This window comes from Gracilinanus agilis, chromosome 2, assembly GCF_016433145.1.
Source record: "Gracilinanus agilis isolate LMUSP501 chromosome 2, AgileGrace, whole genome shotgun sequence".
NCBI lineage: Eukaryota > Metazoa > Chordata > Mammalia > Didelphimorphia > Didelphidae > Gracilinanus > Gracilinanus agilis.
Genome location: NC_058131.1, coordinates 276,600,153 through 276,672,241, shown reverse-complemented (window position 1 = coordinate 276,672,241; position 72,089 = coordinate 276,600,153). Strand labels below are relative to the sequence as shown.

Here is a 72,089-nt window from a genome sequence, read left to right as displayed (position 1 = left end):
GCTCGCCCCCACCCCCAGCCCAGCCCACTCCGGCCCCCAGCCCCCAACCCCGAGCCTCTCTCTGGTTCCTACAGACATAGCTGGAAGGGGCAAGAGTGGAGAGAGGCGCCCAGCGGCCCATTTTTGGTGAGTGTGAGTGTGAGTGAGTGTGTGTGGGTGTGCGTGCGTGCTTGTGTGTGTGTTGGTCAAGGCGTTTCCATTCCACCCCCAACCCGCTTTCTTTTGGATTCTTAGTCTACAAACTGGAAACTACATACCCAGAGACTCACATTTTTTTCCCCAAGTCGCGGAGACCACACGCCCCCTGAGCTGTGGGCAGCTGCGGTGAGCTGGCTGGGAAAGTTGGCGTTGTTTGTGAATTTCCTGCCACCACCGTGAGGACTGGGAGGAAGCGCGGGAGGAGAGGAGGGGAGAGAACTGGACGACTGGGGCAGCTAGCGTAAGCTCCTGAAAACATGCCGATTCCCCAGGAAAGGAGCCAGTAACAATTGCCCTGCAGGTGAAGCCGAAATAACCCTTGAACTTAAGCATAAAACATCTGGGTGAATCATTTGGGGATGCACATACCTGTAGAGGCCGCCAGTGTTTATAAACAAACATGTGTTAATTAACATATTAATTTGGGAGAGGAGACTTTCCATACCGAAGAATTCACCATTCACCTGTAATTCCCATTACCCCTCAAACAAACTGAAATGTGTCCAGCTCTATCCTCCATCCTTGGCAGTGGGGGATGGGGAGTTGAGTTAACGCTAGATAATGTTTAACTGAGGATGCACTTTATCTGTCTAATGTGGGGGTTGGACTGGATGGTCTCTTAACATCCCTTCCAGCTCTGACAGTGTATGTTCTAACATTCCACATTCCAGATCTGATATTCTGTGTTCCATTTTCCACATTCTGAAGCCCCTTTCAGTTCTAATAGTTTAGAATTCTACATTATCTCTGATTTGAAGAGATAGCCTTATCTAAAATGAATCTTTTCGTATTAATTTGTATTAGGCGAGACTTAGTACCCTGGAGGTACACTGACTTATTTGATCAGGGAGGAGGAAGTTTTGCCCACCTACCTATGCATAAGGAAATACACACTGCAAAGAGAACTGGAAGCCAGGTGTCCCTGCTCTCCCACCAAGTAGCACTGTGACCACTGAACATTCCTGGACCTCATTTTCTTCCTTTAGAGAATGAGAAGGTTGGATTAGATAGTCTCTAAAGGCCCTTCTGACTCTAATATTAATTCCTTCTGACCATTTTTTACCATCCTGTAGCAGTGAGCACTAGTCCTCAAAAGTACCCTGAAAATGAAAATTCTCTTATATGACTGCTCCACAAATATATATAAAACTGAATTTTAGAATCATGGGTTTAGAATGAGATGGAACTTTAGAGACCCATCTAGTCCCAACACCTTTATTTTGTGGATAGGGAAACTGAGGCCTAATGAAATAATTTGTATGACAGTAAGACATTAGAGCTAGGATTAGAAACCAGGTCCACTAAATCCATATCCCACGATGTCTACATTACAATCCCTTTCCCAACTACCTTTGTCTAACTTGACTGCAGCAAAATAATAAGGAATTAGTCTGTCCTTAGCAATGTAGCTACTCCACACTTCTGGTCAGTGTAGAAAACTTATTCTTTCCTTGAAATCCAGGCACTGCTGCATAGTCAAGCAGTATTTTCCACAGAAGTACCTGCCATATAATACTCAACACAAGAGACTTTTTAATGAATGTTATGAGGATGACTATGGCTTCTAGAGCCCAAAGTCCATTAATAGGCAAGGTAGGTACCTAATAAGGACCCAGTGTACAAAAGGGCAAAACAAGGAATGCTTTTAAATTCGACTGTTGCTAATTAAAAAAAATAAATAACTCTCCCTAGCATGTTGGCACTTTGAGACAAGTCATTTCACTTGTTACAGGGAAAGCTAAGATTGTTACAGCAGCACAAAGAAATATAGTTCTCTGACCTTGCAGGGAACCCCCAAGTCTCAGCTCTGTACAGAAATTAGACCAACCCACAAGAAGAGAGAGCTTTGAAATGAACACAAATCTTCTCTTGTAACATGCCTACCCCATTCACGCCAAGGGTACCCAACTGACTGTAATTCTGAAGGGTAGCCAGCCCTTAGGGCTAATCTTTCTAATCTCCATGCCAAAAGGAATCTCTGGGAATCAAACCAATAAAATTAATGCAATGGAACTTTTTCGTTGTTGTTCAGGCTATATTTCTTGATTTCTCTTTGAAAAGCCCCAGAAAATACTAGAGGACCGTCCTAAAACTGCCCAGCATCATCCATACAGGTCATTAGGATACACTAGAAAAGTGGAAAGAGCCCAGAAGTTGCCATCAGATTTACATTCAAATTCCAAGCATAGTCATTTATTCCTTGAATGAACCTGGGAAGATAGTTGTGCTAGAACATAAATAGCACTGGCTTTGGAGTAAGGGGTTCACTGGGTTCACTGCTATATAGTACTATATAATTACTAACCTCCCCGGGCTTTTGTTTTTCTTCATTTGCAAAAAGTGGGTATTAGACTAAAAGGCCTTTGAGGTCCCTTAAATTGCTAGATCTATGACCCTCTGGAGATAACTCCATTTTTCTGAATCTGTTTCTGTATATGAGGGAATTGGGCTAAATGATTTTTCAGGGTCTTTCCAGCTCATATAGGTAACATTCTCCCATTTATACAATAAACCACTGCTTTTCAGCTGCTTAGGTCCTAAGATCCTTGAAGGCAAAATCAGTACACTTTTGTTTCCTTCATATCCCCCAATATAGTAATCACTCTGCAAATGCTTATTGTTTTCGTTTATTTGTTTCCCAGTCATGCCCAACTCTTTGTTTCCCCATTTCTTGGCAGAGATATTGGAGTGGTTTGCCATTTCCTTCTCCCACTCATTTTACAGATGAAGAAACTGAGGCAGATAGTTAAATGATTTGCCCAGGGTCATACAGCTAGTGTCTGAAGCCAGATTTGATCTCAGGAAGATGAGATTTTTCTGACTCCAAATCCAGCAACACCTCTATCCACTGTGACACCTAGCTGCTCAAATGCTTATTAAACCAGCCTAACTGATGTACTGAATTCAAGCTGGTTGTCATGGCCATCTAAATTTTCTACCAGTTGGCACCCAAAGTACCTTAATTGATTACCATCTTTTAGTTTTTTCCAATCTCTCCATGCTTATTCTGCTCTTATCAGGCAAAGCTACTTACCATCCCATACACAACTATTGCTGTACCCTACTTCCATGCCTCAGTCTAGAATCTAGATGATCTCTCTATTATGCTGGGTTCAATCCTTATTTCCAAAACACAGTTTAAAATTCACCTCCATGAAACCTTCCTTGTCTAACTCTACCCAATCATTCCTCTCCATTTTTCTCTATATTAGTTAACCTGAGAAAACTTGGGAAATAAAGATTTGTCCAAATTAATTCAGAGAGGAGGAAGAGGAGAAGAAGAACAAGGAGGGGGAAAAAAAGAAGGAACCACAAAATAAATGCACATGATATTTTAGTAATTTCTCTTTTACCGAATGTTCCTTACTCAAAGTACAAGTGGCCCGTGATGTTCTTGGAGCTTGGATGGTTTTAAAAGATAAAGGTATCAGATCTTTTTTTTTCCCCATGCTTTGATGATGAAGAAACTATTTCCTATTTTTTCTTCCTAAACTATAGCCCATTTTCCTTTTTCTCCTCACAAGAAATTAGAGCCTGCAGAGTTTATTACTTAAACATTCCTTTAGATTCTGAATCACAAAGGGGGAAAGAAAGAAAGAACCAGAAATCCCCTGTTTTAGAAGCACACAGCTCTACCCATCTCACTCCTAAGTAATCAGCTCTCTCCACTCTCTTACCCACAAGCCTGGACTTCCTGAAACCGATCAGCTCCATAAGGCAGAGGGCAGCTTTATTCCACCTTAGCAGGAAGTCACTTCTGAAAAGCGAAAGCATGCAGTAGTCTATGTATTAAGGAAACGTGGATTTTACAAAGGTATTCTCTGTCCAGTAATTCTTCAGAAATCAGAGGCACTACTTTGGATTTTTCAATGATCTCAACATGGACTAGGAGTGAATTTCACCTATCACTCAAAAAGGAGACATCCTCCCCCTCCCCACCTCCAGCTAACTAATAGTTTTAATAAAGTGTTAAGGGACATATTTAGCCCAATTAAGTGACTGATTTATTGAAATACGTTTAGATAGAAGCATATAACTGTGCTGAATGTTGTAACTTGGTTTCTGTATATTTACATAATTTATTTATTTAGTAAACTAAGGTCCAAGGAAAATGGTGAGGCAGCCCATGTCAAGCTGGGCTTTATCTTTTGGGGAAGGGCAGGCCACTCCCTTCCTAGAAGGATTAGAAGGAGCCACAGGTAGGGTTGAGCCATAAGTCAGTGGAACCCATGACCCTCAGTGTCATGGAAGGAGACTTAAAAGAAAAACTCCAAAGCAAGCGGGTGTGTCAATTCTGTGAGTATTAAGTGCCAACAAGTAGTCATATAGGACTTCAAGCAACGACTTGGATGGCCATTTGTCGGGAACATTGTGTAGGTTTTTCTTTTTCAGATGGCTCCTGCATTCTTTTCCAACTCAGAAATTCTAGAATTCTGTGCCCCTCCACTAGAGGAATGCAGAAAGAGTTCCTTAAGATACACCAACCTACCTCGCACCTATCAAGTTGGTAAAGTTGACAAAAAGGGATAATGATAAATGTTGAAGAGGCTGAAAACAGGCACACTAATGCACCAATGAGGGGGCTGTGAATTAGTCCAGCCATTCTGGAAAAGAATTTGAAACTAAGGCCAAAAGTTACTAAACTGTATATACCCTTTTACCTATACTGTATATACCCTTACCCTAAGAGAGCAAAGAATGAGGGAAAGGGTCCATGTGTACAAAAATATTTGTAACAGCTCTTTTTGTAGCCAGAAAGAAAGAATTAGAAACTAGAGGAATACCTATCCATCAACAAGTTATGGTACATGAATACAATTGGGATGGAATACTATTTATTATCATAAAAAATGAGGAAGGGGCAGCTGGGTAGCTCAGTGTATTGAGAGCCAGGTCTAGAGATGGGAGGTCCTGGGTTCAAATCTAGAACTCAGATACTTCTTAGCTGTGTGACCCTGGGCAAGTCACTTGACCCCCATTGCCTAGTCCTTACAGCTCTTCTGCCTTGGAGCCGATACACAGTATTGGCTCCAAGACGGAAGGTAAGGGTTTAAAAAAAAAAAATGAGGAAAAGTATAGTTTCAGAGAAATCCGAGAAGACACCTAGAAAGAGATGTAGAACCAGGAAAGCAATTTATATATAACAACTTGTATTGAAAAGACTTACGAACTACAATAACTGACCATCATTCCAAAAAGACTGCTAAAACATGCTACCTACCTCCTGAGGTGGACATTATGTTAAAAGGGTTTTTTTCTCCTTTTTTACCCATTAGAGGGAGGAAGTAGGAGGGAATGAAAATAAATGTTTGTTCATTTTTAAAATAAAATAATTTCTTAAAATAACACCACTCTATTCTCTGTGATATTTTGTATAGTATGATCAGAGAAATAGTTGGGAGTGATGCCTGGAGGATGTTGTAAAAACCAGTATCAATTTAGCTGCCACAGAGGAAAGTATAGGAGGGAGGCCAGCAGGAAATGCCAGTGGAGAGTGGCACAAAAGATCTGCCATATGAAGGACTATAATTGACCCTGAAGAAAAATACCATCCTTGGATCTTTTGAAACTTGGCAGATGAGGAAAAGGGTCCTAAAAGTTATTTGTGGATTTTTTTTCATTTCTTGCCTTTCAGACAGCAGGACCAACATGCTTCCATTTGGGAAACAGTATAAGTTTTCTGGACTGTCTAGTGAAGAGATGTCCCCAGGTGGACTGGGAAATCTCTCCCCTGCAACAACATAATTTAGGTTTTTCTTGCAATGGGTATCCCCTATGCAAGGAGCTAATGACTGTTATATTAATTAAAAACTGTCTGTTTTCTAGAAGGTCCAGCAGGATTCTTATTAATGAATACTTTGTCATTTGCTAATGTTTACTTTGAACCTACTTAGATTCATAATTTGTTGTGACTAGAAAAAAATCTTAGTGATCATCTGAAGATAATGAATTCCCTCATTTTACATATGGTGTAAAATGAGATTGGTAGACTGACTTGCCCAAGGTCACCCAGTGACAGAACTCTAATATCCTTAATAACTTATAAACTTCCTAACAATGAGTTGTCCAAAAATGTTGGCAAAATAGGTAGTGAATTCCTCATCCCTGACTTCATATGAAAGTAAGATGATCACATGTTATGGATGATGAAGCAGAACCCTATGGGCCTTCCTAATGATGAGATTCTATTGAATATATACAATTTGAATAAATTCGGGTCAAAAAATATGTGCAGTGGGAACCAAGTGGAATTAATCTTGAAAGTAATAAAATTATTTCTTTTTTTTTCTTGTGTTAAAATTTAATAAATGGGTTACAAAACCAAAATTCTTTTATAATCAAGATTTTATTAGTTCTTGTTTGGTCATCAGTACATATACACTATAACTAATTTGTACATTTTAAAAAATGCTAGAAAAAAATCTAAAAATTATGTAGTTGTAATTCTTTTCTAAACTATTTTTCCAGTGACTTTCTTACTTTAAGTTTGAAGGCAACTCTCCCCCAAGAGGTTATCAAATACCAATATCCTAAATATGGATAGGGAATTACATCTTTTACAAAGCAAAATTCCACTAATTCTGTATTTGATAAAACGACACTCATTATACACATTTTCCAATCTTTTACAGTACATAAACCAAGTTACTGGAAAAAAATTATACCACCACTACCAAAAAATGACAATGTCACAGATAGCACACAATTTTCAAAGGAAGATCCAACACCAGGGCACAGTTTTATTTAGGAAAAAATTGTACCAAAAGATAAGATGGAAAACAGATGACTTCAAATAAGATCTTTAAAATTCATGGTCAAAATTCCAAATGGCCACCTATGTTTCATTTAATGATGTAAAAACTGCTTATGGAATGTTAAACCTATGCACAAGACAGTGAACACCTTCCTAATCAACATCCTATTAATTTCTGGCCATATTAAAACAAAACAAAATACCAAACCAACAACCAGTACGTGATTTCACCTCTTTAAATAGGATTCTAAATAAAGTCACTTTAGATTGGCTCACATTTATCTAAACGTTTTAAAAAATTAATGTGATGAGGTGGGATTGCCTCCTTAAAAATGTGTTTCTAGAGCTACTAAAAAACTGGCATTTACAAAATAGTTGATAAAAATATTCCTCTGAATTGTACAAGAAGGGAGGTAACAGGGACAACTGTCAAAAGACTTGGTATAAGATGTTATTCAGATTTGGTTTCTTTCTCTCCTGCTGAATCAGAGAGTGGGACCTCTTCATTTTTCATTTCTCCATTTTCTGCAGGTAAGTCATCTTTATTCTCTTCTTGGTTAGTCACTTCTGCTTGTTTTCCTTTTGCTCCTTTTTTTCCTTTTGTATGAACTTTTTTGTCCTCAGATTTATCCTTTCCTGTTGTCTTTTGGGGCTTGGGGTCAGCCTTTGCAAGGACTGGTTTAGCTGACAATCTTGCTGACCTCCTCTTGGGCTCCTCCCTTACTTCCCCTTCTGCAGAGCTGACCTTCCTCTTGGGCATCTTGGCTGTGAGTGGGGATCTATTAGGTCCCTCTCCTCAGACACGGGCGAGCACCAGCGCTAGCGACTTGGATCTGGGGTCGGAGGGAAGGGGCCGTGGCTGGGAACCCTTCTTCTCTGCTAGGACCCGCAGCAGGAGCAGTCACAAAATTATTTCTTTTAATTCCTCTAAGTCATATAATGCTCATTTAAAATCTACTTTGTCCACATTAAGGTCTGACTGTAGTATCAAAAGGAATGTTTATAAACTGTAGTATTCCAGTAATATTGTTAGTACATTATTTAGAATTTCATTTAAAAAAAACATTTTTCTCACGTAGCCATACGAAGTCACCTTTGCTGTTTAAGTGGTTATTGAATGACTGACAAATGACAGAGTGAATATTAGAGACTCTTGGTGAGCAAGTGTTTTTTACCATTTTGCAGATGGGAAACATGACTGACTGACCAAAGATAAATTAATCAGCTGGCTAATAGGCAAGGATTCTAGTAGTTCCAAAAACCAATCCTTAGCTTAAATTGTATTTAATTATTTTGGATCCGAGGTATGACCAGGAATTATTTCATCTGGTACAAAAAGAGTTTAAGGTAGGCAAAGATACATGGTAGAATGACAAAGGACTGAAAAGGACGAAAGGGATCCAGAGAGGAAAGAGAGTCCAACCAAGGGTTCCGCAGTATTAGGAAATGGAGCGGCCTATCTCCTCAAAAGTCTGACCTGTGTCCTCACAGGACCTGGAGAAAAAGGAGGGCCCTGGGGGGATGCGTAATATGGCAATATAACTAGGCTCATGCCATTTGGCATAGTTCAGAAGATAACCAGGAGGCACTCTTCAGACCACTGCAAGGAGTAAGTAGTCTATCCTCAGGCCAGGACACACTTCCTCCTGATGTCTGAACTCTGGGGAAAAGTCCTAGTTGCTCCATCCTAGTTGTTACTATGTGTGGAATCTGTGCTCAGATTAGGTAACATTTAAAAGAGGAATTAAAATATAAAAAGGCTAAATCCATCACAGTGAATTCTAATGCTCCTCTGTCCCCTATCACTCATGGTACTCCTGAATTTTCACCTTTAAATTAACTTGTTTAGGAATACAGTGAGGCGCTTTATACATCCATGCCATTTTCTACTATGTTCAGAGCATCCTTATTTGCAATACCAGACAAGCATGGTATAATGGAATGAACTCGGAATCAGAAAATTTGAATTTAAATTCTGGTTCCTCCAAATCCTAGCTGGGTGACCTCAGTTACCTTCTCAGGCTTTTTGTGAATAAAAATGAGCTGGGTTAGACTTCCTAAGATCCATTCCAATTCTGACATTCTATAATTCTAAGATAACTTTTCATATTCTTTGGTTAGATTAGAATTTTGTTGCATTACATATATAAACTGTGTCAAAGATTTTGCTTACCATCTCAGGGAGTGGGGCGGGAAGGGGAAAAGGGAGAGAATTTGGAACTCAAAATTTTTAAAAACCAATGTTAAAAATTGTTTTTATAAGGGCAGCTAGGTAGTGCAGTGGGTAGAACACCAGGCCTGTAGTCAAGAGGAATATGGATTCAAATGTGACCTCAGATACTTTCTGGCTGTGTGATCCTGGGCAAATCATTTAACCCTAATTGCCTAATTGATACTGAGACAGGAAGTAAGGTGTGTTTTTTTTTATGTTAAAAACTGTTTTTACATGCAATTGGGAAAAAAGAAAGGATTTTAAAAAGATTTTTGTTGCATTGAATATTATTTAAAATAGGGGAATCATTGGGTAGGACTAGCACTTCTCTGTTATACAATGATTTTCCTTTTAATGGAGTTTGGCTTGGAATTAAAAAGTATGTGAGCATGGCGGGTATAGTGGCAAGCAAAATGCTCCTTTTCCTAATTGACATGAGAAGGAATCAATGCAAATGAGTTTTTGCAAATCAAATCACATTTTAAATGCGCTGAGGGAACTCGAGAAGGAGAGGAAATCTGTAGTGAATCTTTTGTAATGGGAATAGCTGTGTGACCTTAGGGAAGTCATTCATCTTTTCTGTCCCTTACTTTACTCATCTATAAAATGAGGGAGTTTGTAGATGATTTCTAAGGTCCCTTTCTAGCTCTGACCTTTTTGCTTCTATTACTAATCACCCTGGGAGATGTGTCTTCTATGTATTCCAAATTTTCCTTTAGCCTCTGATTATAGGAGAGGCAGCATGGGAAAGCAGAGAGCTGGGTTCAGAGGCAGGAAGTCCCAAGCTCAAGTCCCACCTCTCACACTTATGTATAACTCTATGCAAGTCACTTTTCTGTGCTCTTGGCAACTCTCCAGGACTACTTAACTTGCACAGAAGGTGCCTGCTTTGGTAGAGGGGCTTCCCTCATCTGGAAGTTCTCTATACCAATGAAATGACAGGTCCACTGGCTAATCTTATAATTATGTATATTTCCCAATGGCTCCAAGAGCACTGGAAGTTTCAAGAAAACCCTACAATTAACTGACAGAACTCATAACCCACTTATTCCAACAAGAAGGGATCTCCTTGCTGAAAAGAGATGGTATGGATTGCTGAAGCTTTATTCCACATTTGGCTCTAGCCTGCTTGACTCAAGGGACAAAGGCAATGAAGTGGAAGCAAGTACTAGGGCCAGGGAGACAACATCTGCCCCTGCCTGCTTTTTCTGCCCTCCTGGATGTAAATCAGGTGGAAATAGCCTGTGCATTGTAGTCGTCTTGGTAGCCATTTATTTTTCCAGCTAGGAAAGGAGAAGTGGCCTCTTCCTGGAAATTATTGCCTGGAGCCCCAGAGTTTCTCACTCTACTACAGCCCCCTGTAATTTCAGTTAGAGAAAAGGGCGATTCTCCATGTTGCCTTAAATCACTACAAAGTGTTGGTATACTAGCTGACAAAAAGAAATGAGAGGAATAGATTGTGTACAAATGTACGGTGAACATTTAGCTCTAAGTATATAAGTTTGCTCTCAATAAGTCCCTTGTTTTCCTACCTTGATATTTTTATCCTCAGCTTTGGGGTGAACACACAAATACACATATATATAGGTTTATATTTTTCTTCATATATAGGCATACATATAAACAGTGCATTTACAATGTGTATTTTAAATTTATTTTTTAATGTGCATGTTCATTCTAGAAAGCCTAATATATGACAATGCCACTACTAGAATGGAAAAAAAAAATCATAGCAGAGGGACGGTGATTAATTGTAGAATTGTATAGTTTTTATTTTATTTATTTATTTGTTTTTTGAACCCTTAACTTCTATGTATTGGCTCCTTGGTGGAAGAGTGGTAAGGGTAGGCAATGGGGGTCAAGTGACCTGCCCAGGGTCACACAGCTAGGAAGTGTCTGAGGCTGGATTTGAACCTAGGACCTCCTGTCTCTAGCCCTGACTCTCAATCCACTGAGCTATCCAGCTGCCCCAGAATTGAATATTTTTAGACCTGAAGTACCTTAGGAATCTTATAAATCTCCTTTCCCGTGCAGGAATACTTCTACAGCCTACCTGCCAGGTAGCCATCCAGCCACTGCTGGAACATTTCCAATAAGTATAGGAAGAATACTCCTGAGGCAGCCCATTTCATTATTGGACAGCTCTCACTGGCAGGACTTTCTTTATATTGAGCTAGAATCTGCCTCTCTGCAAATTCCATCCCACTAGTCCTAGTGATGCCCTCTTGATCCAAGCCAAAGGGCTGCCCCCTTTTCAGAAGGGAATTCCATTGCTTCAACCAAATCTTGTTACCTGAACAGCTTACATTTTTCTACCTCCCCACTTTGTTTAGAGTGAGAATAGCTTTCCCTCACATGTCTAAAGGTTGCTACCCTTCCCACCCTTCAAAGTCTAGCTCCAATACCACTTTTTTTGTGAAAAGACTGACCTTCTTCTTCCTCTTCCTCTCTTTCTCTTTCTCCTCCTTCTTCCTCTTCCCCTTCTTCTTCCTCTTCTTTCTCCTTCCTCTTCTTCTCTTTCCTTCTTCCTTTTCTTCTTCTTCTCCTTCTTCTTCCTCTTCTTCTGCTTCAGCTTCTGCTTCTACTTCCTACCCATCAGTCAACCATTTTTTTCCTTCCTCTAAACTCTCATGGGAATTTTTGTCTCTCTAACGATGGTATATTTTATTTTCTATTATATTTATCTGTACATATCCCTTTTCTTTCCTACTAGACTGTAAGCCCCTTGAGGGCAGAGACCACATCTTATTTATATTATATACATTGTAACAAATATAATACAAATTTGTCTAATTAACAAGTTCTCCATTTGACAACCCCTCCAATAAGCTATTTTGTGTTCTCTTCTCTCTTTCCCCCCTCACCTAATGATTCTCTTCTCCAGGTAAAATTTCCGTAGTTCCTTCAACCATTCCAAGTAGGACAACTGTTTCTCCCCTCAAATGTCTCACTATGCTTTAAGTTTGTCCCTTTGCGAGTTCCCATTGCTTATGTTAAGCAGGGAGTGACATTCCCCTGTTAAAATTTCTATGTTAAGGTTTCCGACTCCTTTGAGCTTCTATATCACCAAAGCCACTTTTTTTTTTCTAACTCTTGCCTTCTGTCTTAGTATCTATATTGATGCTAAGGCAGAAGAGTTTTAAGGGGTAGACAACTGGGGTTAAGTGACTTGCCTAGGGTCACACAGATAGGAAGTGTGAAGCTAGATTTGAACCCAAGTCCTCCCAACTAGAGGCTCTAATCTAGATGCCCCATTAAGGGGCAATTTCAATGGCAGCTCCCTTATTGGCATTCCACTGGAGACATGAAAACATTTCTCGTTTTTGGCATTTTTCCAGGATACTTGGGTTTATATAGAGAACTTAGAGATCTTTAAGTGACATTAAGTATCTAAATTTACATTTTTTTAGTCTTTTTCCTCCTACTCTCACACAACATAAAGTCAGAGAGAGGACCTTCAAATCCTATAGTCATAGATGTAGTGCTAGAAAGGATCTCAGAGCCCACTGACTTCAACCCCTCATTTTCTTCTCTTTTTTATCTTCTGTTTTAGAATTAATACTAAATATCAGTTCTAAGAAAGCCAAACCATAAAGACTTGACAATAGAGGTTAAGTGACTTGCCCAGGGTCACGTAACTAGGAAGTGTCTGAGGCCATATTTGAACTCAGGTCCTCCTATCTTCAGGCCAAGCACTCTTACCCATTATGCTATCTAACTGCCCTTCATCCCTTCATTTTCAAGATAAAGAAATTAAAGCCCCAGGAAGCTAAGTGACTTGCCCAAGACCCCATAGATAATAAATGTCTAAGGTAGGATTCAAACTCAAGTTTTTTAACCTCAAAACCAATATCCTTTCCATCATCCCACACTGCCTCCCCTTCATTAATGACATCCCATTCAATACTGAATAAGCAGATATCAGTCATTGTCATGAGTAGACCCATTCTTATAAGGACCTCTGAGAACACATAGAATGGAAGGAGTTTCAGGGACCAGCATAACCTAAGGGGAGCACATGTAGTTGAAGGTTCAAGATAGTAAGCCAGGAATTGACTTGAGTGAAATTGAGTGAGAATTAGAAATAATTCCAGGAGAGTCAGCATCCTTTCCCACTGGGGATGAAAAAGCTAAAAAGTGTTTATGACACAAAGAGAGGAGGTATTTTTGGTCAAGTATAGAAACGATGCCAAATTTACTAGTTCAGAGCTTCAAGTCAAATGTGAACTTCTTGGCATTTTTGACATTTCTTACTATGGAAAGACACTTTTATTTCCGAGGGCGGGGGGGGGGGGGGGGGTTATGGAATGCTAAATCCATCAAGGACCAGGTGTGGATTTGGTCATTTTCACATTTGCATAAGACTTTGGAAGGAGCAGGGGACAGAGAGAAGAAAAGTAGAAAATGGCTAGATGGTTGTTTTGTTGTTTTTTTTTTTTAAACCTAGAAAGCCTCTCTCTTTCTGTCTCTGTCTCTTTCATTTTTCAGTCATGTCTGACTCTTCCTGACCCCATTTGGGGTTTTCATGGCAAAGGACTGAAGTGGTTTGCCATTTCCTTCCCCACCTCATTTTATAGAAACTGAGGCAAACGGTTAAGTGACTTGCCCAGGGTCATAGAGTTATTAAGTGTTTGAGGATGTATTTGAATGAAGCAAAATTAGTCTCCCTGGCTCCAGGCCTAGCACTTTATTCGCTGTGCCACCTAGATGCCTAATAAATCTGATATTTCACTTCAAAATATGTAATTCACAAGTAAAAAATGGGGCAAGCATGGTTAGATAGCAGTTTTACTTGAAAAAAAATTAAGGGTTTCTGTAGGTTGTATACATAATAAAGAGATAGCAGGATGATATGTGAATTAGAAAGAAACCCCCAAAACATAATGGGATCTCAGACTACCCTGAGAGAGGCCTAGAAATAAGGAGATAGATAGCACTGCTGCACCCTACCCTAGGCAGAGCACATCTAGAATACGGCGTTCAGTTCTCTGTGCCACATTTTAGGAAGGATATTGTTAAGTAAGAAAGAATCTGGAGGAGGCCAACCAGGATGGTGAAAGACCTTGAGATTATGCATATAAATATCAGCTGAAGGAATTATAGATGTTTAGCCTGGAGAAGAGAGACGAAGAGAAACTGGTTAATTATTTTCCAAAGTATGCAAAGGGCTGCTATGTAGGAGAGAAATTAATTTGTTCTCCTTGTTCCCAAAGAACAAACCTAAGAGCACTGCATAAATGTTGCAAAGAGATCAGTTTAGGCTTAGAAACTCCTTAATCATTAGAGTTCTAAAAGTGGGGCAGGTACTCCCTCATTAGAAATCTTCAAGCAGTTTAGAAAACTACTTTTTAGATAGCAATAGAGGGGATCCTTTTTTTTTGAGTATCAGTTGGATTCTATCATCCCTGAGGTCCCTTCCAGTGCTGAAATTCTGAGAAAGATCTTTGGAAGTGGCCAACTAAGTGGGAACAATTTGGTTCACTTGATTTCTTTTAAAAAGATGCATTCAGGGGGCAGCTGGGTAGAGAACCAGGCCTAGAGACGGGAGGTCCTAGGTTCAAATCTGGCCTCAGACACTTCCCAGCTGTGTGACCCTGGGAAAGTCACTTGACCCCCATTGCCAATACACAGTATTGACTCCAAGATGGAAGGTAAGGGTTTAAAAAATAAAATAAAATAAAATGATGCATTCATGGGGCTGCTAGATAGCATGATAAATCTGACCTCAGACACTTCCTAGCTATGTGACCCTGGGCAAGTCATTCAACCCCCATTGCCTAGCCCTTATTGCTCTTCTGCCTTGTTGGAATCAATACTAAGTATTGATTCTAAGGTGGAAAGTAAAAGTTAAAAAAAATTTTAAAGAATTGATACTAAGGCAATTAGTATGGGTTAGAAAAAGATGCATTCATTAGCATAGGTACTTCAACATATACATACCCTGCTTCCACATTTAACTAAAAAGAAACAGTTAAACAAAAGCATCTGCCAAAATGACCACATCTGATGCTGTATACAACATTCTGTATTGATTATCCATTCTCCCATCTCTCTAAAGAAAGAAGAAACGTGCCTTTTTTCTATCTTTGAATAGTTTTCCTGGTTCTGCTTATTTTTATTCTTCATCAGTTAATACAAATCTTTATTTCTCTGAAGACCCAAATTTAGCATTTCCTATTGTGCAATAATATTTCATAAACAGTCATTTGCCACAGTTTGTTCAACCATTTCCCAATTGAGGGGCCTTCCTTTGTTTGTAGCCTACCAGGTCTCCTCTCACTTTGGATTATGGAATGAATCAAAACTGCCATCTATGTCCAAAGGAAGAACCTTGGCAGCAAGATCACAGCTAAAGAATGAATAATTCCATTCATTACATATACCAATAGGGCCACTTTCCTAACCATTAAACAGGTTAGTCTTAAAACATACAGAAATCCCAATCAGTAGGATTCTGTGAATTCCAGAATGAGGGGACTCGGGGCTTAGCCCTCTGCTAGGGAGAAAGGACATATACTAAGGACTGATGGGCAGCCGAAGCGTCTGAGCCACGTGTAGAAGAAACAGGTTGAACAACTGGCTAAAAGCCACTCACTATAACTAGACTTCCAAGTATGTCAAAAACCTACAGCAAGAACTTAGATCATAGAGCCACAGGGAAATGAGAGGGAGCCTAAAATAAAGGCAAGTAGTCCTTAATATTATAAAGAGCCTCAAAGACAAATAACTGATGGCATAATTAGGTGGAACAACGGACAGAATGCTGGTCTTGGAATCTGGAAGACCTGGATTCTAAACCTGCCTCAGACACTTAATAACTATGTGACCCTGGGCAACTCACTTAACCTTCTCAGTCTCATGCTCCTCATCTGTCAAAGGAGAATAATAAGAGTGTCAATCTTCTAGGGTTGTTGTAAAGATCATGGAATAACATGGAAAGTGCTTTACAAAGTTTACCATACTATAGAAATGCTAGCAATTATTATAACACATTCCATGGCATTTTGTTTTCATAACCCTCACCTTCATAGTAATACTGAGTGTCCATTCTGAGACAGAAGAAAGGTTAGGCAATTAGAGTTAAGTAACTTGCCCAGGGTCACACAGCTAGGAAGTATCTGAGGCCTGATTTGAATCCAGGTCCTCCAGATTCGAGATCTGGCACTCTAGCCTCTGGGTTACCTAGCTGCCTACACATTCCATAACATTTTAAGGTTTGCCAAACATCTTCCTCACAACAAATCTATTAGGCTGTTTTCCTGGGGCCAACTGGCACAGTGGTTAGAGATCTGGTTCTGAGTCAGGAAACCCTGAATTCAAATCCAACACCAGATACCTACTAGTTATGTCCTGGGCAAGATGCTTAAATCCCAGTTGGTCTCAAATGAAAATTCTCAAATGAAAAATGAGGATAATAGTAGCACCTACCTCCCAAAGATCAAATGAGATAATACTTGTAAAGTGGTTAATACAGTGCTTGGCATCTAAGAGGCACTTAATAAATAAATATTTCTTCCCCTTCTTGCCTACTAGGATTATTTATGGAAGTGAATTGGAAGTCATTGAACTCCAAAAATGGTTTTTGTGAGGATCAAATGAAATAATGTTTGTAAAGTGTTTAGCACAGTGCCTGGCACAAAGCAGCTGTTATATAGATAGCAGTGATGCCAGTGATGATGCTGATGCTGGTGGTGATGATGGTGGTGGTGGTGATGATGGTGATAATGATGGTAGGCAGGGATTATTATCCCCATTTTATAATGGAAACTTCCATAACTAATGAATGTGGAAGTACAGATATGAATTCAGGTCTCCCTTGACTCCTTGCCCGATCGTCTTTCCATAACACCACTTTCATTCCTCTCCAGACAGAATGGGACTAGAAACCATCTTCTAGGCTAATAATCCTTTTATACATGAGGAAACTGAGACCACAAGAAGAAGGTTGAGGACTTTTTCATGTTAACCAACTAGTTAATAACAGAGCTGGGCCAGGACCCATGGATCTTCTTCCAGTGACCTTCCCACTAGAACACTGAACAGCAAATGCTTTGGTGCACTTCTGAACGCCTTCCTTCAGTCCCACTCATTGAGCCAGCTCCTTAGAAAAAGAGAGTCCATCATCAATCAATGGACAACGAGCCTTAGGTGAATTCTTCTCATCTAAAGCCCAGCCCAAAGGAAAAGACCAGCAGAAGAGGCAGCAGGCATCAGAGAGCATCTTCCAAGACAAAATAAAACATGTAATTGCTAAAAAGGGCTCAGAAGTGGAGGGTCCAAATGAGTATGTCTTTAGCAATCTCTAGTTTTGAGGACCAAAAATATAGCTATATCATTTTCTACAAGTCATTTATTCAATCAACTGCCAGAGACCTCTACTAGCTTAGAGTGAGAATGTCTGGTCTAACAGCCAATCTGACAAGATCTCAAATGCCCTAAATGATTGCGCCCTTCATTGTATAACCACAACAGGCTGTACTCTGTCATTGTTTTTTTCCCTGAACCAGAAGACTTAAAGCCTAAACTTGAGGAGCTTTTACTAAGAAGTTATTCCAGTATCAATTCCCTTCATGACTGATGAATTTGGCTTATTCCCCAGAGAAAGGAATAATATAAACAGATATTCCCAGGACAAGAGGAAAAAGAAGTTAGAAGAGGTAAGAATCATGACCATTCAATGTAATTGAAAATCTCATGGACTCTTTGCTCAAATGCCCCTTTATTCTCCCCACTAAATTCTTTTTTAAACCCTTAATTTTCTATCTAAGTATTGGTTTTAAGGCAAAAGATCAATAAGGGCTAGACACCTGGGGTTGACTTGCCCAGAGTCACACAGCTGAGAAGTGTCTAAGTACATTTGAACCTAGGTCTTCACAACTCTAGGCCTGACTTTCTATCCACTGTGCTACCCAGCTGCCCTTCAGTCCAAAAGTTCTTTTAAAAATAAAGAAATCGTTAATAACAACATGTTTAACTTGGTTTGCTGCTTGACTCCCCATTCAGACTAGAAAGCTAGGTGGTACAATGGATAGAGTTCTATGCCTGGAGTCAAGATGGATGACCCGAGTTCAAATCCTGTCTCAAATATTTACTAGCTGTGTGAACCTGGACAATTTACTTAACCTCTGTTGCCCTCAGCTTCTTCGATTGTGAAATTGAGTTAATAAGAGCACCTACCCAACACGGTTTTTGTGAGGAGATATTTGTAAAGTGTGCTAATTCTACTAACAAGTACTAATAGTATATTGTACTAATGTACAATGCCCAGAACGTAGCAACCACTTAAATGTTTCTTCCCTTCCCTTCCCACCTCTAGTAGATGTTTCAGGATTATTTGTGGAAGTGAATTGGGAACTATTGAAATCAGAAAAGTGTTACTCAGTTCTATGCCAGGGAATGCCATCCAAGGAATGAAAGAGAGTAGGAGACGAGAGACCATTGATTCTCCTACTCTAGACAAATTGTCAGATCTCAAATTCATCTAATGACCTGGACAGATTTGAAAACATCTTAATTGTGAGACACAACTGGTGTTGCATTAGTCTTTCTGCCTATATTCTTAAATTTTGGAAGTATTTTACTTGCATTATTCTTTTAAGTGCCTAAGAGTTATGGATAATAACACGTGTTTATAGTGTGCCTTTAGTAGTGCTTAAACTCCTTTCTTCACAACTTTATGAAGCCAGTAATCCAAGCATTATTGTTATTTATTTCCATTTTAAAGATAAGGAGATTAAGTGACTTCTCTAGGGTCACCCAGTTGGAAGGTCTCCTGGCTGCATCTCCATCTCTCTCCGCCCTATTTTATACAGATGCATGTATCTATAATAATGAATTCCTCTCATTCTCTCTCATTCCCATATTTAATCTATTGCCAAGGTCAGGGTCTGTCAATTTTACCTTCATAACATCTGTTTGTGCCCTTTTCTCTTCTTTTACACTGCTGATATGGGCTGCCATAAAGAGGTGTCCCACTCCCCACCAAGTAGCCACAAACAATCAAAGGAACATGGAAACAATAACAAGTTGATTAGTATGGGGCCACCTTTCATAGAAGACATGTGGGGCTGCTTAGATTTACAATTATGAGAAAACTCCTTACGTCAAACTTTGGACATAACCTGGGTCAATGACGGTGAACCTTTTAGAAGGGCAGGTGATGTGGGAAATGTCCTCAAGGGAGTGGGAGGGGAACACCCCAGCTCCATGTCTGTCTGGCTTTCTAATAATGAACTCTGTGCTGGGGCAATGGCTCAAGCTCCCCAAAGCTCCCCCAAAAAGAGCCCCTCAGCGTGGGTCTCAGCCAAATTTATCTCCCAAGCCCCTGTATGTCAAATGAGGACGTACTTAAAAGGATGCTGGGAATGTAGCTCAGGTGTGGCAAATTTTCCACCTGCAACACCACCCTACTCAATAAACAGTGGAGCCCTATTACTTCCAAGGTCAAATATAAAATCCTTTGATGGGCATTAAAGCCCTTCACAATCTGGCCTCTTCCTACTTCCAGTGGCCCAGTCTCCTTGCTTTTCTTTGAACAAGACATGCCTATAATGTTTTCCCCTCATCACCTCTGTCTCCTGGATCCTCTGGCTTCTTTCTACAAGAAGCGTTTTCTCATCCCCTTTTATATTAGTGCCTTCTCCCTGTTAACTATCTTGTTTTTATATAGTGTTTACAGCCCTGTTAGGCTGAGCATCTTGAGAGCAGAGACGGTCTTTTGCTTTTCTTTACAGCCCTTGTGCCTGGCGCAAAGTTGAAGCTTAATAAATGCTAGTTGACTGACTATGGGCCAAGGTTGGTGCCATTAGTCCCACAGAACCCAATCCAATTCTACAAAATGTATTAATGGTCTACTGTATACTAGTAGAGTACTAACTTTGGAATCCTGAGATCAAAGTTCCAATTCTAACTGATGACATTAAGTGATTACTTCACCTGTCTCACCCTCACTTTCCATATTCATAAAATGAGAAAGTTGGATAAGATAACCCCTATTACCCTTTTTTAGCTCTAAATCTCTAATCCTATGAAAAACCAAGGTGGAAGCACTCCATGGCCACCCGCCCTCCGAAATTTCAAAATCTAGTAGAGGGGCTAGGAGTGAACAAATCCCGGTAGCACAAGTTAGACAAAAATGCCTAGGAGAGGTCAAAGGGACATGAAAGGGTTAAGGGGGTGGAACCCCTTTAAGTGGGGGAAACCAGGTAAAATGTAGTTGAGGAGGTGGGCCCTGAATGAAAAGAAAGATATTAAGAGGCAGTGATTATGGATATAATCTTTTCTGGGCGTACTGGCAAAGTGAATCTTAGTTATTACAAGCAACCAACCAGTCATAGTCTTAAACTCTTTTCAGCACCCAAACTGTAATGCCTGCATACTGTATTAGGAAGCCAGAATCCACGAGGCTGCTCTGAAAGCTGTATTGTTCTATCAGTTACTGCAGGTACACTGCAGTTACACACAGGCTCATAGCTGCTCTCCAGCTGCTTAAACAAGCATCTTATAATTGGCATGTGGTTTGCATAGGGAAAGCCTGTCCTTCACAAGGCATGAAATACTGAATCCCTTGTAATCACAAATAAAAGATTCCTTCATCCACAGATCTTGGTATGTGGTTCCCAACTATGATCTTCTTTATCTTTATTAACATCCCAGGAGAGTGACAAAGTACGCTGGTATTTTATTTACTAATGTTGGGAAAACTTGGACTAGAGATGGTAAATCCAATGTTTAAGGACACTAAGTGAACCTGAACCTCATGACATGCAATCTAATGCTCTCTCATCTGTTCGACTAAGTCTCAGCTTGTTTAGGGTTGTATGGCAGAAAGCACATTGGACTTGAAGTCCCAGGATTCTAGAGCTGGAAGGGAATCCAGCAAGAATCTAGTGAAATGACTTGCTGGAAGTCACAAGGTAATAAGTGGCTGAATCAGAATTTGAATCTAGATCCTGTGACTCCAAATTCATAAATCTTTCCATTATACCATAATTTTGCTGTTTCCCATTCCTCAACACCTAACCTTTGCCCAGAATCTCCATTCCAAACAACCCTGTCCCTCCCCATCACTCTGGATTCCATCAATTTAGAATCTCACTGACTCATTTCCCTGACCTTAATCATCTAGGAGAGAAATCAAAGGAGATATATTTCAAAACTCTGTAGAAGATTTTAATTAATCTCTCTCAACTTAAATAAAGAGTAAGACACAATCATAGAAGATCCCTCAAGGCTTTCAATGTCCCCCATCTTTCTCCTTTCCCATACCTTCACCAAAAATGTGTGTGTGTGTGTGTGTGTGTATGTGTGTAAATGCAAAGGTCAGAGACGGCAATGAAAAAATTTAGAAACTTAGAAATGCATACTTAATGGGGTCAGCTGGGTAGCTCAGTGGATTGAGAACCAGGCTTAGAGATAGGAGGTCCTAGGTTCAAATCTGGCCTCAGACACTTCCCAGCTGTGTGACCCTGGGCAAGTCACTTAACCCCCATTGCCTAGCCCTTACCGCTCTTCTGCCTTGGAACCAATACACAGTATTGATTCCAAGATGGAAGGTAAGGGTTTAAAAAAAAAAAAAGAAATTCATACTTAATGCAAAATTTAACAATAAGGCACTGTAAATACCCCATAAAAGAAAAAGAAAAAAATTCAAGCTTTTTCTCTGATATGAAGAGAGGGTCAAAAAATTTTATGCAGATTTTCTAGATCATGGCAGGTGCCAGACCCCTAATCCCTAAGAAGGATAAAGAGTGAGACAAGGAGTGAGACACAGTCATAGGGGATGACTCAAGGATGTGTTTCGTAATAGGGAAATAGACTTTAAGAGAGGAAAGCAGATTTAGCAGGCAGGCTAAGGGCAAAACCTTGGCTGTCAGCCATGGACATTCTGAATGGAATGCAGACGAAGAGAAAGGAGAGAGAAAAAACTAACATTGCTGGTGTGTGAGGGGTTTGGAGCAGAGGTCCAGCCAGCAGTGACTCCATGAGCTTGGGATCTTTGGGATTGGAGAAACTTGAAGACAACATCTCTCAAGACAACCCTTAGTAGTGGATGGTGTCTGTTTTCTGGTGGACAGCTTGCAGGCATTTTTCCCTACTGGGTATCTTTTGGATTATTGGCTGTGCAAGGAGTTGGTTCCTGGTATCCTGAAGCCATCAAGGAAGTGATTTATCGTTTCCCATATCTCTACCAAAAATTAAATACACACACACACACACACACACACACATATATATATATGCATACACATACACACATATATATAATATATACATGCATGGATATAAATGCATATACATACATATACATTCCATGTCAAAGGAGATTATTTTAAAAGATTAGAGAATTACCTCACCCAATTAGGGAAGGGAATTGTGTCACTTAAGTCAAAAGATTTGGATTCGAGTGAAAGCTCTTAAATTTAGTGACTGATTTCATTTCTTGATTTCTTTGAGTTTTAATATCTGCACCAGTAAAATGGGGATAACGATAGCATAAATTTTATAGAACCAAATTGAGAGTTTATAAAGATTTATGTTTTAAAAACAAATCAGACCCAAGTTTCACTAGTGTAGTGAACTCTGAGGAAGGCTGTTAATATGGATCAGCACCTTCTCTGCAACTTACAGCGTTAGAAGGTTGCCAGGGGACACTGAGAGGTTAGTTAACTTGCCTGGTATCACATAGCCACTGTGTGTCAGAGGTGAGATTTAAAGCCTTCTTCCTCAGAGGCCAGCTCTCCATTTACTAGGCTATCTTGCCTCTCATTAAACATACAAAGGGGTAATCAGGCCAACTCCACATACTCTTGAGTACAGCCCACCCCACAGAAACATGGATAGAGCTACGCTTATACCCCAAACCCTTTTCCATTCCATCCTTCACTTTTGGAGATGTGCTTAACACAGAAAGATTCTGGGATAGCACAGCAATAGCGATCCCTTGTTCCCCAAGATGGCAGCGGGGGAAAGGCAAACTGCATCAAAGAGAATTGGAAAAGCAGCCTTCTGGATAGACCTTAACAGGAGTGACTCCACCCCCGGGGGCTCTCTTTCTATCCTTTTGCTGTATGTGACAACCCTTTGAAGGCTCTCTTTTGGAACTCCCATGGGAAGGGAGAGGATCTGTTCCCCAGCAGCTTCTTGTGAACTTCTTGAACGTTGCAGTAGGCACATATAGACTCCCTGAGTGAGCCTGAACCTTGGCCTGGCTACCTCGTCTGCTTCAAGTTCCTTTTCCTGAACATAAGTGATCCTCAGGTGGCTGTTTCCAGTCTTAAAGCCACCTAGCTTTTGTTGTTGTTTGGTTGTTGTTGTTCTCAGAAAGTTGGGAGCTCCCAGATTTCTTAGGCAGAGCTGACTGGCAGCAGCAAGATTCTCTCCAACTATACCCTTCTCAGAGGAGATGATCGCTGACAGAAGGGTGAGCCCAACCTATGGCCTGGCATGCCAGACGACATGGTAATTTGAACTACAGGGTGTTATTCAAATAGTGTAAAGTTGAGGTTAAGGGAAAAAACAGGCATTCATCAGACTCATAAAATGTTTCATGTTTTGATATTTTAAATATTGACCTCTTAGGAGAATATAAGCGCTTTGGGTTACTGTTTCCCGTTTTAAGACGTTTTCAGTGTGTGATTATGAGGCTTTTTGCATTTGAGGCGTTCCTTTTCCATGGAGGAAACAAATAGCTATTCTGTACCTGCTCAGCACTGTACATTGTGTGCTGTTTTCCATCTTTGACCAACTCTAGAATTTGAAGCCAAACCTAACAATTAGGTGATTCCTTTTCCTTGCCATGACAAAATTCACATCAGGATCCTTCCTCCTCAAAAAAAGGCATATCAGGAACCCACTCAGTGGAAATTTGGTTTTTAGAAACTTTTTGTTGTTCAATTTTGTCCGACTCTGTGATCCCATGCGTGGTAGTTATCCATGGGGTTTTCTTCCCTAGAATACTGGAGTCGTTTGCCATTTTCTTCTCCAGTGGATCTTTTTTTTAGAAACCTGAATAGCCTAATCTTCCAAAACACATTTGACCACTCTCCTATTCCCAACTGGGGAACCAGATTCTCTTGTGTTTCGGCTGGTACTCTTTCCTTTCCGATTAGCTAGAGCTTACGGCTACATTAAAGACACCCTTGAATATCTGGGGTCGTTCCCCTCCCCCCAATTATGTGATACCTATGTGATAAGCCCACAATTATTATATGCAGCCAGAGAGTTATTATAAAACCTTTAGTACTATTGTATTATGACTTAGGACAAGACTACCTGATAGAGTTAAACTGCTCGGAAATATGTCATGTGGGCAATTCTAAACGCCTGCAAGTCTGAGTTCACACAAGTCCGCAAGTGTGGGGCCTCCACGGGCCTGAAGGCAGGCAGTGGAGTCTCTGCCATTCTGCTACCCACCAGCAGCCTAAATCTGCTGGGACCCAGGCTCCCCCTGGGGCATGGCAGATCCTATTACCTGCAGCTGTGAGGGCAAGTCTGTGCTTCATTATGTCAATAAAAGAGGCGACAACTCAGGTAGAAAAGAAAATTAGCAGGGACTGATGTGTTAACCAGTTATTAGGAAGAGAGTAGTGGCTGGGAATAGACAAGGTCCGGGAGGGCTCCGGAGTGATGTTTTCCAGGATAAGAATGTTTGTAAAGGCTCTGAGCCAGTCTCCAGATGCAGTCTTTTGTGTGTGCTCATGTTTGTCAATAGCTGCACGGCCTTTGTTCTAACACCAGGTTCCTGCTAGTTGCTGGTTCTCCAGATGGAAAAGGGAAATCAAAAGTCTACCAAGGGACCAAGTGATACTAAGCTAACCCATAGACTTTCAGTCAACATTCAGGTTCACATAATCGTTACATTCCACAGGTAATTTCTGTTGGATGTTCTATTTATTACTCACAAATTTCTGTTTTCAATATTGTGTTTCCAAAAAGGAAATAAATTTTAAAAAAGAATAAAGCAAAGGGTGGTCAAGGGGGCCATATAAATATTCACAACCAATTTCTCAATGCATTGAGCTAATTTGAAATAATAAACCCAATAAAAACATCAGGAAAAGCCAGCAGCAAAGAAAGATAGAAAAGATGCCTTGTCCTTCTTGCATAATCCCCAGATAGTATCCAGAGGCCTGAAAGGGCAACAAACATATCCCTTTGACACTCAGTTGTCTAATGTGATTATATTTATTGCTTAGTGCCCTATACAATTAGAGCCCTGTTCAGAAATGGGGACAGAGAAGAGTGTCTAGGGTAGGGAGCTAGAAAGGTGGCATACATATTGAAAGAAAGTTAAACATGTTGGATGTCATTTACTTTTTTTTTTTTAAGGAGAACATGTGAGACAGAGAGAGAGACAGACAGAGAGAGAGAGAAAGAGAGAGAGAGAGAGGTGGGGTGAAGAAAGGAATTAAATCTTTTTCAAATCATTCCAGTAACTGGTGAATACTGGCAACAAGCCCATTTTAGAAGCCTGATTTTAGCTGCTGCTGTTACCTGTTAATTAAAGGCTTTCCCCTTCCCTGAAATCTCATATTCCCACTGGTGCTATGGTAACACTGACACCAGAACCCTAAGATCAATAGGAAAATCAATGTCTGGGATCATAAATATCCAATGGTCAGAATCACTGACAGCCTTTGTACAGCTCAGTAAATGTGCTACACCCCACCCAATCCTTCTAAATCTACTCCATGATGCATTCAAGGAAGGGACAACAACCAAGTGACATATTCATTTTTTATCACTGGCTCCTCTCCACAATGTATGTCTTGCTACAGACCCTTGTTCTCATGTCTACATGAACCTGGAAGGTTGAGGGTTAGAAAATTGGCAGCATTTTTGCTTTGAGTTTCTGAATAAAGTATTTTGAAGATTGGCTTAACTTCACCTTTGTTAGTAACTTCCATTCATTAGCAACAAGCTGCTTCGACATGACTAGGAATCTAACAGCTGTGGTTTTCTCTTGTTCCAATTTTGTCTTTCCAGGGTCTGATATGTCACAAAGCAGACAGCTATGGAATGAGCCTACCGTGATTCTAAAGGGCAGTTTTAGAAAGCCTTCTTCAACCTCTGTTTCAAATGGTTCTCAGAACACGTGGAAGATGGAAGAGAGACAAAATACACACTGGATGGAAAAGATGAGATGAGGAAAATAAGAAGGAGCCTTGGTGTTTCTTGAGGAAGAAGAGAGAAAACACATTAGAGCTAACCACAGAAATATTCCTGGACTTTCTGACTTTGTACTAGAAGTCAAAAGAAAAATCCATAAGAAAGTGGTCTCTGTGAGCTTTTATGTTTTAAATATTTGCTTCTTGTCTAGGAAACATTTAGTGGATCTAGGGGGAGCTCAAGGAAAGGCAGGCAGGTCCTGGATCTAGTCAGTTGTTTATTCTGCATTTGAAGAAAACATTGTCCTTTTCAGCTCATCCTTAATAAAGAGCAGGGAGATGCACTTGCACTCATACCCGTACTACAGAAGGAGCAGGCCCACTCTAGGATTCCTTCAAATCTGCCTTCCCCCATTCTAAGTTGTCTGGATATTAGTCTATAGCAAAACCAGGTTGAAGTGATTCTTGGTGGGCAATACTCATGATTTTTGTTGCTAAAGACTGCCCAACCATAGTAAGTATCTAGGGTAAGAGTTAGGCAGTGTACCAGATTCTGAAATGTGAGGCTGGCAACGGAGACATAAAATGCAAAAGGCCTTAGAGAACATCTAGGTCAAATACTTTATTTTGTAGGTATGGAAACTGAGACCCAATACAAGGAAAGGATTTACTTTGGGTCTCATAGCTAGTCTTAGTAGCAGGCCTGGATCTATTACTCAAGTATTTTGATTGCTGGTCAAATTTTGACTGCTGCTCTTCTCACTATATCACAGGCCAGTTTCATTTTCTAGATTTGCTAGCAAGAATTACTTGCTAGCAAAGACCTGTCCATAACGTGTTTCATCAGGTATAAGGTGATACCACCTGCTGCCAAGTTCAAAAATAACTTTGATTTGGAAGAGACCTTAGCAATCATTTAGTCCTCCAATTTAGTGGATGAAGATGGACAAAGAAACAGTGGGCCAGAGGGATTAATCAATTGCCTGAGATCACAAGGGTACTTAGTGAGAAAACTGGGATGATGTTTCAAATCATTCAATTCAGGACAGAATTAATCTTGTGTTTCCAGCAGAGGCAGAAGAGGAGAGGAAGAATAACTGAAACGAGAATGATCCAGAGGAGAGCAAGGGATGAAGTAGAAGGCACGTAGTCTTTATACAGTGCCTTTGCCAAAGGGAATGCCTAAAGACCTGGCAGTGATGATGAACCTTTTAGAGACTGAGTGTCCAAAATGCAACCCTCATACTGAAGGTGAGCCCTTGGTCCTACTCAGACAGGGGCGGGAAGAAGTGTTCCCATTGGGCTGCTGGGGCAGAGGGCAGGTTATGTGAGAAATGTCCTCAGACTCCCCCTCTCACCCATTCTGGCACATATTTGCCATTGTTATTGCTTTTCCTGGCTTCCCCTGTGCAAAGGGAATGGACTGAATAAAGATAATGGCTCTAGGGTCTGTAAAACAAGGCAGTGAAGGCTATATTGGACCATCACATATTGTCTGTCCCCATTTCCATCTCTATACTCTTTCTAGATTACTTCATTTTCTTCCATGGCTTCAAATAGTAACTCTAACTTAAATCTCTCTCTGAAAATCAAGTTCCTCATCATCAACTTCCGGTCTACCTGGATATTTGGTGGGTATTCCAAATTCAACAAAATAAATAATAAAACTATTTCCTGCTCCTAAATCCACTCCTTCTCCAAATCAATCTCCCCATTACTGTTGAGAGAGTCACTTTGCTCCTAGTCACCCAGGCTCAGAGTCATCCTGGCCTTTTCTTTTTCCATAAGTCCCCAAAGTCAGTCAATTGTCAAATCTTGGATCTTGGATCTTCATGACAACTTCAAGATCTACACCCTTTCCTTTCCGAATTCCTTTACTCAACTTCGGGCCCTTATTGGCTCTGGCAAGGAGAACTGTAATAGCTTCCTAATTGGTCTCCCTGCTTCTACTCTCTCCTCCCTTTCCAAATAAGCCAAAATAATTTTCTTATAAGCCTTTAAGTCTAACTTTGTCACTTCTCTGCACAAAAATTTCAATGGCTTCCTCTTGCCCAGGCAACAGTGCAGTTGGGCCTGGAAGTCAGGAAGACCTGAGTTCAAACCTGGCCTCAGATACTTACTAGCTGTATAACCTCAGGCAAGTCACTTACCCTCATTTGCTTCAGTTTCCTCAACTGTAAAATAAGGATAATAACAACTGTCTGAGGATCAAATGAGATATTTTTAAAGTACTTAGCACAGTATCTGGCACATAGTAAGTACTATATAAATGTTTATTCCCTTTCCTTCCTCTCCCCCTTCTAGAAAAAAATATAAACCCCTTTTCCAAGTATTCAAGGCTCTCTACAATCTGGTTCCTAGCCTTCTTTAATATTACTCTCCTTTAAATATTTTATGCTCTGGCCCTTCTGGACTATTAATTGTTCCCTAAACTTGACATTCAGTCTCTCACCTTAGTGTCTTTTCTAGGCCATCCCTCATGCTTGGAATACCAATAATAAGAACATATAAATAATGATGGCGAGAGAGAGGAGAGAGAAGAGAGAGAAAGGCAGAGACAGAGAGGAAGGGAGGGAGGGAAGGGAGAAGGAAAGAGGAAGGAGAGGGAGAGGTTTGCGAATCACTTTCTTCACAACAATGCATGAGGCAGACAGTGAAAATTACTACAACCATTATACTTGTGAAGAAACTGAGACACAGAGAGGATAAATGAGAGGTGTAGGACCATACAGCTGGTATGTGCAGTTCTAGGAATGGAACATTCCTCCCAACTCTATATTCAGTGCTCTATCCACTATAGTATGACATTTACTCTCTTCTCATCTCTACTTCTCAAAAGACTTGTTTTCTTTCAAGACTCAGTTCAAATGCTATCTATTTTCCCCTCATAAAAACCATCTCTGATCCCTAGAGCTGTGAGCAATTTCTGTCTATTTAAGTTATCTTCTGTTTAATTATCTGGAAAGAGTATAGTACAAGGCCTTTGAGGGCAAGAACTGGTGCCTTTTCATCCCCAGTACCTAGGACTTTGCTTTGTATGTATTGGGCATTTAGTAAATGTTTGTTTAATTGAATCAAAATTAATAACGAATCAATCAATTAGCAGTTCCATATATGATGCTGTTCCAGGCATCCTATTCCTTTTAATATCATTTTTGGGGATATTGCATTATGGTTCTTGGTCAAGTACCAGGTGACCTTTGAAGACCCTTCCCACTGTGTGATTCACTAAATAAAGTATTATCTGGCACTCAGTCTAAACTACTGGCTCTATTTGTTTCTTCATATTTAGGTCCTGGCTCTCTAACCAGATTGTAAACAGGTACCAATTCTGTCTTTTGACAACTCAACAAGTATTTAATTGCAAGATGCTATGCTACATATCAGGGATACAAAGACAAAATGGGGTAGGGGTTGAGGAGAGGGAAGTCTGTGTTCATCAAGGAGTTTAGCACCTATGGGATGGATAGGGATTATAAATGCAAAATGATTTGAGGAGGTAAAGGGCAATAACAATTAGGCAGATTTGAAGAGGCTTTTCACAGAAGATAAGCCTTAAAGGATACCAATGAATGACTGAGGAAGGAATGCATATGAAGTGTGGGAGACAGTCCGTGAAAAGAGAGAAAAGCAGATGATATGACAAGTCCAGGGAACAGCAAATAGACCAGTTTGACTGGAATATCATATATATGAAGAGTAGTCATGTAAAATAAATCTGGAAAAGTAAACTGGAGCAAGACTGTGAAAGGTTGTTTGTTTGTTTTTTTAATTTAATTTTAAAAATAAATTTATAATGATAGTTTTGTTTTTATATCACCTAAAATTTCTACGTTAGCTCTCCTTTAACCTTCTCTCAGACGGTTATCCTTTAGGAATGGGGGGGGGAGGGAGAAACTACAGCAAAACTAGACAACATATCAAAAAAACTCTGATGTTATATTCAATATTCTATACCTACAGTCAGAAGAGAGCAACAGGAGAGATATATTTTTGGGTTTATTTGTTTTTCAAACATTAATCTTCTTAGAATCAATATTAAGCATTGGTTCTAAGGCAAAATAAGTGGTAAGTGCTAGGCATTTGGAGATAAGTGTCTCACCTGGGGGGTCACATAGCTAGTAAGTGTCTGAGGTCAAATTTGAGCCCAGAACCTCTCATCTCTGATCCTTTTGTCTCTTATTTGGGTATGATTTAAGCCATTATACATTTTCTGTATTTATTTTTAATCATTTTGTCATTGAGCCTTTCATAGCATCATTGTACTCATTGTGCATAATGTTTTCTTGGTTCTATTTACTTCACTCTGCATCAGTTCAAGGGTCTTTCCGTGTTTCTCTGTATTGTTATATTCATTGTTTCTTACAGTACCACTACATTTATATACTATAGTGTGTTTAGTCATTACCCAATTGATGGGTATCTACTTTTGTTTCCAGTTTTTTACTACAACCAAAAACTGCTAGCACACAATTTTAGTGCAGGTGTAACTTTTCATCACTGATTTCCTTGGAATATATATCTAGCAGGGGGATCTCTGGGTCAAAGGGTATGGACATTTTTGTCACTTTGCTTAATTCCAAATTTTTTTCCAAGAATCCACAGAGCTACTAAATTTGTCCCTCTTTCCACAACCCCTCCAGAACTGGCTATTCCCATCTTTTGTTCTCATGGTCAATTTGCTTGGTGGAAGATAAAACCTCACTGTTGTTTTTGATGCATGTTTTTCTTATTATCCATTATTTAAAACACTTTTATTTAGTTGATAGTTTAGAATTCAAAGGGCTTTTCCTAGCAACATTGTGACACAGGGCAAGAACAAGAGTGGTGGCCTTGGGAGTGCAGAAGATGAGATAAGTACAAGGGATGTGGAGATAGAATTGATGTGTCTTAGCAACTATCTGGATATAAGAGGTGAGAGAGTGAAGAGATAGAAACTGTGAATCTAGGAAACAGGGCAGGAGGGTGAAGATGGCCTCAACAAAAATTGAGAATTTAGGGGGGAAACAATTACTATTTACATTTAATTTAAATGTCCTTCAATTTAATACATATTTACCAAATGCCTGATAAATATATGCCACAGCACCTCAGAGGATTGTTGTAAGGATCAAATGAGATAATGTACATAAAGTGTTTTTCAAACCTCAAAGTATCCTATAAATATCAGTTACTATCATTATCATGATTATGGTCAGGTCGATATAAGCATTTATTAAATATATGCTACATGCCAGACTATAGGCTATAAAACAAAACTGAAATAATTCTTGCCTTCAACAATGCGTGCATAAATTAATATATTTAAAATAACACAAGGTAATTTAGAGGAGGGGGCAAGATGCTAGCACCTGGAGGTATCAGGAAAGGCCTCATGTAGAAAGAAAGGCTTAAGTCAAACTTTGAAAAATACTGGGAATTCATTCTAAGAGGCAGGAGAGAGGAATACATGCATTCCAGGAATGTGTGGAAGCCCAGAGATAGGACAGGGAGTGCTGTATGAAGAACAATTAATAGATAAGTTTGACAGAACCATAGAGCTTGTAGAGGAGAATAATGTATAATAAAGCTGCAAAGGTAGGTTGGAACCAGGTTGTAAGGTGCTTTTAATGGCAGGTGTCAAATGTGAATTTTATTTTATTGCTATAGGAGCCACAGGAGTTTCCTGAGCATGAGTGAGAGTGGTGAAGTCAGTCTTATACTTAAGGAAAATTCCACTGGTGGTTGGGGGGAAAACGTTTGGAGAGAAAAGAAATTCCAAGTAGGGAAGCCAATTAGGAGACTATAGCAATAGTTCAAGCAAGGGATGAAAATGGCCTGATCTGAGTGGTAGCAGGATGAATAGGGAGAGGGAGATGGATATAAGAAATATTGTGGTGGTAGAATTTACAAAACTTGGCAACTGATTAGCTATGTGGAGCGAAGGAGAATGCAGAGATAAAGATGACCTTGAGGTTGTGGATCCAGATGGCTAGAAGTATGATGGGTACCCTCAGTAGTACTAGGGAAGTTAAGAAGAGTGAGTTTGGAGGAAAATATGTTATGTTTGACATTTCTATGGTGCATGAAATACAAAATATCCAATAGGCAACTGATGATGAGGGGCTGGAATTCAGAAGTGAGACCACAGCCAAATACAGAGATTTGAGAGTTAGTTACCTATGTCATTTGGTCACTTCAGTTGTATCGGACTCTTTATGAGCCCATCTGAGGTTTTTTTGGCAAAGATGATGAAGTAGTTTGCCATTTCCTTCTCCAGCTCATTTTACAGATGAGGAAACTGAAGCAAACAGTGTTAAGTGACTTATCCAGGGTCACACAGCTAATGAGTATCTGAGCTCCTCTTTGAATGTCAGTCAGGTCTTTCCTGACTCCAGGCCCAGCACTATCCACTATGTTATCTAGCTGCCCCACAATAATTGAACACATGGGAGCTGATGAGATAGCTGTGATAGAATATAGAGAAATAATAGAAGAGGGCACAGGACAAATGTTTGATGTTGGAAAATAAAAAGTAGGGGGCAGCTGGGTGGCTCAGTGGACAGAGAACCAGGCCTAGAGACAGGAGGTCCTAGGTTCAAATCTGGCCTTGGACTCTTCCTAGCTGTGTGATCCTGGGGAAATCACTTAACCCCCATTGCCTAGCCCTTACCACTCTTCTGCCTTGGAACCAATACATAGTATTGATTCCAAGATGGAAGGTAAGGGTTTAAAAAAAAAAGTTGAATATGTAAGATAGAACCAAGATTACAAGAATGACAAATCCAGGACTACCTGCCTATCAGCCATATCATGGGAAAATTCTGGTTTTGGAGTTAATCATAATTAATATCCTGCTTCTGATGCTTACTACATATGTGACTTTATGCAAGTAACTTATTATTCCTGGGACTTAGTTTTCTCATCTGTAAAATGAAATAGCTCTATTAGGTGACCCCTAACATCCCTTCCATCTCTAGGCCTGTGGTTCTTTCCAGTTCCTTTAATTAAAAAGGAGGCCTTTCCCCACCCCCACCCCCATCCCCGATGAAATACAGCCCCTTTGTGTAGTATAAGAACTATAAAACCTATTCAGTGTTCCCTTAGTTTTTTGGGGTCACCATTTCCCAGTCAGGCCTGATGAAACCAAGATGATGTAATAGGAGTAAAGAGTTATTATGGTTGCCAGAACCACTTTTCTATTTTAAATGGAGATAAGAAGCTGGTTCCCTTCTAAAGGATTGAACTGTCATCTGCAGAGCATATTGACAGTGCTGGAATCCATTCTGTTACTAAGAGGAAATAAACATATCTGAGATTTTGGACCCAGAAATTCTACCCACTGTCTTGCACTTCATGATGCAGCTTTCTTCATTGCTAGCGGCCATAATTCAAAAAAATACTTTTTGCCTAACTACTGTACCTTCCAAATTTGTAAGTGATCGTGCACTTACAGCACCACCTAGGAGTAAAACTGTAAAATACACAAGATTAGGGACTTAGCCAGCCTGGACAATAAGAGCAAGACTTGGGGACCCAGGGGGAAAAACAGGAAGAAGGAAGACCAAATGAAAAATGTTTTTCCATGGAGAGCAGCAGAGGAGCCAAAACTGATGTGTGAGGAAGAGAAAGAAAGCTATGGGAGACAGGAAGAGTAAAGGAAAGTGTGTCTGAGATGAAAAAATAGACAGAAGGTGGGAACAGGGACCAAAAAACACATTTTAAGAAAAGAGAGTTTAAAGTGCAAATCCAATTTCACTGAAAATTGGTGAAGTAGAAACCTGTGCTTTGAAAGAAAAGCAGTAATCTAGGTACTAAAGAGCAGATGCTCTATTCAATAAGTTTATCCAGCATGCTTCAGGCATGCAATTAACATGAACTCAACTACCATAACACAAAGATATTGCCCACTGTGGGCCATTGTTGATGGGGGAAATCTGTTGTTTTGGCATAACCAGTGATTGGCTTGAGGGAAGAAAAAGAAAGGAGTTATTGAAGTTAAGGGCAGTGTAGAAATTTTATCTAACCGGGCACTATTTCCTTATTATGGGAGCTTGACACAAAAGCAGACTGACCTGGAACTTTGTGGGTCTCTGGTTGTCTTTAACAGCTATCCCAGAGCCAGTGCCCATGGGGTACAGATCCAGTTCCCTAAACAGTAAGGAGAGAGTTCCTGGCAAATCCTCTGTCCCTTGGGCTACCCTAAGCGGCCCTAGATACACAGTCTTCCCCAACTGCCATTAGAATCTGCTATCCTCCAAAGCTCTGGACTTGGTTATTAAAGAGACAGTGCTTCTGGCAGGGGTACCTTTAAGGTATCTGACCTATAGCTGCTCCAGTGATAAATGCTTTGGTACTTCAAAAGATCAGTGTGGTGACTCCCTCCTCCAATGTATATTGCAACCCCTTCACAATGTAGTAAAAAGTCTTGAGGTGGGACGATTGTTTTGCTGTAGCCAGATTGATCATAGGATATTAGATTTAGAGATGGAAGAGTCCTAAGGAGTTATGCAGTTTCAACCCCCTAATTTTACAGATGGGAAATGGAGGCACAAAGGAAGATAAGTAACTTCCCAAGGTCAGAAAAGTAGTATTATAGATGAGATTTAATCCCAGATCTTCTAACTAGAAGCCCTAAGGGTTCTTTGCCCTTAGCAGAACTGATCCTCAGAAAGCAAATCCAAAGCATCTCCAACTTGGTTGGACCTACTAGAGCTCCTGAGTTTTCGAGAACCCATCCAGAGTGCCAAACATCAGAGAACTTTAATGGGGACAGCTAGATGGCTTAGGGCAGTGATGGGCAAACTTTTTAAAGAAGGGGCAAAGGAAATGCTCATCTGTCAGTCTGTTTCTAAGGCAACTCTTTTCAAATTTCATTGTATTGTATCCTACTCATTGTATTCATCAGATTAGGAATAATATTGCATGGCTGTTAGAACATTTCAGGGGGCTGCATCTGGCCTGTGGGCTGTAGTTTGCCTATCACTGGCTTAGGGGATTGAGGGCTGGACCTGGAGTCAAGATGATCTGAGTTCAAATCCAGCCTGCAAAACTTACTAGCTGTATGATCATGGGTACGTCACTTAATCTGTTTGCCTTAATCCACTGGAGAAGGAAATAGCAAATCGCACCAGTACCTTTTCAAGAAAACCCCACAGATAGATAATATGCTCCATGTAAGGTCCATCAGGAACAACTGAACAACAACAAATCACAACAATAATATAATATCTTAACCACTTTAAGCTACAATATATAAATGTACTTTTTTTTTTTTTAGACCCTTAACTTCGGTGTATTGTCTCATAGGTGGAAGAGTGGTAAGGGTGGGCAATGGGGGTCAAGTGACTTGCCCAGGGTCACACAGCTGGGAAGTAGCTGAGGCCGGGTTTGAACCTAGGACCTCCTGTCTCTAGGCCTGACTCTCACTCCACTGAGCTACCCAGCTGCCCCTATAAATGTACTTTTAAGAAAAAGACAAAAGTGTTATATGAAACATTATATTATGGAAGTATTGTTTTGTTTAAGTAAGGTATTGCTATTGTCTTCCAAGTCTACTTTTTCTGTGAAACTGTTCTTGACTAGTCCAGGCTCTCACATCTCTTAACTCATGTAGCAATTTATAATTGGCAACACTCATGCTAGAAGAGACCATTTGACACAAAGGACCGTGGGACACTCTGGGTTCTGTCAGACCTGGCTAACAGGGTCTGACTCAAGGCAAATGGGACAGAGAGATTGAGTAATATAGCAAAGCTTGTTGTGGGAAAGTAAGGCAGGGAGGAGGAAGGAAGAGCAAGTGGGGAGACCCCAAACCCACAGATGGCTAGGGGTTTCCACCTGGGTGGAGAAGGGGGCAATCAATCTCTTATAGGGTGGTGGTCTGGGATGAGGTAATCTGGATTGCCTCTATTGGTAAAAGTTGGGGTACTTGTGTGAAACTCCTTAGACAGCCTTAAGGGGGTTTCTAGGGGTGGGAAGTTCTCAGGCCTGATGGCCAGTGATGCAGGAGGTCATTTGTTTGGGTCTTACAGGGAATTCTTGGAGTCCTACCAGGTTTTACTATTGTGGCAGCCTCTGTCCCAGGCTCGGGCAGGTGCTGGGGGAAGGGGGAAGGGGAGTGGGCCTTTGATCCCAGAATCTATCATTCCCATCTTTTGACTTATTTAAAAAGAAAAAATAGGAGTGTGAGATGGCAGGGGGAAGAAGGGAAAGGGCCATGAGTCCAAGGAGGGGAAATGGGTGATGGTCTTGCTCATCAAAACTGCTTCCTGCTGAGGGGTAAAGTGTCATTTGGTTTCTCATTATCCCATCCACATCCCTTGGTCTGGATTGGTGTTGGTGGTTTCTGGAAAGGTCTCAATAGGAGAATATTATGGAGGGAAAGGGGGAACTGAAGGGTACCAGGGGTCAAGGAGAAGTAAATGGGAAAGAGGGCAGGCTCAGGATGTAAGGGATCCGAACAAAGGAACAGAGCGAATACCGTTTAGGTTTCTCCACTTCATGTTCAGTAATTAGAACTTGAGGTAGAGTACAGATACTTCCTTAAGTAGTGGAACATATTTGCTATGCATATTCAAATTTCAGGGCTTCAATGACCTGATTCCTTAACTGTATGGAATATCCTGGTTTTTGCTCTATAAAGGAGAAAGCAAAGAAAGAAGTTTTAACGGTGTTTGACTTCAGGTTAGAGTCAGTCATGCAGTACTGGTTGCACTTTACAGCCAGACTCAGGAATAATCAGTTGGAGTTCACATCAGTTAGAAGAGAATCCTGTCTGGTCTACACGAAAAAATTCAAATTCTTAGAATATCCATCTGTCTTTATCAGAGTGGCTTTTCCTTTTGGCTGATAGATTAAATAGTACAGAGCTAGTGAGAGTTTACATAGACCAAAAGTTTCAGCAGAAAAAGGGTTAATTTTGATACAACATTGAGTTAGTAACTACTAGTCAGAAAAAGGGTTAATTTCTTTTGCAGGGAGTTGAGGAAACTGAGACAAAACAGGCTTGTCCAAGGTCACTATCTGGTAAATATCTGAGGCTAAATACTCTGAAAACTCAGGTTTTCCTGACTCCAGACCCAGAACTTTATCGTATCACTCAGCTACCTCTTTCAAAACATAAAAAAGTTTGTTTATAAATTATAGGAAGATTTTAGAGAACAGATAATGAAATAAACCTCCCTCCTCCTGGTGGGGTATAGAGGAGAGGAGAGAGTATTGCCAGGACAGGAGAATATATACACTGTGAGATGTGCTCACCACATCAGATGCTTTTGTTTAAAAGTTTTTCTTTGTGGCAATTGATTAATCAACAAACATTACTGAGTACTAACTATGACTAGGGGATTCTGCCTTCAAGGAGCTTGCATGCTAATGAGAGAAGACAATGTATACATCTATAGGAATATACAGAATATGTACAAAATGAATACAAGGTAGCTTTTGGAGGGGATGCACCAGCAACTGGAGGACCAGGAAAGGCCTCATGAAGAAAGTGGCACTTAAGTTGAGTCCTAAAGGAAACTAAAAGGATCTTTGGAGAGAGGTCATTCCAGGCATGGGGAATCATTAGCACAAAGACATAGAGGTAGGAGATTTAGTATCATGTGTATGGAATAGCAAGTAGGGAAGGGAATAAGCATATATATATATATATATAGAGAGAGAGAGAGAGACAGACAGACAGACAGACAAATAGACAGACAGAGAGCTTACTATATGCCAGGCAATATGCTAAATGCTTTACAAATATTATATCTGAGGCAGATAGAGGGGAAGTGACTAGCCCAGGGTCACACTGCTAGTTAATGTCTATGCAGTGGTTCCCAAACTTTTTTGGCCTACTGCCCCCTTTCCAGAAAAAACATTACTTGGCTCCCTGAAAATTAATTTTTAAAAATTTTAATAGCAATTAATAGGAAAGATAAATGTGCCTGTGGCCATCACTGCCCCACTGAATCAATGCAGCACCCACCAGGGGGTGGTGGCACCCACTTTGGGAATCACTGGTCTATGGTCTCATTTGAACTCAGGTCTTCCTGGCTCCAAGCTTGGTACTTTTCTGACTATGCCATCAGCTGCCAAGTAGGCTAATACAGGTGAATTTTAGGATGCAAGAAGAGGGAATAAATAGACTGGGGAAGTAGGAAGAGACCAGGTTTTGAAGGGCTTAAAAAGTCAAATAAAAGTTTATATTTGATTCTTAAGGCAAGAGGGAGTCACTGGATTTTTTGTTGACTAAGGGGGTAACATCAGACCTGCCTTTTATGAAAAGTAGCTGGGTGAAGGATGGAGTGGAATAAGGAGAGGCTTGAAAAAGAAAGACAGAATAAAAACCTAATAAAGTAGCCCAGGAAAGAGGTGATGTGGGCTTGAATGAGGGTGGTGGCTATGTGAGTGTAGAGAAAAGACCTGAGAGAAATGTGCTAGAGACAGCACTGACAGAATTTGGCAAATGATTGCATATTTAGGGTAAGTGAGAATAAGGAGGGGAAGATAATTCCTAAGTTGTGAATCTGAATAACTTGATGGATAGTGGTGTCCTTGATAGTAATAGGGAAGTTTAGTAGTAATAGGGAAGTTTAGAAGAGGATTTAGTTGGGGGGAAAAGATAATGTAATGAAATCTGCAGTCTGTCACAACCCATCCATGCCTGCACATTGGGCACAACTCACTCTGCCCCACCCAAAATGAAAAGGAGGAAGCAGGTCACTATTCTTCACTAGTCACTGTCCCATTCATGAATCACCTCCCTGAAAGATAGAACCCACTCTCTCAGGGTACTTGCCCCAGCTACTTGGTGTGAACTGGGAGGCAGGGGATGGGTATGATTGGGGGAAGAGTTTGAATTTTCCCACTGGCATCTGCACAGATGATGCTATGGGTGCCAGGAGAGTGATTAGGTTAAAACTGGCCTAGGGGGCTGATACTCCCTTCCCTCCCAATTAGGTAGGAGGTTGGGAGCTTATATAAGGAGGGAAATGGTAGAGTAGGAGAGTATTGAGGACAAGGGTAAGTATGGTTGTTTTGGAGACAGTTCAGGAGGGTGGAGTGCAACCCATCTTCCCAACTACCTTCTAAATTGGTCACACACTCCTTGGGGTCAAACTGGAGCCTACTTGGGGTCAGATCACATCCCCTACTTTGTAAACCACTTCCCATCCACACCTCACATCCAAGACAACCTTCTTTTGTCTTTTCCGTGTCCAAATAATGTATCTTGCTATAACCTGTAACCAAACTACTAGTGATAAACCTCTCTGGATTTATCAAGCTTGGTCCTCAGAGAGGAGATACAATCTGTTGCCACTTTGATGCCTTTCCAGTTTGATAAGATTTTCCAGAGCTCAAGATTCATGGGCATACTGCTTTAGAGCTCAGGGCCATCTCTATGTTCAATGAAGCATCAGAGGAGGAGGTGAGCAGTAGCTTAATAAATATTGGGTCTCATTATCATCATCATCACCATTAGCCTTTTTCAGCTTTTAAGATGAACTCTTTTGTTACTCTTTGCCACTCATTGTCCAACTGGACCAATCTAATTTCATGTACCTCAGGGCAAAAACTCATATTCTTGAGAAATTACACATTCCAATCACTTTCAGAAAAAATTCCAAGCAGGCAGCTGCGGGGCTCAGTGGATTGAGAGCCAGGCCTAGAGATTAGGAGGTCCTAGGTTCAAATTTGGCCTCAGACACTTTCTAGCTATGTGACCCTAGGCAAGTCACTTAACCCCCATTGCCTAGCTCTTACCACTCTTCTACCTTGGAGCCAATACAAAGATGGAAGGTAAGTGTTTAAAAAAAAAAAAGTTTCAGATCTGAGTTCTAATTCTAACTCTGTCACTTCCTGTGTGACTTTTCATTTCCTTATCAGTAAAATGGAGATAATGCTTGACTCCTCAGTCATCTCCTCAACTATTTCCTTGTTGTGAGCTACTTAAGGCCAGAGACTTTATTTTATCTTTGTTTCCCTAGAGCTTAGCACAGTATAGTAGGCATTTAGCACATAGTAGACATTTAGTGGTTGTTGACTGGCCAACTACCCCAGTCCCCAAGAAAAGAATATATCGTGGCCATAACCTTTTCAATCAGTGGAATTCCTGCCCTGGAACCCTGCTGTTTGGAATTGTGAGTGCCTCACATGGACCTCTATCTCAAACCAGGCTAAGAAATGCTTCCCTTTATACCCAGACCATCTTCTCACCATCTCCCCTACCTCTGACAACTTGCCTTCTCTCCCTTCCCCCACCTCCCTTTTCTAGTTCTAGAACTAGAACTAATCAAAATCAATACTGCCATTGCTCCTGGAAAGGGTGTGTCAGTCTACTCCCTAATAGTTCTACTCGGTATCTCCATAACTTTCCAAAACATAAAAATTCTTCCCTGGCCACTACTTCCTTTCATATTTTGACTCTATTAGAATGCAAGCTTCTTTGACGGCAGGAATTGCTGTATTTGTGTTCCCAGTGTTTAGTATAGCACCAGGAAATAGAAAATTAATAATGCTTTTTTATTATTTCATTTTACTGCTTAACTTCACAGACTTGTAAAAGGACAAAGAATGTGAAAGTACTTTGAAACTATAGTGCATAATGGGATTGAATGGGATTGTTCATGTTAAATGTTCCTATGCTGCTTTTGTCCATCAGGTTGTTAAATGAAGTCCACATCCCACCTCTATAGAAAAGGTATCACAAACTCTCCCCATACATGGATATGGGGAGGGTGTCACAAAATCTAAAACATTGGTGGTGGATTGAGGCTATGTGACTAAGGGGAATCCCAAGAGAGTCTAAGGTTGCTTAGTAATATACTCTTATTGGGAAAGGATATTTCCCAACACGGGGTACATTACTAACCATGGGGTATGTTCTAACCAGACTAAGGATGTTGTGAGAGGACTGTAACCTGTGGAAATACTACAGAGGAAGTAAAGTTGGGAAGGACCTTAAGATTCCAGCTATTCCAATCTTATTTTCCAGAATAAATATATAAACTGAGAGAAAGTGAATTGCTATAGATAAGTGATAAAGTCAGAATCAAAATTTATACTTTCAACTGTGTTTTTCCATTATATTTCCTCCCCTAATCTTACTGTCAAATAATAATTTATGAAAGCCATAAATCCTCAAAAACATTCAGGAATTCTCATCTGATGTGAAGAGAAAGTCATTAATTGTATGGCTACCTAAAGTCAACACATCCAAAATAAAACTAATTGTTTTTTCTCTTATTCCTAAATCTTGTCTCTCCTCTAAATTTCCCTTTTTCTTAGGATTTGATTGTCTTTCCAGTCAGTCAGATATGTAATTTGAAGTAATAACTAACTCTTCCTTCTCTTTTACTCTCAATCCCTCAATATCCAACCATTTTCCAAGATTTGTGGATTCAAATCACTTAACATCTCTCATATGCATTCTCTTCAACCTGGCACCCTCCCCCTAATTCAGGTCACTTGACTGGAGTGTTATAATAGCCATCTAATTGCTCTCACTGTACCCAGTCTCTCCAATGTACAGCATAAGGTGGTACAGTGGAAACTACACTGATTGTAGTCTGCCATATAGTAACTTGTTCTAACTTGGCTAAGTTATTTCACTTTTCTGGGCCTCAGTTTCCTTATTATAAAAATGAACAGGTCAATGAGGTGATCTCTAAATCTATGTTCCTTCTTTAATTTATTCTCCATATACCTACCAATCTATCTTGCTAAGGCACAGGTATAACCATGTCACTCTTCTTTCTCAAAAACCTTCAGTGGCTCCCCATTGTCTCTGGGCACCACTGACCCTGGGATAAGAGATGAACTCCTCAGCCTGGCATTCAATGCCTTCTATAATCTAGCTCCTATCTACTTGTCCAGCTTTCTTTCTTATTTCTCCCTTAATGAACTCTACATTCCATTCAAACTAGCTGATCTCCAAACGTGAGGAGTTCTAGTTCTCTCCTCAGTGGCTCCTGACCAGCCAATCCTTCTCCTCTCCCTTACCCCCATCCTACTGCTGGAATTATAGTAATATTGATAGGTTATATATACAATTACATATAAATCACTTTAGAGTTTCCAAATCAGTGCCTTCACAACTCTATAATATGGGTAGTGAAGTTATTATTACCCTAATCTTACAAATGAGGAAACCAAAATACAGGAGTATTAAGTGTTTTGGAGCTGGGAACTTAAGTGATCACCAGATTCCCAGTGCAAGGTTTTCTCCACTATACTATGGAGAAAGCTTCCTTATGTCTATTTCTCAGAGACATATACATCTACGTGTACATATAAATAATATTCTTTTTCTTTCTCTCCTCTCCCTCTATCTCTGTACATCGCTGTCTCTCCCTTTTGGTCTTTGTCTCTCCGCCTCATCTCATAATTCCTATGCTCCCTCCCGCTCAGGTGATCTGTAAGGAGCCTTCCAGGTCAAAGACTCAAAAGAACAAGTCACTTCTCCCTGGACTTCGTATGGCTCCTGGGTAGAACGACGGGTTTGAACCAAGTGACGGCTAAACTCTCTTTCCTACTAACTAGGCCATTAAGTCTCAGTGCAGACACACTGACTTGGAAATCCTTTAAGCATTTTGGGACATTTGAGAAGTTGGTTCCCTGCGACTTTCCGTAGCCCGTCTCGGAAGCAGCCTAGTATTGTGTCCTTCCTCCCTCCTTTTCCTTCTCCTCCCTCTCCTTCGCTCCGCCCCTGCGCTCGCCCCCCGCCCCGTCGCCACGCATGCGCCCGGGGGAGTTGTCTGTCCACATTACCCGCCTGGCGCCGGGAGGAGGAGCTTACGCTGCCGCTGCCACCTCCACTTCGTCCCGGCTGGCGCTTGGTCGTCGGTCCTCGCCCGGGCCCAGCCGCTCTGCGCTCCTCATGAGCGGCGGCGGCTGAGGGAGCTTCGCCCCGAGCGGAGGTGAGGTAAGCCCGCGGCAGGCGGCGTTCGTCTGCCTGCCCGAGCCCGGCCTGGGCCTGGGCCTGTGAGCCCGGGGGGACGGCCGCGCCCGGCCCCCAGCCCCCGGCTGTCTGCCAGACCGCAGGGTACGGGCCTGGGCCGCCAGAGCCGCCTGCCCGCCGGCCCGGGGTGCACCCTTCAAAGTCTTCCCCTGACTTCCTTCTTCGCTGAGAAGCTGGTTCCCCTGGGGGCCCCTGTGTCCTCCACCCCCACCTCCATGCAGCCTGCTAGGAATAGAAGGAGTGGGGAGCACGCCTTCCTGAAAGCCACCCCCCCCCAACCCTGGCTGCTCCCGTGCCCCACACTTCATTCTTTCCAGCTAACCACACCGACAGTCTCCCCTTTCCACCCCACCCTATGATCCCTCATTTGTGTCCCCCTCCCCCGAAGGTTAGGCCCCAATTTGTCCCCCTTTCTTCACCCTCTTCCCTCAACCTTCCCAGAAATATCTTGGCAAAGACTAAAAGACAGGACCCCCTATATCCTAAGTCTTTTTCCCTGTATCCTCCAAATAGTCAAGCCCCAGATGCTTTTCCCTCTTCTCCCACCCTCAGAAAAACCTGTCTGTGAATTGGGGAGTACCCCCCATTTTTCTTCTCCATTCCTTCCCATAACCTTCCCTTTACTTTGAAACCTCTGGATTATACTTGGAGAGCCATCCCAACTACCCCTTTTTCCAGACCGATAGGGACAAATCATTTCCACCTAAGCATATGGTCCACACTATTCCCAAACCCTCAAAAAAATAATTCCACTTTGAAACATCTGGGTTTGAATTCAGTTCCATAGTTGAATCCTCGTTTTTATTCTTTACCTCATGTAGAAACACCTGGGCTTTGGACTCAGAAGGAATACAGACAATTGTGTTACTTTTTTACCTCTATTTCAGCCTAAGTTCTGGCAGCCAAACCCCCAATATTTCCCCTTATTGGTCCTTATCTCCCATAAGAAAAGACTATCCTTAAACAACCGTGTGAAGACTAAGAGGGTGGCATTCCTTTTTTTCTTGAAAACTATCCTTTCATTTGCCCTTTTTCGCCATTCCACTTATTTACACGGACAGCCCGACCTTATTCTGACTTATTTTGTTGCCTCTTCCCTAAAAATTCTGTGCACCATTAGGTGTGAATAAGGAGCAGACTTCTCTTTTCTTTAGTGATTCCTCCACAGTATCTTTTTCCCAGGCAACCATGGCCCAATTCACTTCATCTGATCTCTGTACTCAAAATCCTTAATTTTGGGTCAAACTGTAGGATGAACTTCCCCTGTTTTCAGGGATCTCTGCCTTTCTAATTGCATATTTTCCTTCCATCCTTCCCACCCAATCACACTTCTCTCCTTTGGTCACATTCTAGAAATGACTTTCCCCCATTCAGGGGGCACCTCTTCCATCTTTCATTGGGAGAGTTAGGTTTCTGGCCCTTTCACCTGAGGCTAATATGCATTTCAGGGCAGAGGTAATAGTGCTATTCTGTCTCTTCATTTCTTCACCTAGTAGCCTTTAGAGCCTGACCTGAGTTCATACTGAGTTCTCCCATACTCATATATTTTGGTATTTCTTGGAAGTGGCTAGGCCAGCTACTAAATGTTTTTTTTTGTTTTTTTTTTTTTTTGCTCCTCATCCTTCTGATGCTGTTCTAACTTTCCTTCAGATCTCAAAAAACTTAAAACTTTGCCAGGTTCTGACCACCAAATCCCTAAGCCTTTCCTAGATATGTTAGGGGTCACTGATTAAAACCTCAGTTATTATGGAAGAAAAAAACACCTTAATTATCAGTTTATATGTTTTTTGTTTTGCTAGTAAACTTGCAAAGTGGGTGCATATGATGTAATTCCTCTCTCCCACCTCCACCCATCCCTTTTTTCAATGACTGGCCAATTTTAGTATTATTTTTAATGGTTTATTTCCCCTCAGAGCAACCAGAAATTCTGGTAAAACATTTTAAACTGTTAGAATTTGTTCCATCTAAATTATACAGAAATTACAGATTCCAGCATAGTGATTTCTAAGGCTTTCTGATGGAGAAAATACTAGGTTTTTAAAATAGACATTTACCTCATCTCATTAAACTGGTATGTGCTTGATATAGTCAAGTAATGGAAGTTAGTGTTGAGGCCATATCTACAGAAACTGATCCAAGAGGTAGGTGAAATAATTACTTACTGTACAGATTTTCAATACTTCCCTTTGTCAAGCTGAAATCTAATTGAGCTGCAGTAGAGATTTTTTTTTCTCATCTGCAGTATGAGTCTTGATTGCAGAGTATCAGTGCAGCATTTCAAGCTTTGCTACAGAAGGCAAGGCAGTTGAAATTCCAACACAAAGCTGACTTTGACTTGCTCCTTTCAGCTGTGTTTCCTGGTTATCTCATAAGCAAATAAGCTTCTCAGCCCACTAGGGAAACATTCTAGAAAACACCCTTGTGCGCATAGTATGAAAGTTGAAGCAGCAAATTACATCCATAAGACTTTCTAAAGTATACTAGGTTTGTATTTTGGTGTATCTTTTTAACTTGTCTCACATGGTGTATGTCTTGAATCCTGGATGACTTCTGAAACTATTATACCCTGCAGGGATTTAGTTTTCCTCCTGTCACTTAGTATCTTATGAATTTAAAAACACTTTAAAATATTTGTAATTTTGGATATTACCAGTATGGAACACAAAGATAGTTAAGGGCTAGCTTGGCATGAATAATAAACTGAAAGGTAGGAACAGGAAATGAGGGACTACTATATAATTTCCTTAAATTAATTTACTTCAATTATAAATTTATCCTTAACCTTAAAAGTTTTTGCATGATAGCATTCAGTATTATGGCTAAATGTTTGTTTTTAACTTGTTCTAGATATTGTTATTTTAAATAAAAATTCCTTTTAATAGTGATTCTCTCTTTATTTCTTCCTGTCCCCTTACAGGTTCAAATTGCCAAACACAGGTTTTCTTTTCAATTTTGAAGCATTCTGGTTGATCATCTCTTCATCCTTAAGCACCTCCAGATTAAGTTACTAGTTTCAGAACTATGGCAACAGAAGAAAAGAAACCAGAGGCAGAAGCCACAAAAGCACAGTCTACACCTTCTTCATCAACTAATCAGAGCAAGGTGTGTTTCTTAATAGATCTGATGTACTTCCAGGTGAAAATAAGCATGTAAAGATTTCTGTCGAGGTGAGGTTAATCCAGAGGTGAGTGTGCTAGATGTGTTCAGAGAAGCTAAATTTTTAGTATGAACACTTACATGTTGGAAATCTGGTTAATGTTACAAATCAGGGTTTGATTTATTTCCTTGTTGATTATCTAGATGAAATGATGGGGGAGAAAACGTTAATAATATGAATTAAACTTAAAAGTGTTTCATGAATATATTTTTTCTCAGAGTAGGTTATTAAACATTTACCTGAATACCTGTAGTGATCTCTTGGCCACTTAATATATTGTTGAAAATTGTTGTTTCTCTTTTATCATTGTACTAAAATGCTGTCAATATTATTTTTGCACCCTTTTCTAACTTTGCAAAGATCCAAGTTGATTGACCATGATTACTTTCTGATGTATAATTTTGTTCTTTCTAGCCTGCACCTGTAAAGCCAAACTACGCATTAAAGTTCACATTAGCAGGACACACTAAAGCTGTATCTTCAGTAAAATTTAGTCCAAATGGAGAATGGTTAGCAAGTTCTTGTAAGTATAATTCCCAATAAATACTACCTAATTTGATTGTTGAGAAAATTGACATTTGAGGTTTCAGTCAACCCTCCCATATTAATTAAGTTGTTCTTGTCAATATTGCCGAAGGGATAAATGGGAATCCCATTGCTTATAACTTTTTCTTAAGCAGATTTCCTAGTTTAATCACATGTAGCCAGCATTTAAATATTTTCATACAGTCTGAGTTGAAGAGAACTCGGGATAATTTGGTACCCACATCCAAAAAGGAACTCTATAAAATATCTGTAGTTATTGTTAATCTAGACTTGCTTAAAAACGTTAGTGAGGGAAAATCTAATTTGTTTGGAGAAAACCCACTCCACTTTTGGCTAGTTCCATTTAGGAAATTTGTTTCTCATATAGTGCCTAAATCTGTTTCTTTGAAACTGAGCTTTTGGCTTCAGTTTTGCCCTTTGGAACCAAAGAGAACAAGTTTAATCTTTCTTTCATATCATAGTTCTTAAACTATCTTAGGATGTTATATCTGGAGCTTTTTAGGGACCTTGTAGGCCATATAGTCCAACCCTCAAGGGTAAGTGACTTATATGGATTGTAGGTAATGTCAAAGTTATGTAACATCCTCCAAGTCTTAAGTTGAGCATCCCCAGTTTTTTTCAACTAATCCAGTGATATAATTTTAAAGTGCCTTTTAAAAATTTTATCCAGATTTGGATGCAGACCTTCAAAATACAATCCTCTTATATTTTATTGTAGTCTCTTCCTTTGTTCTATGCATTAATAAAAACATAGTGTCCAAGCTAAGATTGTATTCCTTTGCTAAAGTTTGATCCAGGTAGTGCTTCATTGTGTGGAGGTGACTGGGTTCTTGAAAACCATCTGTAGAGCACACACTTTCAGAGGCCTGCCTAACTTAGTTGGGAAGGCTTTCAATATAGACCATAAGACTTCTCTAAGAATCATCTTGGCTAAGGCCAAAAGACTGACTCACTGCTGGATAATTCAGCCATAGCATCTCATGAATACCATTCACTAAGGTAAAGAGTGATTTCTATTTGCATTTCACTGAAATTTTAGCTTCCCAAAGTAAGTCTGAATTAACCTTTTTCAACTGCCATGTTATATTGGTTCATGCAAAACTTAGTCTCCAAAAAACTCCCAGATCTCTTATGTGAACTGTTGTATAGCCCTTTTTTCCTCCATTCTTTACCTTTGTAGTTGAATTTTTTCCCATTCATGTGTACAACTAAATAAAATTAAATTTAACCTTAAAAGATTTGGCTTACTGTTCTATTCTGTTAGAGCTTTTTTGTATCCTGCATCTGTCATTCATTGTGTTAACTTTGCCTCCCAGCCTCCATCAAGCCTTTGACAGGCATGTATCATCATCCTCATTCATTGATAAAAATGGTGAATAATGCTATGGAGAATTCCATTTAGAGATCTCCTTCTAGGTTTACTTGAACTTATTAATAATCACTCTTTTAGTCTGCTTGTTCCTGACCTCTTGTTAATTGGAATGCAGTGAATCATACTTTAATCAAACAAGGGTAATGTTTTTAGAGTACCTCTGAAATAAAAATAAAAAAATCAAATCATATTCTTAGTTTCATACTTGAGATTCATTTCACATTGTATGAAGTGAAAAAACGAAAGCAGTGTTTTGTCCCTCAGTTTTCCCCACAGTCTGTAGTCTAAAAACTCACAGGGGCATTCTTACCTCTTAGGGTATGTGTTGTGTACTCATTGAGAAATGTCAGTTTTCCTTTCAATCTTGTTATTTCAGGTGCAGTTAGAAAAGGTCCCCTCACTGCTTTCCATTAATCTAATAAAGGGATAAATGCAAACTTTTAGCTGTAGTCAGAACACCTTTTATTCTCCTTGGGTAGAATCGTCACTAGACTCTGGAGGTGGGGAGAGTAACCAACTGCTTACCTTGTAAGGTAGCTCTGAGCATCAAAAGAGAATCCTGTGAAAGCCAAAGTTATTACCCATCTTTGATAGACTAACAATAAATATTTTTGTCTTTTAGCTGCAGATAAGCTCATTAAAATTTGGGGAGCATATGATGGAAAATTTGAGAAAACAATATCTGGGCACAAACTGGTAGGCTTTTTAAAATACCTCTTTTGGAGTTTATTATAAAATATAAGTTAATGTTGTACAGTGTAAGCTATAAGGTGCGGCTTATTGGTTTCAGATTTGGAAACTAATTTAAAGCTTTGCTATATATTTCGTCTTTGTCATTTCTTGCAAATATGTCATTTCATTCTTATTTCACCAGTGGTTGCTAATTTTAAACAAAACGACTAAATTGGGTGTCTTGGCAGTACTTCATATATCTAAGAATGTAGCATTTCTTATGTATTAATGCATTGGCTAAGTCTTTTCTCAATGAAGTGCCTAGTGCTTATTTCTTTTTTTATATCTCTTGCCTCTCTTACCTAGGAGTAATCTGCTTTTCTTTTTCTTTTTCTTTTTTTAAGGGAATCTCAGATGTTGCTTGGTCTTCAGACTCCAATCTTCTTGTGTCTGCTTCTGATGATAAAACGCTTAAAATATGGGATGTTAGCTCTGTAAGTAGTTAGTTAGATTTTACATATACCTCCTCCTCCTCTCCCCAATTACTTATTGGCTGTCTATAATTGAAGGATGAACAAGGATTTAATTTTTGTAAGTGGGTGTACTATAGGGCATATCCCTTCTCCCATTTTGAATGAGTAAAATGAAGGATTTCCAAAGGGACCTTTGGTCAACTAGTTCAGCTTTGTGATGCTGTGTAAATCTTTGTTATGAGCTATTTATTCATATAAGTATGAATTTCAAGAGATTCTAGGATATTCTTGACCTTCCAATAAGTTTAGTTCAAATAGTGATATTTTTTTTTTTTTTTAAGATAAGTGCTAGTTCTTTTAAAAAAATAACTTGGTCTCATCTTTTTTTTTTTTTTTTTTTAAGGGGAAGTGTCTGAAAACACTGAAGGGTCACAGTAATTATGTCTTTTGTTGCAACTTTAATCCCCAGTCCAACCTCATCGTTTCAGGCTCTGTAAGTTTTTAATTATGGCAAGTAACTTGTATTATGAACATGTGCAATCAATGTAATAGGACAGTTTCTATTATGCATTAGTATTTAATCACTTAGGAGTTGCGTATGTTTAGGAAATCAGTATTGCCTCTTGTCATTGGCAATATTGCAGAAATCTCCTTCTTGACTGTTTAATGTTTGCTTTTCTCCTTTAGTTTGATGAAAGTGTAAGGATATGGGATGTGAAAACAGGAAAGTGCCTCAAGACTTTACCTGCTCATTCTGACCCAGTTTCAGCTGTAAGTCCTTTTGTGTACATTTATGTATATATTAGCTTTAATTTATTATAGCATAGCCTGGCACAGTGGATAGAAAGGTAGCCTCAGAGATAGGAAGACCTGGATTCTAGTCTTACCGTTTCTGTATTATACACCTTTGTGACCCAAGACAAAGCAATTCACCTGACAGTGTCCTAAGAATTCACTAATACTATAAGATAAAACCTACTGGTCTTCATTAGCAAGAGGGAATTTCCTCCTTGAGAGTTCCTTATGTGAATGAAATCACATATCTTTTTTTAATGAGAAATAGATCATTTATGGAATTGATAGGTAAGTGGTTTTTTTCCTTCTAGGTATTTATTATCTACTTGGAGAACTGAGCATTAAACTATGTAATTCAAATTTTTGTGACTATTGAATAGTCTTTTTATGCCTTGGTTTGCCCATCTATAAAATGGGAACAACAGGAACCCTATTCACAGTATTTGGAGAAACTAAAATAAGATAATGGGGAGGAAAGCATCTAGACTGCAAGGTACTTTTAACCTTGCTTGTGCCATGGTTCTTTTTGATAGTCTGCTAAAACCTATGTGTCCTTTCTTAGATTGTTTTTATTTTTTTTATTTTAAAAAAAGCACATGGTTTATTTTTTTCCTTACCAAGTCTGACACAGAAATCCCACACATACCCTTTCCCAGTCGTTCCACTACTACGTACATAATTGATAATGATAGCTGACATTTTTATATAACTCTATGGTTCATAAAGTATGTCAGACACACCATCTATTTCACTTAGATTGTTTTTAAATACATAAAATACATAGGTTAGAAAGGAAATCTATTATATTCAATTATATTGAAAGTTATCAAAATGTTTTTGTTTGAACAGTTCATAAATTCTAGATTAAGAACCCCCATCCTAGATAATTGGGAAAATTTCAAAGTCCTTAATAAATACAAGAAAGTAGGGTGGATTATTATTAGCCAATGCTAGTGCCATTGAAAAAAATGGAGAGTATATTGTGAGCTAGGGTGATGAGGCATGGACTTCAAGGGATATGTATAGAATTTCATTTAGGCCTTATAGGATGTAAGCTTCAGTCAGAATAGATAGGGAAAAGGGCATGAGCAGATCATGGTGTTGGGAATACTGGCCACTTTGGGAATAAGTGGTTATATAGACCAAGGAGAATGTTAAAAAAGCTTTCTAAGAACACCCTGAGCAATGAGCTTGGGACTAAAGGGATATATGATGTTGACATCTATCATGTTGGACCTAGTTATCTTTGACAAAGACAAGGTTTTTAAATTCCAAAGAGAAACACAATTCAGTTTCACTGCCTTAAATGGAGAAACTAAAACTAAAATAAACATTCTTTTTTATTCCAAGTTGAGAAGGTAATTCAGACCCAATCAGATGGTTTGGTCTAGTCTTTCAGAACACCCCTGGATGTTCTTACTTTATCCCACTAGGAAAATATGGAATGGTAGGATGTCGTAATAGTTATTTGTATACATACCTATATTCCCTGGTAGTTAAAAGGATCAAGACTGCCTGTAGATTTCCTCAATAAATATTTACTGAATCCTAAACTAAATTAGGTATACCCATAAATGCTATCATTATATTTACATGGTGATACAAAGATAAACTAGACAGTCTCTGCCTGTAAGGAAAAAATTTAAATTCTTCTAAAGGCAGTGTGTTTCAGAGTAAATTAATATAAAATAATTTCAAGAAGGCAAGAGCATTAATAACATGTGAGAAGAAAGGGAGGGCAGAATTATTATCAAGGCATCGAGGTGATACATGGATAGAGTGCTGGGCTTGAAGGCCTGAATTCAAATCTAGCCTCAGAGACTTATAGCTGTGTGATTATAGGACTTAACCTCTTTTTGCCTTCGTTTTCTCATTTGTAGAATGGGGATCATAAAAGCACTAATCTCCTGGGGGTATTGTTAAGGATCAAACAAGATAATATTTATAAAATGTTTATGGTTAGCACATAAACACTAAATAAAAGCTAGCTACTCCTATTATTATTATTATTATCATTATTATTAGGAAAGGCTTCATGTAAGAGGTGACACCTGAACTATGCATTGAAGGAATATTGGGATTCTTCAACTTGAAGATGAGGAAGGAGTGCATTTCATGCATGGGGAACCACTCATGCAAAAGCACAGAGAAGGGAGATGGAATATATGGGAAGGGGAATAATATGAAATAAGTCTGGAAAGGTAGGTGAGAACTAGATGACAGAGAACTTTAAATATAAGGCTGAAGACTTTGTATTTTATTTTAAAAGAAATAGCTGGAGCGTCCGGTGGGAAATAGGGCCAAATATTTTAGCAGTATTAATTTGGTAGTAATTTAGAGGATAGGCAAAAAGAGTAGATAGAAGAAGATGAATGAATAGTTGAATGATTATAGGAAGATGAATGTTGAGTAGTTCAGGTGAAAGGTGATGCCTTGAATTAGAGAGTTCAGAAGAGGGAATGATGGAGACAGCATTTGGGTCAATAGGACTTGGCAACTGAATAAATATGAAGATTGACACTGAGGATGACCAAGGCTGTAAATTTTGGTAACTAGAAAGATAGTGGTGTTAGAACAAAAATGGGAGATCAGAAGAAGTGGGTTTGGGGAGTGTGTTGGGTGGAGGTGAAGAAAACAGGTTAAGTTTTCTCCACGAGTTTGAATTACTATGGGACATCCAAATGAAAATATCCTTTAGGGAGCTGGTTATATGGGAGTAGAGTTCAAGAGATGAAGAATGTATATATAAATGTTGAAGTTGACTAAAGATGATAATTGAACCTTTGGTAGCTGGTATGTTTAACAAGAGTGGAGGGAAAGAATCTTGTGGAACATCCTTTGAGGACATGAAGTATGATTTAGCAAAGGAAACTGAAAAGGACAGTCAAGTAGGAGAACCAAGAACTAAGAAGAATGTCCTAAAAGCTAAGGGAGGAAAGACATCCAGAGAGTAGTTTGACAACAGATTGTTCAGTAATGTTCAAAACTGTAAAAAAGAAAAATTTGGGAAGATTGGGCAATGAGTAAGTCATTAAATTCAGCAGATAATTTTGAGAACCATATATTAAAATAAATCATAAATCCCTGATTTCTATTTTTTAAGACTCTTACTTGAATTATGGTTCTGATTCACCTTATATATGAGTGATTTGTATATCAGAAAGTTATCACTGAGTTATCATTTTTAAGAACTATTTTGTTATGACATGTAGTCCAGAAATGGGTGTGATTTGGTTTATTAAAAAGTGTTTGTTTTATCTCTTCCTCAATTGTAGGTTCATTTTAATCGTGATGGATCCTTGATAGTGTCAAGTAGTTATGATGGTCTCTGGTAAGTATGAACTTTGTATTAGCCTTTATCTTAACACAATTTCTTTGCTCATATCAATGGATGATACTTCAAATGTTATTGAAAAATGCAGGTTTGACAAAAAGTGGCATGATTCAATAGAAAGGGTACTAGATTTGGAATTATATGGTGTGGATTTGAGTTTTGACTGCTGCTTATTACTAGTATGACCTTGAGCAAGTAATTCACTTTCATGACTCTTTAATTTCTTTATCCATGATAGGAATTTAGATTATACCCTTAAGTTCCCTTCAAAATCTAAATCCAGGATCCAATATATTGATGAATATGAAATTAAAAAATTCTCCCAACATTAGAGGATGAAGGTTTTTTTTAAGCTTCTTTATTTAAAACATTTAAACATTTTTCTAGCCAATTACATGTAAAGACAACTTTTTAACATTCATTTTTTTAAAATTTTGAGTTCTAAATTTTCTCCCTCCTTCCCACTCTTCCTTATTCCCTCTCACCACTCCCTGAGATGGTATGCAATATGATATAGATTTTACATGAAGTCATGTAAAATATTTTTCCATATTCATTTTGTGGAAGAGATCTCAAACAAAAAGAAGAAAAAGTGAAATATAGAGTATGTTTTGATATGCATTCAGACTCTAGTTCTTTATCTGAGAGCAGATCACATTTTTTTTTTTTTAATCTTGAGTCTTTGGGGTTAGCTTGGATCACTACACTGCTGAGAATAACTTAAGTCATTCATAATTTTTCATCAAAAAATATTGCTGTCACTGTGTATAATGGTTCTCCTCTGTTTACTTTGCACATGTCCAGATTATTCTGAAATCATTCTGCTTGTTATTTCTTGTAGTACAATAGTTTTCCATTATAACTTGTCCAGCCATTCCTCTACTGATGGACAATCCCTCTATTTCCAATTCTTTGCTACTGCCAAAAAAAAAAAAACTGCAATAAAAATTTTTGTAGAAATAGTTCCTTACCCCCCTCCCCCCTTTTTTTTTAATCTCTGGATATAGTGTAAGGATATGCAGTTTTAGAGCCCTTTAGGTATAGTTCTAACTTGCTCTCCAGAATGGTTGGACCAGATCAAACTCTTAGCAGCATTTGGATGGGTTTTAAAGATGAAGATATAAGGAAAAATTACTCAAATCCCTTAGTAACCGGTGGAAAAGAAATCCCTACAACCTTGAGATATCCATTAACATCCACCAGAATCAAAAAATGACCCAAAAGATGAAATCAATCTTATGACAACCGATGCTCCTAATACATTAGTAGAACTTTTGATTAATGCAAACATTGAGACAAATCATAGTGAATGCCTTTTAATATATCAATTCTATTTGCCTAGGATTTTATTCTTAGAATCTTATAAAGGAAAATCAGCAAATGATGAAACAGAATAACAGTCAGTATAGAGAGTCGCATTAATTGGGGAGGTATGAATTGGTCCAAACATTCTGAAAAATAATATATGAGAAAAAGAGTCTACATGAGTGCTATCTTTTGGCCCAATTGACCTATTTTGAGTATGAACCTCATGGAGGTGAATGATAGATCCTATATTTAATAACAAAGTATTTGTGGCATTCTCTTTGGTAGCAAGAAACTAGAAAGAAAATAGGGTTGACCGAACAAATTGTGAATGTAATACTATAAATAATGAAAAAATGGGCTTGGGGAAACATGGGAATAGTTGTACAAAGTGATGCAGAGGGGGCAACTGTGTAGCTCAGTGGACTGAGAGCCAGGCCTAGAGACGGAAGGTCCTAGGTTCAAGTCTGGCCTCAGATACTTCCCAGCTGTGTGACTCTGGGCAAGTCACTTGACCCCCATTGCCTACCCTTACCACTCTTCTGTCTTGGAGCCAATACTATGTATTGGTAAGAAGGCAAGGGTTTAAAAAAAAAGTGATGCAGTTAAAAACAAACCCAGGAGAATAATTTACAAAATGGCTACAGTGTTGAAAAAACATTAATGAAGTCAGGCAGAATGTTAATGAGTAGGCTTGGAGAACATCCCTCCTGGCTGGGGACCATGGACTGTAATGCAGAATCCATTGCCAGGCAGGTTTTCAGTGTTACTTGACTTTGCTTAAGTGTTTTTTCTTTTTGCTAAGGGCAGTTAGGTTGGTGCACTGGTTAGAGACTGGACCTGTAGTCTGGCAGATCAGATTTCAAATGCAGTTTCAGACAAGCAAGTGAATATGATCCAGAGCAAGTCAGTTAACCTCAACCTGAGTTTCCTTATTTGTAAAATGGGGATAATAATAGCACCTATCACCAAGGGTGTTTGTAGGTATATAATGAAATATTTGCAAAGCACTTTGCCAACCTTATATTGCATTATAAATGCCAACTGCTTTTTTTTTTTTTTTTTTTTTAAGGTTCATTTGCAGGAGGTGGGAAAGTTAAGAGGAATTAACTAGAATATAAAGAAAAGGCAACATGCTGAAAAGGGAAAAAGATTTTTTATAAAAATATTCACAGCTGCTTTATAATTGTAGAAAATTAGAGTGAGACTGTTTAATAATCAGAAATGGTTGGCTATGTTAGAGAATGTTATAAAAGAGTTTGGAGCAATTTTTAAAATAAAACTTAGGAAATATGAAAGATTTTTGTGAAGAGGTCAGGGCTGTTTGTACATCTACTTACTAAGTAATTATCAAAGCCAAAGATAGTAGGACTTCATAACTAGAATGGGACAGAACAAATTTTATATTTGGTTACTTGCTTTTAATAATAATTTTAATGCATTAAAAATGAACATAATTTAGTTTTTTGCTCATATTCCAATCCTTAAAATTCACATAATATCAATTTTTCACTTATATTAACACACTATTTTTTTTCCTCCTAAGCCGAATTTGGGATACAGCATCAGGACAATGTTTAAAAACACTTATTGGTAAGTAAACAAGGCTTATTTTTGTTTGTTTGCAAAAATGCTTTTGACTTCTTAGCTCTTCCTAACTTTTTCCTTCACTGACATTTCTTGGGTCTTGGGTTTTGATGCATCTCTTCCCTCTATTTTCCATTCCCTTCCCTAGAGGTTAATTGAGTCTTTAGGTTAAACAAAAAGAAATTATTTTTTTTTTCAAATTGCCTCTTTTTTTTACTATGTCATCTAAAAAAGTTCTCATTAATTCCTCCATCCAGCAGCTGTTCTTCTGAACTCATCCTCTGTATCATTAACATAGCTTATAGTTGACCAGATGATACTCATTTTCAAGTACTCTGCTAGGTTCTAAGAATACAGAGGTGAGAATGACTTGACCTTTGCCCTCTAGGACCTGGCATGGGCCCAAAATCTCTCTAAATTTCTTCCATCTTCTATTGAGTCCCTGTACACCTCTGGTCTTGGAGTGATACTTTTTTTTTTTTAACCCCTACCTTCTGTCTTGGAATCAATACTGTTTATTGGTTCAAAGGCAGAAGAGTGTGGTAAGGGCTAGGCAATGGGGGTTAAGTGACTTGCCCAGGGTCACACAGCTGGGAAGTGTCTGAGGTCAGATCTGAACCTAGGACCTCCCATCTCTAAGCCTGACTCTCAATCAACTGAGCTACCCAGCTGCCCCTTGGAGTGATACTTTTAACAATTTTGTCCATCGAACTAGCATCCCATTTACTTTTTGAGAAGCAATTTTTATTCTCCACTTATTTTTCCCCATTAGGTCAGTGTATTTTCTAACATCACTACCTATGATCTCCTGTCCAAACTTAGTGATTTTTTTTTCTCACCCTTTTCCTTTGTTACTCTTTAATGCTGCTTGTTTGTGACAACATATCACTGTCCTGGTTGTTTCTGTTCTTCTCTTTTCCTCTTCCCATACTATTAATTTTTAGTTGCTCCTGGAACTGTTCTAACCTTGTTTATTTTCTAATATCATCTCTATGTATATAACTTTACATTTGTGTGTTACTCTTGAAAAACATACAATAATGTTCATTATTATATATTATATACATAATACTTTCGTGTAGTTCCTGTATGAAATAACACACATTGATGCACAGTATTGCCTACTGCATCAAATCCTACTGCAGGCTTTTGTAGCACTCATTCTATATCTTTCTCCTTCTCCCTATCCCAACTCTGTTTTAAAGTCTTTGTCAGCTAATATCTTTGGTGGGATGTTAAGAGTTGGGATAAGGCAGAGCCAAAAGAAACTGCCTACTGCAATCATTTTACATCAGCTTGGCTCCAGGGGATTACTATAACAAAAGGATTCTGAAAAGCCCTACTGAACTAGGGTTCAAAGGTTTGAAATGCCAGGTTTCTGTGAGTAAACTTGATGATTGAGTAAATGCTTGCTGAATAAGTAACTCTTGGTCCTGATTCTCCTTTCTAGACAGAAAATAGGAGTAAGTTTCTATCTTACTTTTCTCCTGATGCAATTCTACAAACTAGTCTTTATTTTAGTAATTCATCTACATTTTTGCTCATTCTTAAGTGTTACAATTTTTTTGTTAAAATACTTTAACTATTACATGGAATAACACTTTTCAAGATTTGAACTCAGAACCTCCTGTCTCTAGGCCTGGCTATATCCACTGAGCCATCTAGCTGCCCCACAAATGTATTTCAAAGGATGATGTTTTGGAAGATGTTCTTTCTGCAAATCTCAGATGATATCTTATAACATACTGTTAAAATGCTTCCTGACATCTTAGACTTTAGTGAATCTGGCTTCCTCAGCTTAGTTCTATTGTTTTGATTTGCTCAGATTTCAATAAAGAGCTATTTTAATGTCAAAATTTTGCCTACCAAAAAGCATTTAAAATAAAATTTCTGTTTTTAAAAGCATCTAGTATTTTTTTCCCTTCCATCTCTACCTCACCCTCATTGGAAAAAAAAAAAAAAGTAACACCTTGCAACAAATATCGATTTAAGCAAACAAATGTCCATGTTGGTCATATCCAAGAATATATCTTTTTCTACACATTAGACCATCCCCCTTTACTAGGCAGTAGATAACATTCCACATATCATTTTTCTGGGATTATTTATTAATCATCGTGTTGATCAGTTTCTAGATCTTTCAAAAAAGTCTTCTTGGGTTTCTCTGAAACCTTCCCTTTCATTTCTTATAGCACAATAATCTATCACATTTATCTAACATAATTTGTTTAGCCATTCATCAATTAATGAGCACTCACTTAATTTCTAGTTCTTTGCAATTACAAAAAGAGCTGCTACAAATATTTTTCTGCAGATAAGACCTTTTCCTCTTTGATTTCTTTGGGTATAGGCTTAATAGAAATATTATTGGATCATTTAGTAACTCATTGGACATAGGTCCAAATTGCTTTCCATGATATCTTCACTAATTTATGCCTCCATCACTGTGCTGGTTTAGTTATAATCATCCTAATATTTGTCATTTTAGTCAACAACCTAGTTGTAGATAGAATATTGGACTTGGTGTTAGGAAGATTTGAGTTTAAATACAGTCTCATTCCCTTAAATTACTATGTGAACCTGGGCAAATCACTTAACTTTTCTCTGCCATCTGTAAAATAGAGATAACAGGACATCCCTCATAGGATTGTTGCGAGGCCCAAATTTGTTAATTTAAGTAAAGTACTTTGCAAACTTTTGAGTACTGTAGTACTGTATAAATATTAGTTCTTTTATATATATATGTATGTATGTGTTTATATACATACATATAACATATACTTTTTTATTCAACTTTGTATATCTGGGTAGAACCTTAGAGCTGCTTTAATTTGAATTTCTCTATTTTTTTGATTTGGAACATTTTTTTCATATAGCCATAGATAGCTTGGAATTTCTTCCCTTGAGAACTGCCTAGAAAGGAATATATTTTTTTAATAGTATTGTTTTTATGGATCTGCTCTCTTAGGTGAAATAAGCCCTATTGACAATTGAGTATGAATTTTAAAACCAAGTGTATAGTCTTCAGTCTTTCTCATGTATTTTGTTACTGGATTTGAAAGCTTCTTAAGAATTAGGTATATTTTGTCCTTGCCCCTTGGTTCCATTCAAAGACATTTTACTATCATTGGTACTTGTACCAAGAGATAAAAGGCAGCTGCCCAGGAAATGCTTGTGTTTACATTTTGAGTAGAATGGAATGGAATGGAATAGATAAGATTAAATGAACATTTAACATAGGGCACTGTATTTGAATGCTTCACACCACTTATAGCATATCCCTCAATTCCAAAGATTGATAATTGTGTTAAACCTTCCAGAAAATTGGGTAATGAAATGTGTTTCCCTGTTCCTTGAAGGTGAGTGTATATGGTACCCAGGCACTCTGGACATATTTTCTCACTTTCAAAATAGATTGTTAAGTGAAAGGATGAAATTAGTTTTAAACTATGAGGGATAGTTAGGAACCTTTTAATATTGAATATTGAACATGGTAAGGTTTAGATCTCAGATCTCATGAGGGGAAAACTTGGATGTTGCTGTTCAGAGAATTAGAGGATTAAGTGATCTTATTACACTTAGATTAAGAAGGTAACCTTGAAGTCAGAAACATTTTTCAAATCCCACCTCTGATACATATTAGCTGTGTAACGGTAGCAAGTCACTAAAACTCTTGAAGGCAAATGTGACTTGAAGTTGCTTATCTTTCATAGAGGGAATTTCCAACTTGGGAGTTTGCCACAACAATAGAATCAGAGGTCTTCACTACCACTCTTTCACTCCCCCTCCTTCCCACCTAAAGTAGCTAATATCTAAAGATCTGCCATTTCTTAATTTATACTGTTTTTTCAGCCTTTTGAGTCTATAAGCCAATGCTTGTATCCTTCTCTTAGTATCATACCTAGCATCCTAGATTTAGAGTTAGGGCTTAGAGGCTATTGAGTCCAACTACCCACCTCCTTAATTTAAAGTTGTGACAACTGGGGCTGAGGGTTTAAATCATTTGCTAGGATCACATAATAAGGGTCAGACGTGGGATTTGTACTTACCTATAAATTATTCCCTTATTGCATCAGTCATTTAGTGGTAAAGTGTTAAGTAGACCCAGAACGATTGAGACCAAAATGGAATAATTTGTATGTACACTAAGAAAATGATCCACAGAATTTGAGTGAAAGTCATTCACTACTTTTTTTTCAAGTTTCAATTCTCTTATCAAGAAGCTATAAAAGATTTTGTTTGATGGAGCTATTAATTTTAATAGGATGTTGACAAACCTTTTGTATGGAGCATTGTCCATCACCCTAGAGGTTGGGGTGAAGCAGAATGCCAGGGAGGAGGAGGTGAATATTATTAGGCATTTTCTGTCTTGATTTCTGTTTTGATATCATTTCTAAGACAGAAGAGCAACAGGGCTAGGCAATAGAGTTAAGTGACTTACCTAAGGTCACACAGCTGGGAAGTATTTGAGGCCAGATTTGAACCTAGGACCCTCCTGACTCCAGACCTAGTGCTCTATCCACTGTATTCCTTAGCTGCCACTCTGATCAGCATCCTAAGCTTTGGCACTTTCGAAGTTAAAATGTTGCCAGAACATTTCCAGAAGCTATGAAAAGTAATTTGCTTTAAAACAAATGGAGAGGGGACAACTGGGTAGCTTAGTGGATTGAGAGCCAGGCCTAGAGACAGGAGGTCCTGGGTTCAAATCCAGCCTCAGACACTTCCCAGCTGTGTGACCCTGGGCAAGTCACTTGACCCCCATTGCCTACCCTTACCACTCTTCCACCTATGAGTCAATGCACAGAAGTTAAGAGTTTAAAATTTAAAACAAACAAACAAACAAAAAACAAATGGAGAGTTAGTTTCCAAAAGAATACATAAGTAGGAAATTTAATACTATTTTTTTCTGTTCATGGTAAATGGCTTACTTAGTAGATCAAGGAAATAATTGACATACTCTTCCCCCTCCCCCCCCTTTGGTATTCCTAGGCAAAGTAAGTTCAAATTCTCTTTTTAAAGAGTGTCAAAAAAATCTAATGTTCAGAACTGGTGGTGGTATCTTCTACAGAATTTCTTCCTGTATTTGGATAGTGGCCTAATTTAATAGAAAGTAGACCAAAACAGTTTAAATATCTTAAGATTTTTATTTTTAATACAGATGATGATAATCCTCCTGTATCTTTTGTGAAATTCTCTCCAAATGGTAAATACATTCTTGCTGCAACTCTGGACAAGTAAGTATTTTATTTTCTTTTTTGTTCGTTTGTAAGAAAACATTTACAAAAAGGACTTTCTTTGTACCTATGTTAAGATTCTCACAGTAGTCATATTAGTCAAATGTAAAAATGAGACTATATTATTTTCAAATTTGAGCACTTAAGATATGAGAATTAGGAGAGACCTGGACTCTAGGCCAGATCCTTCATTTCACAGATTGGGAAGCCTAACTGTAAAGAGGCTTGGTAGTCACTTTCATCTTTGAAATAACTTTTAGCACCATTAATTTCTTGGTTGCAAGTGAATGAATAGGGCAAGATTGACAGTATAGCAGAATCACATTGACTGGGAATTAAAAGTTGGTCAGTACCTCCAAGGTAGGAATTTCCTCTTATTCTGCTGCAGGGTGGATTTGATTAGGGCCTGTGATTTGTTTGTTTTGAAATGTACAAGTGGCAACTTGGTTTGAATTTTTGTCCCCACTTGTCTGGAATGATTAAAGTTATGTGCTGAATAGTAATAATTGTGGAGAATTACTTTTCTCATAATATTAGGAAGTTCCTCTGCTCTGAGACCTGGTAGCACAGTGAATAGACCTCCAGGCCTGGAGTTTGGAGGACAACCGAGGTTGAAATCTGACCTCAGATACATCCTAGTTGTATGACCCTGAGCAAATCTCTTAATCCCAATTGCCTAGCCCTTGCTGCTCTTCTGTTTTAGGATTGATATTAAGACAGAAGGTAAGGGTTACTTAAAAACAAGAAATCCTTTCCCCAGCTAATTAGCTATCCAAACCCTTATAGTCATGAATGTTTTAAGTTAGGTTTGGATTACTCATTTTGACAGAATGAGTAAAATAATCAAAACAAGTTCTGCACTCTTGTTTTTAGTCCTTGAGTTCTAATTTTCATTTTTTTTTTTTTTTTATTTTAAACCCATAACTTCTGTGTATTGACTTATAGGTGGAAGATTGGTAAGGGTAGGCAATGGGGGTCAAGTGACTTGCCCAGGGTCACACAGCTGGGAAGTGTCTGAGGCCGGATTTGAACCTAGGACCTCCCGTCTCTAGGCCTGGCTCTCAATCCACTGAGCTACCCAGCTGCCCTTGAGTTCTAATTTTAAAGTGAAAAGTAAAATTCAAATATGGGTACTCATATTTCAGTAGAAAATCTTTTGAGGAGACCAGCATTAGAACCAAATTAGTTGAAGACACTGACCTGAAATCAAAATTGATTCATTACTTTCTCTTTATCTCTAGCACTCTTAAGCTATGGGACTACAGCAAAGGGAAGGTAAGCACTTGTTTAAATTGGATGAATTATTTTTTAATTAAATTTTTTTCTCAATCAGATGAAACAATTTTTGATGATTGTTTTGTGACAATTTTCTATTCAAATTCTTGCTTTCCTTCCCTCTTTTATCTCCCTCCCTGAGGCAGAAAATAGTCTGACATAGGTTATACCAATGCTTTCATGCAATGTATTTTCATATTCCCCATGTTGTGACTAAAGATACAATCACATATATAATCAAAAACGCTTGAAGGAAATAAAGTGAAAAAGAGCAATCAGATCCCCACAGTTCCTTCTTTTGGCTGTGGAAAGCTTTTTAAAAAAATTATGAGTCCCTTGGGGTTATCTTCAAACCATTTTTTGCTGATAATAGTTTAGTCTTTCACAGTTGATCAACCTACAATATTTGTATCACTCTGTACACTGTTCTCCTGGTTTTGCTCACTTCACTTTGCTTCAGTTCATTTAAGTCTTCTCTTATCTCTTTGGGATACAGACCCAGGAGTGGTATTGCTGGATCAAAGAGTCTGCATAGTTTTGTGGCTCTTTAAGCCTGGTTCCATATTACTCCCCAGAATGACTATACCACTTCACAGATCTACCAGCAGTATATGTGCCCCAGTTTTCCCATATCTCCTCCCAATATTTATCATTTTCCTTTTTAATCATATAGGCCACTCTGATAGGTATGAGGTGGTATAAATTAGGTGAATCATAGAGACAATAAAAGTATTATTCCATCAGGTTTTCTGCTTTGGATATTGATTATCTGATAATAGTGCCACAAATTAAAAGGGAAAATCTTAGTGGAAGCTAGGCACTTCATGGACTTGATCACACTGCCTAAAAATTGAACTTCAGATTGACACTTAAATATAAAAATTGTAAGAAATCAGAAACATTTATATAATAAGATATTTCAGGCATCTGCAGACTCATTTGTATGGGTACTCTCCGCCATTGTGTATTGGAATCCTTCTGACTTAGATGGTCTTTGATAGTTTCACACTAGCATAACTTGAAAACTCAAGGCCACTTTTTATTTCTGAGGAGGATTTTGGTGGAGGACACATTTACATGGTAATAAAATACAAAGTTTCAAGTTTAGGAGTAATAAAAAAGTGGTCCTTATCTCTAAGCTTTTAGAATGCTTAGATGTTGAAACACTGCTAGGATTAGACTACTTTAGTAGCTGATTTAAGCAGGATAAAAGTGTGAATGAAAAATGCACTGGAAAAATACAAAATGACTAGAATTGTTCCCATCACATCAACAAAATGTTGACTAAAGTTTAAATTACCATGAAAATGAAGAATTGCCAACTCTACTTTTCTACCTATTTACTGATCCCTAATAGAGAACAAAGATCTTTCATTGGAACTGTACAGAAATAAGATGACAACTATAAATGACTTTGTGAAACTTAAAGCATTTTTTAAATGCCAGCTGCTGCTTCTGTTACTTTTAAGAAGCCCTTCTAAAGGTTGGGGGTGGCAGAGGTGCATTGTATGACTCATGAGACGTTTGTATTTCTAGCACTTAACACAATACCTGGCATGTAGTAAGTGCCTAATAAATGTTTGTTGATTTCACTAAATGGTTCATATAGGAAAGAATAGGAGTCTATTAACATGGATAGACTGATTTAGAAAGATATGGCAGACATCCCAATTATTTTAGACAAATGGAACTATGGCAATAATGATCTTTGACTTTATACTTGGTATCTAGAATTGATTGATACAAATGAAATTAAGAATAAAATGACTGACTTATAGGGGTTCTGGGGTGACATACTATGTTTTCCTTAAGTCTGAGAATAACTTTCATTTTTTTTAGTGCCTGAAGACATACACTGGTCACAAGAATGAAAAATACTGCATTTTTGCTAATTTTTCAGTCACCGGTGGAAAGGTATGTTTCATGTGGCTACTTTTATGGTCCTTGGGCCTTTGAAAGATGGGTGAGAAATAAAAAGTAAATTAATGATAAGAGAAAGCTTAGATCTTTGTAAAACATGTAACTTGATTTATGCAAAATATCTGTTCTGTAATAGATTTATTTTCCATGAATCAAGCATTTGAAGGTCTTCCATGTACCTGGCCCCAGGGAGAGAAAAACAAACAAAAAATTCCTGCTTTTAAGGAACTTATTTTCTACCAAGAGATTTGGAAGTATATTAAAAATGAAAGGGAGACTATTTTCTGCCATGCAGGAACTAAATAATCCAAAAGAAAGTAAATATATCTAAAGTCTGCCCAGATAACTTTGAATTTACCAATAATTAACCAATACACCATAAGCCTGCCAGAAGAATGCAATTCTGAAACTTTGTATATTGCAAAAATATGAAATGATTCTTCAAAGATGGGCTCGATAATTGACTACTTTAACTTGGGGAAGTACATAACTTCTTTCCACATTAATGTTTCTAACCCTACCTCCTTGTATCACATAGTGGATTGTGTCTGGGTCAGAAGATAACCTGGTTTACATTTGGAACCTTCAGACAAAAGAGATTGTACAGAAATTACAAGGCCATACAGGTGAGGAAAAAACTCTTTTACTGATGCAGGTTTCTTAAACTATCAATTTGAATCTTTTATCTGTTTTGAACTGTGTGACAGCTATGTACCTGCCTTGTTAACACAAAAATGGTGCTTGTCTGTAGTTCCTCTTTTTGCTCTTTCTGCACCATTAAAGGCATCAGACAAGCATTCTCTTCCCTCTACCTTTGGCCAGGCCATATGCAGTGTTCTCTGTGTGTGCATATGAAGGTCTATTCTGAACTACAGTTAGCTTAGTGTTCCATCTCAGAGTATCTTTTTAGTCTCACAACATGTTGGTACCTTCATATACAGGTCTAACCTAGCAGATCTCTGGTTAAATTTTTTTTTTAAACTCTTACCTTCTGTCTTGGAATTAATACTATGTATTGATTCCAAGGTAGAAGAGCAATAAGGGCTAGGCAGTGGGGGTTAAGTGACTTGCCCAGGGTCACACAACTGGGAAGTATCTGAGGTCAGATTTGTACCCAGGACCTCCTTGTCTCTAGAGCTGACTCTCCATCCACTGAGCCACCCAGTTGCCCTCCTCTGATTAATTCTTGAACAGAATTTATCCACTTTAATTTGTCCCACTCATGATATTCCCTTCTCCATAAACATCTTTCTATAAAGTCTAGTTTAGCTTCTACATGTAACATTCTCTGACACTCTACTCTACCCCATGCCAATTTCTTCTCTTAATTCCTGTTATACTTTGTTATTACCACACAGTTGTGTACCTGGTTCGTCTTTCTAATATATTTATGTCCTTTGTTCTATGAGGCATCATATCTTTATATTCTAATACTACATAGGACAGTGTTATCTACAAAAGTGCTTAATTGCTTCCCAGTTAATTTACAGGTGAGTTTAAATTTGTAAAACAAGTCAAGATTCAGGTTCAGCTTGCTGCTTTTATCATTGATATTCCTTTAGTACTTGCTCATCTGACATTATATTTAAGTTTTTGATACATTGTTCCTTTGGGTATTCATGTTTCATATATTTTACATACAGAGACTCTATAATTGATTGCTCTTCTCATATCCTAACAACTCACATGATGTTCTCATTCCTTTTATTTTTGGAGACATTGGAACAAAAGGGGGTTTGTGAATGCTTGTACTGTAGATCTTGCTTCCTTTTAAACACAGAGAATTAAAAGCTAAGTCCCTTTTGAAATTTTTGTTTTTAAGCTCTATCATTTGCCTGAAGAAATTCCTGACCTCTAAGATTGAATTGAATATATATCATATTTTTTCACTTTTAGCTCTGTTTATACGTGAGGATAGTATTAGGTTCAGCTGACTGCTTAGCTCTTCCTCTTCCCCTCACCCCCTTTAGTCTTCTCTCAAAATCAGATAACTTAATTAGAGCCAAAGTACCAAAGATTTGACTGTCAATTCTTCAAGTGTGTCCTTTGGTTTTGAAGGAGAGTGAGATGGCTATAAACTGATGGTTGCAGGATTCACTTCTTTTGCTAGGGGACAACTTAGAGGCACATTTCCAGATTGTTAGCCAATCAGTAGTGAGGACCATACATGAACAGCTTGCACACAATGGAGTTGTCTTTTTTTTTTTTTTTCCAGATGTTGTGATTTCAACAGCTTGTCACCCTACAGAAAACATCATTGCATCAGCTGCATTAGAAAATGACAAAACGATTAAACTCTGGAAAAGTGACTGTTAAGCCCTTTTGATATGTTAGAGACTGTATCAAAAAGTAGATCCTATGAGGCAGGAAACTAAAATATTTGAGAATGGTTTCTTGGCCTAACGGAAAATCCCCTTTTTTCTTCCCTGAAATGGGTAGGCGGTGAGAAGAGGCAGCATCTGCCTTATTTGACAAATGAATCCTTTTCTTATTTTTTTGTTAAGGGGAAAAAATTTGCTTGTATTACTAGAAGGTCCCAAAAGATTTTGGTGATGCTTCTTGCCTACTCTCCCGATGCTGTCAAAGGAAGAGTTTCAATCTATATTGTGTATAAATCGAGTCAGCAAAAACCTGAATTTTTAATTTTTTATTACAGAAGGATAAATTTCATTTCATCATGAATTTTTCCTCAACTAAATGTTCTGTAATTTTTTTAAAGATATCACTTACCCACTTCTAACTCTGTGACCAAATACAGCCATGTAAGTTTTTGGCTTTCTATCCCCCAGTTTTCACTGACCTTGTAGTGAAATATCTTTTAATCTTCTGTATAGTTTTACCTCTTGCTATGTATGTTTAATAGATACTATTATATCACAAGTTGTCTACTCCCCTCCCTCCCTCACAAAACCATTAATTCCTGCTTGTAGAAGTTTGCAGCACATTTTGAAGTCTTTCTGGGGAAAACAAAACAAAACTCAGAGCATTGTAAAGTTTTTTCAACGTAAAGACAATTTTGTATCTTTAAAGTTCATAGTATGGAACTGTTAATGGCATGACTGTATACTTCAGCCTCAATATTTTCCCGTTTGTCACACTATTGTTTACACATCTGACAGTACCATGTGCTGTAATAAAAAGGTGGGATTTTGTGTACATGTGTGGCAGCCGTGTGCTAATATGCAGTGTTTGTGTCTGTTTAGTTTCTTGCATTCACAAGTGGCAGAAAACTCTTGACAAGACATAATTGCCCTAGTGGTTTATTCAGTCTCATTATTCTGGATTTATGTGACATGTAGCCATAAATTTGTCTTTGAAGGGAATGTTTCAAGCTCTATTTTATACTTGTGAAATAATGAAAAGGATACTACATCTCAGTGGAATAGACAGGGAAAGAAGCCACACCTCAACTGTGAGAAGCAATAGCATATCAATCGCCAAAATGACTCCCACTAAAGATCAAATTAGTGGTCATCTGTAGAGCTGATTGTGACAGACACAGCTACAATTGTCTGTCCTGTCACGCTCAGTCTCTCAATATTGGCCTCCTGATTCCTTTCCTAAAACAGAAAGGTCTCTTTGAGGTCATCTATTGGCTTTTTCCAATTAAAAAAAATGTTTAAGATCTTGGGAGGTCCACTCAGTTTCTCTTTAAGGAAAGTAAGCTTATAAGCATGAAGTACCCAGGTTTCCCTGTTTGGGCACTTCTCTGTCATCTAGAATGTTCAGTGGCGTGATACCTTTCAGGAAGGCACAAAGCGTTAAGTCCAGACTTCTCATATTGAAGACAGAAATGTAGTTGGAACTCTGAATAATGCGGCTATTGAGTTTTTTTCTAGCCCAAGTTGGATTTTTAACTTCCTTTACCCTTGTGAGCCTGGAAGGCTTTCTTAGTCATTTTCTATTGAACTCTAGAACTGGTTAATGATTCACCTGGGAAGAGAGTCTGGCGTGGATGCTTAGGGGAAATTAGGGTCTAGGGAACGAGCTGTAAGAACGGGATTTTGTAGTGCTTGTGAAGAACAGTGACCATCTCCTGGTGTTCATCAAATTTTCATTGAATCCGGAGGGCAGGGTGGGGGCGGGGGGCAGGGATCGAGAGCATTTTAGCCTAGAGGATTAGGTCGGGTTTTTTAGTTTGTGTCTTGCTTTCCACCTTGTTCGAAACCTGAATGAGATGTATTACCCCATGGAATGCCACAAGCCATTTTATCAATATGCACCTCTATAGACAGTGTTAGTGTGATTGCATGCTGCTAAAGAGACTGATGCTAGTTTCCTATAGGAAAAGTCAATGTTCTGTTTCTGTTAAAACTGCCAGAATGAAGCCATGAGCTTGTTTGGAATTGGTGCTAATACTACACACTATGACTCGATCGGATAAAGCCGTGTAGCCTCTCCTGTGGACTAGGCTCTGAAGGTAGCTCTAGCTAATAACTGGGCAACCGAACTAACTGTAAAATACAATAATTGTCTAAAATATCTTCCGCTGTTTGGCTGCCGTTATTGGGTAGAACAGCCATGAAAGGCCCTTGGGAAGACGCTTCTGACAGCTCTTGCCATTCCTGAGCCGTGCGTGTCCACTACGTGTAGCGCTGTCGCCTGCTAGCTTGGCTGCTCATTCAGTAAAGGCGCGCCTGCTGGTCAGAAAAATGACTGAAATGCAAAAACAGGAGGCTCCGCTTTTGTGAGTCAACTTGAACTAAGCCAATGTCAGCTTTGATTCTCTTGGGTATATCCGATGGTTTTTTGGGTTCTGTTTTTTCCAAGTTTGCTCTCCTGCCATAAGTCACTCCTTGCAGGAACCGGGTGAGCTGTGTGCATAGCTCCGATCACTGCATATAGTTTATTTTTTCTACATTTGAATTCTTTGTAGATTTATGTAAAAGCACATGTCTTTTTTTTAAAAAGAATAAAGATTTCCATGTCTACAATGTGTCACAAATTGATCCGTTTCTTAACATACTTGAAGTTCCCAGACATATCTGGTCTGTTTCCATGTTTGTAACAATGTTTTTCTTCTATTTTCTATTAGTTTCCTGTCTGAAACTGCCTGCATTTTAAAACTTAGAGGAAGTGATTTGAACTTTTGAGTGGAATTAAATGGCTGCCAAGCCAGTAAGCATTGATTAAGTGCCTAGTGTGCCAGGCACTGTGCTAAGCACCAGAAGTACAAAGAAAGGCCAAAGACAGCCCAGCTCTGGAGGAGGAGCTCATATAGAATGCCTGACACACCCTGCGGGCACCCGCTGCTTTGTAGCTTGTTGGAGGAGGCAGGAATTACAGCACAGAGCTGGGTCTGGTTACTGGCTCAACTAGTCACAATCTTTAAGCCTCTAGTTTCTTCTCGGCTTTAGGGCTAATATTCCCATTACCCCTTTCACAAGTTTATGTTAAGATTCAAGATAGGAGGTAAAATGATTTTACCTAGTTTATCATTTAAAATATGAACTTGTTTTTTTTTTTAAACCCTTACCTTCCGTCTTGGAGTCAATACTGCTCCAAGGCCGAAGAGTGGTAAGGGTAGGCAATGGGGGTCAAGTGACTTTCCCAGGGTCACACAGCTAGGAAGTGGCTGAGGCCAGATTTGAACCTAGGACCTCCCGTCTCTAGGCCTGACTCTCAATCCACTGAGCTACCCAGCTGCCCCCTAAAATATGAACTTTTTAATGAAATTTACTTTACTGTTTTATAGGGTTTTTACATTAAGTTCTTGTCTTTTTTTTGCTGAGGATAATCAGCATATCCTTGAGCAATGATGTGAACCTTTTAGAGACAGTGCCAGACCATGCCCCCACCCCCCAGACCACATACTGTGCCTCCCCCCTCCTACCTATCCCACACAGGGGAGGGAGGAAGCACTTCCATTGGGCTGCTGTGCAAAGGAGTGGGTGAAGTGAGAAATATCCCCAGCAAGTGGAGGGGGGAGGGGAGTGGCCTGAGTGCTCTGCTCCCCTCCTGCTCTGCAGCCTGTGAGCCACCCACCTTCCCCACTGTGTGCTTCTGTTGGCTACTAAGCAGAGGGGTGGGGCCTGTGAAAAATGTCATCAGGTGTCACAGAGAGGGGAAGGGGGGAGCAGCTCCACCTTAGTCCCTCTGCCTTTTTTTTTTTTTTTTTTTAAATAATAACCCTTACCTTCTGACTTAGAATCAATACTGTATACTGGTTCCAAGGCAGAAAAGCAGTAAGGGCTAGGCAATGGGGGTCAAGTGACTTGCCCAGGGTCACACAGCTAGGAAGTGTCTGAGGCCAGATTTGAAACCAGGATCTTCTGTCTCTAGGTCTAGATCTCACTCGCTGAGCTACCCAGCTGCTCCTTCCTCTGCCTTTCTAATAATGAACTCCTGTAGGGGTGGGGGATGAGGGCAGCCAGGTGCCCACAGAATGCTCTGATGCCATCTTTGGCATCCATACCATAGGTTTACCATCACTGTCCTAGAGGAAAGAAAAATCCATTTGGGTTTAGAAAAACTGGACTGGTTTCACAGAACATCCCACCTTAAAATTGAGGTACCTATAAAAGTAACATTTCCATTTAGGGCTCAGAGTCTCTGAGACAGGACTGAGAGCAGCCTCCCTGAATGTGGGGGTGTCCAGGTTTAATTCAGCTTTAGGAAGCCATTGCCTGGATGGAAATCAGAGAGCGTGTTAATCCCAACAGACAACACGGATGTGCATCCTGGAGCTTATCATTCTTAATAGGGGTATGGGCCAGCTGGGGGCTGGAGCCATACTAAGGTGACAGCAAAGTGAAGTCCTTAGGAGGTACAGGTTCCCTCTGTGGGCCTCAGCTGTTCCCTAGAGTAATAATAAGCATTAAGAGAAGGCAAAGGGCTTCCCACATGTCATTTCATTTGATTCTCATCTTTAGAGGTTCCGTGCTACGGTGCCCATTTTACAGATGATGAAATCTAAGGAAGGGCACAGCCTGTTAGGAGAAGGGGTTTGGCCTAGACCTCAGCATCCCTCCCAGCTCTTAAGACTCTTATCTGGTCACTCCTCTCTCTCCAACATCCACCCAAGCTCTGACTTCCTCAGGTTTGTCTTTCCTCCCACCCATTGGAAAAGGCAGTCATTTTTACCTTTCTTTTGTCCTAATGCCAGGTCTTTAAAACCCAGGCCAGATGTCACCTCCAAGACCTTTCCTTACCTTCCATACTATTCTTCCCCTCCTTCATATGGAATGAGGCCCGTGAGGTGGCCCAATGGATAGAGC

General features: G+C 39.1%; 2 protein-coding genes across 4 annotated transcripts; one reads left to right on the top strand and one right to left on the bottom strand.

Moving 5' to 3' along the window:
- Window positions 1-7,249: 7,249 nt before the first annotated feature.
- On the bottom strand, window positions 7,250-7,727 carry LOC123235190 (non-histone chromosomal protein HMG-14-like). Its single transcript, XM_044661285.1, has one exon. The coding sequence runs from the start codon at window positions 7,710-7,712 to the stop codon at window positions 7,404-7,406; it is 309 nt and encodes a 102-aa protein (XP_044517220.1). The 5' UTR covers window positions 7,713-7,727; the 3' UTR covers window positions 7,250-7,403.
- A 35,293-nt stretch (window positions 7,728-43,020) lies between these two features.
- On the top strand, window positions 43,021-68,013 carry WDR5 (WD repeat domain 5). Of its 3 annotated transcripts, none has more exons than XM_044661283.1 (14): window positions 43,021-43,161; window positions 46,120-46,304; window positions 46,774-46,882; window positions 48,900-48,973; window positions 49,354-49,443; window positions 49,826-49,915; window positions 50,110-50,193; window positions 53,493-53,548; window positions 56,403-56,449; window positions 61,602-61,677; window positions 62,919-62,952; window positions 64,792-64,866; window positions 65,411-65,498; window positions 67,088-68,013. In XM_044661283.1, the coding sequence occupies exons 2-14, from the start codon at window positions 46,224-46,226 to the stop codon at window positions 67,186-67,188; spliced, it is 1,005 nt and encodes a 334-aa protein (XP_044517218.1). In that variant the 5' UTR covers window positions 43,021-43,161; window positions 46,120-46,223; the 3' UTR covers window positions 67,189-68,013. The 3 variants fall into 3 exon arrangements, with proteins under 3 accessions (XP_044517218.1, XP_044517219.1, XP_044517217.1); XM_044661284.1 differs by having other exon boundaries at window positions 43,021-43,166; window positions 50,110-50,190; XM_044661282.1 differs by having other exon boundaries at window positions 43,021-43,166.
- The last annotated feature ends 4,076 nt before the right edge of the window (window positions 68,014-72,089 follow it).

Excerpts from the sequence above, each read along its gene's own strand:
- LOC123235190 (XM_044661285.1), bottom strand. The coding sequence starts at position 7,712 with ATGCCCAAGAGGAAGGTCAGCTCTGCAGAAGGGGAAGTAAGGGAGGAG.
- WDR5 (XM_044661283.1), top strand. The coding sequence starts at position 46,224 with ATGGCAACAGAAGAAAAGAAACCAGAGGCAGAAGCCACAAAAGCACAG. Across the intron at positions 46,883-48,899 it reads AGAATGGTTAGCAAGTTCTT|CTGCAGATAAGCTCATTAAA; the intron begins GTAAGTATAATT and ends TTTGTCTTTTAG. Across the intron at positions 50,194-53,492 it reads ATTCTGACCCAGTTTCAGCT|GTTCATTTTAATCGTGATGG; the intron begins GTAAGTCCTTTT and ends CCTCAATTGTAG.